Consider the following 72089-nt stretch of genomic DNA (forward strand, 5'->3'; position numbering starts at 1 on the left):
TGATCGAGATCAGATCAAAATTGTTTTAGTTAACTTGTCCACACACAGACACACGGGTCGAACTTTGATCTTGTCCTGTGGTCTTGACCTTTGACTGCCCGATCACAATACCGAATCCCTACGTTCTTGCGTGATCCTTAACAATTCCACCAAGGTTGGCTCTAATCATATCAAATCAGAGTTAACCATACCCATCGATCCTGACCTGTGATTTACCTCTGTAATCTTGACCTTTGTGTGACTGTTCTGCAAATCGAATCCTTTTATTCCAGCTTTATCCTCAGCCCTTTCACCAAGTTTGGTCTAAATAGGATACAAACTGCTTAGCTGACAGTGCCAAGTGGCCTTAACCTTTGACCTATTGTTTTAAAGAACGATATTTTTACTCCTTGACCGACCTTCAACTGTTCCACCAAATTTGGTTAAAACTGGATGAAAACATGTTTCAGTTATTTTGTTAACAACACACATACAGCCCTGACTTGTCAATACAGTAGTGAAACACCATATCTCCGCATAACCCGCAACTCTTCCCCCAGGTTTAGTTAAAATTGGATAAAAACTATTTAAGCTGATTTTGCTGGGTCTCCGTTATATACATATACATATATCTATATCTATCTATCTATCTATATCTATCTATCTATATATTATACACACGCTCTCGCTCGCACTCATCCACGCTTTCACACACGAGACAAACCCATACTATTGCTCTGTCGTAGGATCCAGCCCACCTTTGAAATTTTATGCTACAACGCCGTCTCCCCCCTTCCGACACACAAGAAAATCCATGCTACACAGAGCACCTCAGAGAATATCCTTCCTTCTCGACCTAAGATTTCACTACGTAAAGCAATAAATTACAAAAAAGTGAAATACTACATCCTTTCGCATGAATGGGTAAAGAAACATACCAAGCCCCTTTCGTCTTAGGAATATTTGCCAGCACAGGAAAATGTGAAGGAGTAGTGAAATATTAGGCGAAATTTTTCCCCAACCTGTGGCTATATTCAATTCATAGTGCTGTCAGGCGATTCTATTCAACAGACTCTCATAATGATGGGGCAGAGAAATGGATCAATGAAATTACAGGAGGAACGGAGAAAGGAAAATTACTATCTGAGCAACATGGATGGCAGACCTTCCGAGAGATGGGCATTGTGGACAGACAAAAAAAAAAAAAAAAAAAAAAAAAAAATGATATTATGGAAGAAATGTATATAACTGACAAAGACGGATATTGTGGACAGGGACAGATATTGTGGACAGAGACAGATACTGAGGACAAAGACGGATATTGTGAACAGAGACAGATATTGCGGAAAGAGACAGATATTGTGGACTGAAACGAATATTTTGGACAGAGATGGATATTGTGGACAGAGACAGATATGGACAGATACACGTATTGTAAATATATATATAGGAACTTTTGAAAGAAAAGTATATAGTTACAGGCAAGAAACAGATAAAAATATTGATAATAATGATAACAACAACAACAACAACAGCAACAACAATAATCCATCCATACATCCATCATCCAATCCTACATTGCCTCATGAGGACCGTAGGAGCCCGGGGCTAAGCAGTTGGTCCCGACATTTAAGATGAGAGTGAATTTAAGATGAGAGAGAGAGAGAGAGAGAGAGAGAGAGAGAGAGAGAGAGAGAGAGAGAGAGAGAGAGACTATTTCAGCTCAATTATTCTTCTGATTTTGTTCAACTCCGTCACCAGAAATGTTGAAAGTTTACACCAAGACGAAATTATGATGACAGGCGTACGTACAAACGTTCGCTCACTCGTCACGCGCTCACAAACCGCATTTACTGGTATTGTACGAGTACAAAGCACACAAGCCTCGTCCCTGCTCAATGAAGAATACACAAAACACTCCCTCTCTCTCTCTCTCTCTCACACACACACACACACACACACACACACACACACACACACACACACACACACACACACACACAGCTGTCTCATTCCTTCCTAGCAAAGTACATGGCAGCGATATGAAAATAAAGACTGTGGATTACTTGCCAATCAGTCAACAGTCCTGGAACACCTGTATCACTTCATGTTACATGTTACTCTTTCTGATCCATTCTCTCTCTCTCTCTGTGGTTTATTCTTGCTGTTACCAGACGATTTCATTCAGCTTAGAGAGGTGTCTCATACTGTTTATATACCGTAAACATCAAACTCCCCAGCCAGGCATCATCATCACCATCATCATCATCATCATCATCATCATAATTGTCATCACTCCGGCCTCCCTCACGACAGTCACCAATGCATCAGTCCCCCTTTTTTTTTTTTTTTTTTTTTGGTGAGATTAGGTTTTGCAACACATTTCTCCTTGCGATTTACCATGAATATTCCCACTCAATATCCTCATTCATGTAATTTTACGTCTATATAATTACAACGAATACCTTGAATTTTTCCTTTAATATTCTCATCTTTGCTATCAATTTTTTTTTTTAATAAGGACTGAATAAAAAAAAACCCACACAATTATACACGACCTCACCAGATAACGACATAAAAAGAGAGGTCATAAGGGGTCTCTTTAACCTAGAAGGAAGCTCCCAAACACCTCCCCATCAGCGATTTATTTTGCGTATTACATCTTATTGTCCTCTTCGTTGTTATGTAAATTCTTCTACTATCGCCTCACTTTACATACATAGCGTGCACAAGGATATTAATCATCCAAATTTAAAAATAAATCGCCAAGGAAGAGGTGTTAGGGAGCCTCCTCACCCCACCAGAATAAGGGCATAGGACTCTTATTCTCACCGGTTAATGAAGTCCCCTAACCCCTTTTCGTTGGTGATTTATTTTTGGAAAGGGAGGTTGCCATCCTTTTGTATATTATTTTTGCAGAGTATGGTGATAGTGGAAGGATTTTCGTAACACAAAGACAGTAAGGTGTAATAAACTAAATCGCTAAGGAAAAGATGTTAGGGAGCTTCCTCAACCGACGAGAATATGGACCCAGGATTCCCCTCACCACAGGCGCGTATTCTTGTCGATTATGGAAGCTCCCTAACACCTTTTCCTAAGCGATTTATTCTACTTATTACACCTTACTGTCCTCTTCTGTGTTATTTAAATCATTCTAATATCATCATACTCTTCATAAAACGACGTATGAAATTATACTAACCGGCTGTATCCAAAAATAAATCGCTAATGTTACGGAGCATACGGGCCAGGTGTCACTGGGGGTTGGATTTTTTTTTTTTTTTTTTTTTAATGTAAGGAAACATATGTGAGTGATCGGTGTTTTGATCTTCCGTCGAAAACACGCACACACACACACACACACACACACACACACACACACACACACACACACACACACACACACACACACACACACACACACACACACACACACACACACACACGCACGCGCGCACACACACACACACACACACACACACACACACACACACACACACACACACACTTTTTTTTTTCTCTCTCTGACATACACACAAGTCCACACACACACACACACACACACACACACACACACACACACACACACACACCGCTCGCTGGCGCAGTGGTAACGTTCTCGCTTGCCATCTGGTAGACGGGAGTTCGCGCCTCGCTCAGGTTGCGAAAAGTTTCACTGACGAAGTGGGTGGTTACTGTCCCCCTTGAGCAAGGGGACGGGTGTGTGGGTGTTTGAAGGTCACAGCCTTGTGATGGTCACAGCCTTGGCCTTAGATCGGACTATATGAGCTCTCAGCTCCCTTCCGGGAGGGTAAAATGCTGATGATCACGACCATCAAGTGATCCTGACCGACCCGGTGAATTACACACACAACCGTCTGGGGTTAAAAAAAAAAAAAAAAAAAAAACGAATAAACTCAGAAATGCATCCTCTCTCTCTCTCTCTCTCTCTCTCTCTCTCTCTCTCTCTCATGGTTTGTGACATAAATGTAAATTAGGTCTAATGACTGCAACGGAAGAGCGACTGAATTTTCTTTTGTCTATCTTCGAGCGAGAGACTGAACTAGCTATCCCTCACTCTCCCCCCTGACCCCTTACTCTCTTCCCTGACCCCTTACTCTCCTCCCTGACCCCTTACTCTCCCTGTCATAAAATGACTAAATGTCATAAAAGACTTTGTGGTTCCTTTGTGGTTGAGTTTTATATATATTAGACTTGTGGACGAGCGGTTTTTATATCTTGGAGAGGTAAAGAATAGTATGGGACTATTTTTATTTGTCTTGGAAATATTAACAAGTCTCTCACACAGAGCGGAGTATAGAGTCCAGTCCCGCTAGCTATCTCTCTGTCTCTCTCTCTATCTGCCAAGCCCTTCTCCCTCGACCTGCCTCTTGTATGGCTTGTCTCCTTCTGAGCTCTCTTTCCTAAATTCTGGTGAAACAGGAGACGTATCACGTGTGTTCCTCGTGGATGGAAAGTTTAAGAAGCCTGTGTGTATGTGTGTATGTGTGTGTATGGTCACCAGGGCTTTGTTCCCGTGTGGTTTGCTGACAACTAACTGCATCATCTCCTTACTGGCCGCTGTCATCAGCTTTCCTCAGTGTAATTTGCAAGCTCATTTCCTTTTCCCAGGCTCGCATAGGGCTGTCTATCTATCTATTTATCTATCTATCTATTATGATTTGTAACTACAATACATTGCTCGGTCACGCGAAAATGGCGTACCATCGACAGTTAATAGTCATAACATATTAATACACATTATATATACATTATAATGAACTTATAAGCTAATTAAGTGAAATATATAATATTGTAAAAGTAACATAATTGTATGAATATTGTATACATATAATATTCATAGTAAATAGTGATTATTCAGTAATATTACATTTTAAACAAGTTGTATACATATTTGAATAAATGCATTAAAGTAAATTATTTAACTGTAATACAGTATGTACTTGGGTTATAATAGTGAAATGCATAATTGTGTTGGCCTTATAATTGTAGTTACATTTTGTTAATGCAACTATTACATAAGTGTCTTGGCCTTATAATTGTAGTTAAAGTTACATAAAAGTTACATCTTGTAAATGGAACTGTTAATTGGCAAAGTGTAACATAATGCAATCGTTTGTCATTACATAATTGTTACATATCGTTTGTAGTTACATAATTGTAGTTAAAGTTACATAAAAGTATATCTTGTTAATGCAACTGTTACATAATGGTACATATTGTTTGTAGTTACATAATTGTAGCAGGTGTAACATAATGCAATCGTTTGTCGTTACATAATTGTTACATATCGTTTGTAGTTACATAATTGTAATAAGTGTAACATAATGCAATCGTTTGTCGTTACATAATTGTTACATATCGTTTGTAGTTACATAATTGTAGCAAGTGTAACATAATGCAATCGTTTGTCGTTACATAATTATAATATGGAGTTACATAATTGTTACATAACTGTAATAATTGCAGTCCTAACATATGCTGCGGTCGATGATAGTGATGATGTGTCATGCCACTTGTTTGTGGAGACAACAATTTGCTTTTTTTTTGTTTGTAGTTTATGTGGTATTTTGGCATATGTAGTAACACTTACACTTATTTTCATTTGTTTGTTATGTGATCTTACTCTATTTCTCTCTTCTTTCTTTCTTACTTTTTCTTTCTTTCTTTTCTCTTTTTTTTTGTATGTATTGATTTTCCATAGTTTGTTTTTCTTCGCTTGTGTACGCTTTTTCCATGTTGTTCATGGTTGCATAATTACTGGCTAATTTCCTTGGGGTACTTTTTTAAAGTTTAGTTTATATTGCACAGATATTATTGAAAATGATATTATATAGTCCCATATTTTGTTATTTTATATAAAAAATATATACACTATATACAGTATTAACTATATACACTGATTTGTTGTTCACTTGTACCTATCGTGGGTAATATGTGTGTCAGTACTGTGTGGAAATCATTGTCTTCACGATTGTGTTGAAGATGTTCACTCTTGCTAACGTCATTTGTGTTGGCCATTTTTTTTTCTCTAGTTTACCTTGTAACTTAATTTATATATTTCCACTAGGTAGCTTTAATTAATAAATGTTTAATACAGTTCTTTTAATCGCTCACTGACTAACTGTGATGGTATATTTTCTTTATTACTTTGTAGATGTAATAATGTATAGCTGTATGTATGTATAAATGGTAACACTCGTTGGTATTAAAGAAATGTTATAATAAATGAATGAATATATACAGTGTAGAATATTTATTGTTGGTGATTATTTAGTGTTTGAGTTATGCAGATAACTGAAGTAATTATGTGTATTTAAGCTGTAACTATACAGCACGTTTTATATGTTTGTGCAGAAGCTTATTGTCTATCACTGTGTATTGTATAAATGAAGTAACTATGTAACTCACTAATTTTTACCGTGGTGGGAATGGTGTGACTGGTGGTGCAGGTGGTGTGTTGACTGACGTGGCGTCTGTTCAGCAAGCACGCATGATGACGTCGACTTCCCACACTGGTAGCTGTGGTGAGTGAATGAGCAGCGATGAGTAACTTGAGTGAAGATGAGTAAGATGAGTTATGAGTCGTGTCTCACTCTTCGTTTGTTTGTTCCGTTTTTCTATGTCGATGTTTTCTCGGTCCTTTTCTCTTCTTTACTTGCTTTGTTTTTTATTCTTCTTGCTGCTGCTTGAAGTTACGTGAAGATTATAGAGTTGTTTTGTAGATGGTTGTAGTTCGCTGGTTCGTCGTAGAAGTTGCAAGATCGTATCAATATTTTGTTAAACTACTTGCAAGGCGTCGTGTGATCTCTTCACCTCTGCATCAGCATGATGATCGGGGAGACGGAGGGGGCTGGTTGGAGAGAATACTGTCAGGAGCTGGTGTGTTGTTGGTTGTGAGAGGTATTCTTTTTGTTTTCAATCTTGATATTTTGTAGGAATTCAATGTTGATTCGTTGACGAGGTTCGTATACGTTCGCTGCTACCAAATGTCATAAAATGACTAAATGTCATAAAAGACTTTGTGGTTCCTTTGTGGTTGAGTTATATATATATTAGACTTGTGGACGAGCGGTTTTTATATCTTGGAGAGGTAAAGAATAGTATGGGACTATTTTAATTTGTCTTGGAAATATTAACAAGTCTCTCACACAGAGCGGAGTATAGAGTCCAGTCCCGCTAGCTATCTCTCTGTCTCTCTATCTGCCAAGCCCTTCTCCCTCGACCTGCCTCTTGTATGGCTTGTCTCCTTCTGAGCTCTCTTTCCTAAATTCTGGTGAAACAGGAGACGTATCACGTGTGTTCCTCGTGGATGGAAAGTTTAAGAAGCCTGTGTGTGAGTATGTGTGTATGTGTGTGTATGGTCACCAGGGCTTTGTTCCCGGGTGGTTTGCTGACAACTAACTGCATCATCTCCTTACTGGCCGCTGTCGTCAGCTTTCCTCAGTGTAATTTGCAAGCTCATTTCCTTTTCCCAGGCTCGCATAGGGCTGTCTATCTATCTATTTATCTATCTATCTATTATGATTTGTAACTACAATACATCCCCCCTGACCCCTTACTCTGCCCCCTGTCCCCTTACTCTCCTCCCTGACCCCTTACTCTCCCCCCTGACCCCTTACTCTCTTCCCTGACCCCTTACTCTCCCCCCTGTCCCCTTACTCTCTTCCTTGACCCCTTACTCTCCCCCCTGACCCCTTACTCTCTTCCCTGACCCCTTACTCTCCCCCCTGACCCCTTACTCTCTTCCCTGACCCCTTACTCTCCCCCCTGACCCCTTACTCTCTTCCCTGACCCCTTATTCTCACCCCTGACCCCTTACTCTCTTCCCTGACCCCTTACTCTCCCCCCTGATCCCTTACTCTCCTCCCTGACCCCTTACTCTCCCCTCTGACCCCTTACTTTCCTTCCTGACCCCTTACTCTCCTCCCTGACCCCTTACTCTCCTCCCTGACCCCTTACTCTCTTCCCTGACCCCTTACTCTCACCCTGACCCCTTACTTTCCCCCCTGACCCCTTACTCTCCTCCCTGACCCCTTACTCTCCCCCCTGATCCCTTACTCTCTTCCCTGATCCCTTTCTCTCACCCTGACCCCTTACTCTCTTCCCTGACCCCTTTCTCTCCCCCCCTGACCCCTTTCTCTTCCCCCTGACTCCTTACTGTCCTCCTTGACTCTTTTACTGTACGCTCTCGTGGCTCATTAGCCTGTCGGTTAAGGAAGCTCCCTAACACCTTTTCCTAAGCCATTTGTTTTGCCTATTACACTTTACTGTCCTATTCTGTGTTACATAAATCCTTCTGGTGTCGATATACTCTGCATTAATAAAAGTGCAAAAGGATATTAACCAGACGTATCCAAAAATAAATCGCTAAGGAAGAGGTGCTAGGGAGTCATTGCTTATCATATCAACTACGCGCAGATTTGCGTCTTTTTTGCAGCCTCTTTCTCGGCCCTGAGCGGCAGAACAAAGCGATACTACTGCTCTACATCTTTTTCATAGCACTTCTTCGTGATTAGCAACATACGCTACAATTTATCTACTGCTACAACTCGGGATTCAGGACACAGAGATGGCAAGTTTGTTTACGCCAAGTTTGAGTGAACGGAGTATTAGTTCGGCTTTCCTTCTACTACGCTTGTCCTAGGTTGAGAGAAATGGATAGTCAGTGATAGGAATGGATAGTCAGGGATAGAAATGGATAGTCAGGGATAGAGAAGGATAGTCAGGGAGAGGAATGGATAGTCATGGAAGGGAATGGATAGTCTGGGATAGGAATGGATCGTCAGCGAGAGGCTTGGATAGTCAGGGATAGGAATGGATGGTCAGGGACGGGAATGGATAGTCAGGGACGGGAATGGATAGTCAGGTGCCGATGAGCTGTGGTTTTGAGGTAGGGATGAGTCTCCTTGGTTACTAATCAAATCGGCCCTCCAGCGTGACTACATCTGGTCAACTGAGCTGCTGAAAGGGGTTAGAGATCTTCGCCAAGTGAAAGTAAATAGACTACAGTGTGCAGCTGAGAATATGGAGACATTTTATTCCATGTCATTTGAATATTGTGGAACGGTTCAGGTCGACACAGAGATACAGAAATTTAAATCTGAGAACGATCAGAGGTCAAGGTCACAGGGAAAGGTCAAGGTCATAGCAAAAGGTCAAGGATCACTAGGAAAGGCCAAAGACACAGCAAAAGGTAAAGGATCATTGGGAAAGGTCAAGGTCACAGGAAAAGGTCGTCACAAGAAAAGGTCAAGGTCACAGGAAAAGGTCAAGGTCACAGGAAACGGTCAAAAGCCAAGGTCACAGGTCAAGGTCAACTTTATCTTAACCAAAGGTGGGGAATGATGGCTAGGCAAGGATGAAAAAGTTATTCAGTTTGAGAATAACCTGTCGATGGTCAAGAGCAATGGAAAAAAATCAAATATTCTGCCCGTAGACCAATTGGTGGGTGCGGGTGTTTCGCAAAATACTCCTCCTTGTCTTCCTCTGAATTCTTGTGCAAATGATTTTGACGAGCTTGGAGGAGGCTTTTGGAACAGCAGTGGGAAGATACAGCCATCGTTAACTCTTTATGTACAGAGATCCTTCTCGAGCTCAGCAAGGTAGTCTGAAGGTGACAAGAAGTAAACGAAAAACACGTCATTAAATTAAAGACCTTCATGATAGTTCACCATTGATTTTGCTCTCCCACACTTCGAGAAAGGTCTTTTGTCATACCCTGATATTGACATACCCTACTTTATCATACTCTACCTTGTTATACCCTACACTTGTCATACTGTTTTTGTCATACTCTATTTTTGTCATACTCTGCTTTTGCCACATTCTGTCATACTCTACTTTTGTCAAACTCTACCCTCCCGTCATACTGTTCTTCAGTCATAATCTACCCTGTTGTCATACTCTCCTTTTGTAATGCTCTACTTCTGTCACATTCAGAGGCGTCCGCGGGATTTTTGGTAAACGGGGGCAAAATAAAAGTTTTTTTTTTTTTTTTTTAATGTGAGGAAGAAGGAACCAAAGGCAATGAGCCCGCAATATTTATATATATATATATATATATATATATATATATATATATATATATATATATATATGTGCGGTTATATCAAAATACACACACTCCAAATAGGCATAGGCATATGCTTACATGAGTTACATGACAAACATCAAATGCATAGACACAGAATGCATGAATCAACTCAAATCACTCAATCATCCTTCAACAAGACCTGAAGCCGTAGAATTCCAAGGGGGGGGGGCAACTGCCCCCCCTCCAGACGCCCATGGTCATACTCTTTTGTCATACACTGTCCTCTTGTCATACTCTACCTCTGTCACACTACTTGTCATAATCTCCTTTTGTCATATCTACACTTCCAGCAAGACTAATCACTGTAACGACAGAAGAACACCTTTATTTTTTCCTACGTAATCTACAGTATACGCCAAACACATTGGTAGTTATCTCTTACATAATGCAGGTGTTTCTCTCTCTCTCTCTCTTCATAAATAATCTACAATATACCACAAAGACAATGGTAGTTATTATCTCTTACGTAATGCAAGTTTTTTTTTTCTCTCTCTCACTCTCAGGAACGGGATGAAAGATACGGTTGTCAGTTCACGGTACCTAATATTGGCTGAAACTAATGATAACAAATTTACTTTGTGACAGCTCGACTGATAATGACGATGAATGATGTACCGTGTAATGACTGTGTTATCGTGTGTATATGACACTGATGGAGATTTACGAGTATATGCCAGACCTCAAACTTGAGCAGAGATCAAACATCAAATTCTGTGTCAGACTCAAGAAATCAACACCAGAGACCCTTCAAATGTTTCAGCAGGCCTACGGTAATAAAGCAATAAGCCAGGCAAGGCGTTTTGAGTGGCGCTCGCGCTTCAAGAAGGGCAGAACATCACTGGAGGACAAGAGGTCAGTGCAACTCTCCACGAGCAAAATCTCCGAAAATACCGAAAAAATTCAACAAATTGTGCATGAGAATCATCGGATCACCATGTTGATGATGCCAGCAACTTCCATGGTGGTGATCTGATGATCCTCATGCACAATTCGTTGAATTTTTTTGACATTTTCGGGGATTGCTCATGGAGGGTCGCAATGACCTCTTGTTGTCCTCTAGTGATGCTCTGCCCCTCTTGAAGCACAGTGCCACCCAAATCACCTTGCCTGGCTCACTGCTTCCTTGCCATTGGCCTGCTGAAGCATTTCATGGGTCTCCACTGCCGATTTCCTGAGTCTGACACAGAATTTGATGTTTGCTCTCTGCTCAAGCCTGAGGTCCAATGAGACTGCAAATGAGCATATGCATGTGGTCATAAAAACATGTGTAACACATGTCCCGATGTTGACAATGCGACGTCACATGGCACATTGACTCATGAAGGTAACTCCTCATCCCTGCTGCGGGCGTATGACCGTTCCGCTCTCCATTTTTTCACAACGGGAACAGACTCAGAACTTTTTGACCTCACTTCATACACCCATGATACACATTAAGTTAAGGCACCTTAACCCACTAGAGTATGAAGTATCCATTTGTTAGCTTACTTATTATGATGTGGCATGGATATATCCACCAGTTACATAAAAATCTTTAACTAACTGCAAAAGGGCAACAGTAACTGGCAGTCGACAAAGTTCACATTCAGACAAACTGGATCCACAACTACTACTGCTACTACAACTACCACTAATGAAATTACAATACTGCATAAAGCATTTTCCTTGAAAACACTATGTATACACTACACAACAATACTAATGTAATATGCAAACCAAAACGACTCTGCAACTTAAAACACAGTGCTTCTACTCACCCCATCATCTAGCTGTTGGTCTGGCTACCTGTGTAGTAATGTGCGCACAGAGTAGTTCCTAGAGAAGAAAGTTACTGAAAGGAGAATATAGTGTGTGTGTGAATGTGTGGTTATTTAATAATATGGGGTACAAGTAATGCAACACCCACATCTCACCACATTCATGCACAGGTTCCAGCAATACCGCTCCAAAAGTTAAATTTACATTACACATATACACATTACTGTAAAATTTCAATCATCCCTAAAGCAAGAAATATCATGAGAGAGGTATTAACATAATGCCTTAAGAAGCTTATGCAATATGCAAATTTTAAGGTGAAAAAGACAACAAACTCTGCAAAACATTTTATTCTCATATTTCAGAGGTGAAACTGTGTTTTTACTGGAATGATATGAAATGTGTAGCTATGTTCTTTTAAAAATCACAGTGGTAAAAAACAATAAATCTGTATCAAACTTAAAGGTGCAGTGATCATGATAAATCACATGTTAACTCCTTGAATCCGGTGACATATTATTCAGTTTACAGGGTATTTCTTTCTACTTCCAGATAAGTTTATGTAGAGGGAGAAGAAGGCTATATCCAACCCTTCTGGTTCCAAAAGGTTTACTCTACAGTCTGGTAACAACATGAATTATATATCACTGGACTGAAGAGGTTAAACACATGGGCTTGACTGAGAAATGCCAACACTGACTAGCACGGTTCACTAATCATGGCAAATATCACACATTTTCAGCCACAAAAGACCATCACCAGTGCTTGTGCCCCAAGATACTGTACTGTAAATAAGATACAACACTACAAATACTTTGCAAATTTCTTAAGTACTATCAATGACAGTGAAACTAATCAGATGCAAAATTTTCCATAAAGAAAACAGTAATATCTCCATAATTATGATAACGTTATATCTGCAATAATCATTCATTCAGGAAGACCACGAAACTAAACACAAAACTTTTAAAATGAGAAGTACTAATAATAATGAGCCACAACCAGACAGGCAGTGACAGTGCTTGCTGCAAAACACTTCCTTTAAGTTAGGGTTAAAATATGATATGATTACCCTGACCCTTTCTGCTACTAAGGACAGGGTGAAGGAGGGTTTAAAAAGTAAAGAATGGGAAAATATGGAAATGGGGCACCTATCAACAACACATCCAACAAAACAGGTTATACATTCATTCATCTGCCACACAAATCTCCATAACTTGGCTTCACTTCTCTGGCCTAAGAATATGCACAATTTTTCTAGTATTTCTATTTATATTAGCTATTCACATACACTTGCCAGATAGTCAACTCACTTACTATCAGTTTAAGAAATGGGTGTCCACAGAATGAGTACTTCTTTAAACTTAATACTTTTAAATATCTTGTTTTTTCCTTGGAGGGATCGGTTTGTGGGTTCCTGGTCTTTGGCTCCTTCTTCCTTAAAAAAAAAAAAAAAAAAAAAAAAAAAAAAAAAAACTACAGGCTTATCAGGACCTCAAGCTGGTAAGTGACAGCAGCTTAAATACTCTGTTCTCCAATTTGCACTTACAGTAAAGTACTGTACCATAATCACCATCATCCTCTTCCTGTTCTCATAATATTATCACTGAGATGGGTAAGACTGACCATCCACCAAGCAGCCTACATAATACTCAACTTCAACACATATAGTATATCCATACACATTAATCCATATGCTAGCTATGCTGTCACCTGTTTAAATAAGAAGTGGTCTGCAACTCTCATTATATCAGTTACTTCGTACAAACTTCACCCATTCAGTTCTTTCATTCTTTAATTCTTTTGTACTTCAACCTCCATACATGTGAACATTACTATAAATATTACATAAATATAATCTGAGCCATAATCTGTAATTTGCAATAAAATTCTAATTGTTATTAACTATGGAGATATGACTATGCCAACATCTTCGCACAACCGCCATTACAGAGAATGTATGTACAAAATTTAAAATACAATAAAAACATCACCAGAACTTAATGCAGCCATAAACCATAAAAACTCAGTAAACAGTCATAACCATCATATCATCATCACCATCATCCCAGTATCTGTTCTCACCTACTGAAGGGGTGAAAAAAGATCCAGAGAACAAGAAAAATCTAACAGAAGGAGAACTATCAAAAGTCTGCCAAACTAAATGGGGCATACTCTCACTCACTAACCATTCCAGCCTCCACCAAATATTCAGAGGTACAGGGTAGGAAGGATATATGATTTAGACTTACTAAAAACAACTTAAAATCAATGATCATTCTTAACTTAGATTTCAATACGTAGGAAAAACAAGGGACATGGGAATTTCCTAAACTCGCCTCACTGTCACTCTTGGTGGGAAAAAAAAACTAATGATAATTCTCTTCATGTAACTACTGTATAATGTGTTTTTGCAGGCAGAAGAGGAGACTTAGACAGTTTCTATGCTCTTCTTGCCTTTCCTGCAATAACAAACTAAATTATGAGAGAGAGTTGAACATAAATTCATTTGTGAATCTCTGTTAAAAAACATGGTTAGGAATATATGAGCTACCAAGAAAGTGTCCAGTGAAATGGATTCATTCATTCAACCTCAACAGCAGGGTTCTGTACACATTTTCATTCATCATCCAAACCCAATTTCTCACAGTCACATGTGAGGGGAATTTCACACCGCAAATAAGCCCTCTGCATTTGTGGAAAGTATGTTCCACACTTATCTGTGAAAGGTGTAAATCCACAATAACACCCCCCACGATGGCCCGTGCAACTGTAATTCAAGCATGTGATTGCTAAAACTCTTTGCAGTCCCCCCAGACATTATTAGACACTTGACACTTATTTTGAAATGCTTTATTAAGCTATGAATACCCCAATTGGCAAACAGTGAATCCATAAATAAGGTGGGCCAACTGTACAACCCTCTGATCCTTTTTGGAACACTCTTCACAGCAGAATGGAAGCCCCAGACACTAACGGCAACTACAGTCAAGTTGTCTCTTCTGCCTCTCTCTCTCCATGTACACTCGCGGAAAAAACAATCTTTACACAGGTGAGCTGTATATATATTTGTGTGAACAGACTGAATCGGATGAAACATCAGTCTATGACGTTGGCAATGCTGAGTCAAGGACAAGTGAGATCTCCAACAATTGGCCCTGGCCTGAGTATGATTCGCTCATATAAACGTGTCATTGAGAAACACCTGCATAAGTATATAGACAACTGATATAACCATCCTACCCTGATGGTGTGACATGAACACATAACTTTATTACAAATATACCAATTACACTGTTATATTTTACATCCGTGATTATTATTATTATTATTATAATATTACTGAAGCATTTTCTAAACAATGGCCGAACTGTCTCGGGAGTCATTGTGCTAAAAAATGGGTCAGTACTGAAGTAAAACATTGCTGGAAGAGTTGTCAGATACCTAAAAGGTTGAATTATGTTTTACGTGCAGGAGGTTCATACACCCTTTACTAACTGTAAATCCACTCACTCAATGTAGAGTGATGCCATATAAGCTCTACACTGAGTGACAAGCCAAATGGTTTCCTGTACCCAGGAAACCATTTACTATGCTGGGTGGTAACCATATAACCGGCGTTTCTGGCAGAGTTAAGTGTCCCCCAGATTCCCCTATCCAAAATCACTTAATCATGGCAGTCATTTCAGAGAGCCTCGGAGGGCCCAATACCTGCCCAGGGCCCCAACCAAATGGGCAGACTCGCGTGGCCATGTGGAATGTTGATGATGATAGCAAGAGGGTGGAAGTGGTGAATGTGTTCAGGAGTGCAAGATATGCTATGATGGCACTGTGTGAAACGAAGATGAAAGGGTGCGAAGAGGAGGAGTGGGAGGGTGTGAAATGTGTAAGATCGGGAATGAATGGGAGAGGAAGATGTAAGGAAGGAGTTGCTTTGTTGATGAATGAGGTGTGGCAGAGTGGAATAAGTGACTACAAAATTAATGTGTCAGCTCAAGGTGTATGTATGTCAAGTTCAAGTTTGAGAAGGTGAAAGTGGCAGTGATTGTAGAGTAAGCACCGTGTGAGAACAGGACTGTGAGAAAGACAGGTTTCGGGATGAGCTGGGTGAAGCAGTGGGAGAAATGCCCAGGAGCTATAAAGTGATCGTGATGGTGGATATAAATGGAAGAAAAGGCACTGGTCCTGAGAATGACAAAATGGGTTGTTATGGAGTACCAAGAGAAAATGATAATGGGAACCGACTAAAGGATATGTGTCAGGAGAGAAGGTTGTGCATTTGTAATTCGTATTTCAATCACAAAGATGCATATAAACACTGTATACATGGTATAGAGGAAACGGGGATCGTGTTGAAAGAAGCCTGATTGATTACGTGCTCGTAGTGAGGTCGATGATGGGAATGGTTGCTGATATGCAGGCTGTGAGAGGACGACGTGGAGGTCTGTCAGATCATATGATCGTGGTATGCAAGACCATGCTGAGAGGAGTGAGGTGGATCAAGAGAGAGAGGAGCGGTCACGGAGAAAGACTGAAAGTTGAGAAGCTGAGGATCAAAGAAATGGCAGATGATTACAGGACCAAAGTAGAGGACGAGTTAGAATCAGTGAACTGGAATGAATTGGATCTGGACAGCCTGTGGAATGCATATAGGGATTGCTTAGTTAGGAATGCTAAAGTGGTGTGTGGTGTGCCAAGAGTATCAACAAAACAGAAGGGTACGGCATGGTGGGATGAGGAGGTTAAGAGAGTGGTGGAGGAAAAGAGGAAGAAATGGCTAAAGTGGTTACAGGATAGAGGTTCAGTTGAAATAAGAACTGAGTAGATCCAGAGCAAGAAGCACGTAACGAGACTAGTGAAGAGGAAAAAGGAGGTAAATGATGATCTGGGAAGAAAAATGAATGCAAACTACTCTGAAAATAGGAAGTTATTCTGGAAAGAGGTGCGGAAATGTAGAAGTCAAAACGGACAGAAATGTGATGGTGTGGAGGATGCAGGTGGTAGGTTACTAACCCATGAAGATGAAGTAAGAACAAGATGGACAGAATATTTTGAAAGCCTGATGAATGGGAATAGAGAGAGCAGAGCGGCTGTAAACATGATTGGTTTTGGGGGTGTGCAGAGAAGGAATGTAGTGCCTGGAGACGTGACACTTGCACAGGTGAAGAGCTCTGTGAAACTGCTGTCAATTGGGAAAGCAGCTGAGGTTGATGAGGTGTATGCAGTGATGCTTAAGTATAGTGGAGAGAGTGGAATAAAGTGCTTGTTGGAGATATGTATATAAGAGGGCATGGATGAGAGAAACTGTCTGCAGAATGGAAAAAGGCTATGATTGTACCCCTATACAAAAATAAAGGTAAGCGAAGTGAGTACAAGAATTATCGTGGCATAAGTTTATTGAGTGTGGTAAGGAAGGTATATGGAAGAATTATTATAGAGAAAGTAAGAGAGATATCAGAAGTCCTAGTGAGTGATGAACAGGGTGGCTTTAGGAGTGGCAGAGGATGTGTGGATCAAGTATCTAAAATGAGACAGGTGGCAGAGATGGCTTGTGAGAACGACCATAAGGTGTTTATGGCATTCTTGGATCTGGAAAAAGCAAACGACAAAGCAGTCAGAGGGGGATTGTGGAAAGTTTTGTGCATGTTTGGTGTAGATGGTAAGCTGCTAGGTGCCATCAAGAGCTTTTATGATGGCAGCAAAGGGTTAATGGGCATCTAAGTGAATGGTTCATGACTGGTGTGGGCATGCAACAAGGCTGTGTGATCTCCCCATGGTTGTTCAATATATATACGGGTGGGGTGATGAAAGAAGTAAAAACACAAGTAACGGAGAGAGGGATGGAGTTGGTCATGAACGGTGATAGATGGAATATCTCAAATCTGTTCTATGCTAATGATGCAGTACTGCTTGAAAGTACCGGACAAGACCTTGGTAGGCTACTGCAGAGTTCTGCTGATGTCTGTGAGCGTCATGCCTTGAAAGTAAATATAGAGAAGAGTAAAGTGATGGTTACTGAGAAAGAAGGTGACTCCCAGTGTGACGTCACAGTGAATGGAAAGAGACTGGAATTGGTGAGAGAGTTCAAATACTTGGGTACAGTGATAGAAAAGAAAGGAAAATGTGCAAAAGAAGTTGAAAGTAGAGTGACACAAGGAAGAAAAGTAGCTGGTGCAATGAAGGCCTTGATAAGAAACAGAGGCTTGAGTGTTGCAGCTGCACAAGGCTTACATGAGGGAGCGTTAGTGCCAACTTTAACATATGGGTGTGAAACTATGGAGTGGCATGAAAATGAAAAGTCAAGAGTAAGAGCAGTGGAGATAGGACTGTTGAGCAATGTATGTGGGGTACAGAGGGTGGATAGGATATGAAATAATGTGATTCGTGAAAGGTGTCGATTGAGGAAGTCGGTGGACGCCAGAATCGAATAGAGTGTCCTGAGATGGTATGGTCATGTGGAAAGAATGGATAACAATAGAGTGGTGAAAAAGGTACACCTGAGCGAATCTGAAGGAGGGAGGAGGTGAGGCAGACCAAAGAGAAGGTGGAGAGATATGGTGGATGAGTGTTTGAGGAAGAGAGGTTTGGAAGTCCGTGAGGCTAGGGAACTGACAGGAGATCGAGCTGGCTGGATGAATTTTGTGAGGAGAAGTGCACGATCAGGGATTTTTGGCACCCCTTTTAACCTGGCAGTGTCTGGATTGACTCTGTCGAATACAATTATGTGAAGCTACAGAATGTGATGAATGTTTTTGGAGTATCCAATAGAGCCAGGATTCCGGGGGCTTGAATGATGAGTGAATGGAAGCGTGGCCCATTGGACTGGGCAATTTTGGTCTGTCTGGACATTGCTACTCCTTACCCTGCCCTTGGGTGGGAAAGGAGGTCCAGATGATGATGATAATACATACATATATATATATATATATATATATATGTATATATATATATTATATAAACTGCTACAACTGTGCTTAGCTGATTTTCCATCTCCTCATAAACCTAAGCTAACGAATGCCCTTCAAATATTTACTGGAACTAAATTACTAGCTAAGAAACCAGCTGCCCAGCAGCACCAGGATTTGAATTCTGGTGTTCTTGGACAGCTGATTCCACTTGACACAGGTATCTGACAACCCTTTGTGGGTTACTAGGCAAATGAATACCTCAGGCAAAACCTAAGGGAGCTGACTGTTAAAACCTGGATGATGCAGTGGCCTTGAATCCTAGGATAGTGCGTGAATCACTACCAGTGGCTCAAAGGCCAAAATTACAGAGATGAGTACTGTCGCCATGCACCACTTGGTATCTGTCTCCACCTTTACCTTTAGCTTTATATTTCTAATGCTGTGTGAGAACTTGATGAAATCTTTAACCCTCTCATGGCCATGACAATGCCACTAGTCTATTCCATCCAATGCACCATTATTTTACTCTGATTAGAGTTAATTATAGCAATGAGAAAATTAATTTATAATACTGTATACTGTATTTTCTTCAAAACTAACATGACTGACTTGTCAACACAATCTGGATAAGATTTGTAATACTGCTTGTACCGCTCATTTAAACAAAATCCTTCACATCTTCACTGATGATAAACTGTACTGAATACCTGTTACCTTTCCTCTACATGGATACTGAAAGCAAACCTGTTTAGGTGCAAACGAAACTTGGATACGATACATTTCTGTTGAATTTCTTTATGTGGCTACTTGGACATACAGCTTCTCAAGGTAGTGTCCTTGGTGCTACCATCTTTGGATACAACAGATGGGGTAGTCTGGAAACCAGTAGGGCACTTCAGACTAGCCTCTCTGGCAGCAATAAACATTATAGGCTACACACATTCTTTAATGTTAATTTTGTAAAAACTCAAACACACATCCCTGAAAAATGGTAACAGCCAATCCCATTACCTCCTGTAAGGAGTAAAGATGTCCAGAATATTTGGAAGGAAACTGATAGACAAAATTTATATAAAAATAATACAAACTACAATATTCATGAAACCTAGAATTTTTACCAGGCAATAAACTCTCCAACTGATAGAATTGCAAGGAATATTGTTATGGTACAGTAGTGGCCAACGCTGAAGAATTTACAGTTCTCCTCAGCTTTTTATTTCTCCCTGACCTTTCAAGTACAACACATTTAATATAGTCTGGTTAGTACCAGACTGACTGAAAAGGTCATACTCTAAGCTAGTCTGTCTTACAATATTAAATTCTTGAATCCAGCAACATCATTTTTAGTTGAATCTTGCTCCCCCCTGATGGTTTTATTCACCTTAGAAAAGACTTTTTAAACTGGAATGGATAGATACAGACTTAATCACCCCCGTCAAAACTAGATATAAATACCAGTGAGTATAAGAATCTGGTGACAGTATAATTAATATATATCCCTGAACTCAAAGGGTTAAACAGAACCTGCTATGAAACATACTATCATCTTAATGACCAAAACCCAATTATACTATTGCCTTCACATCACAGTCAATTAGAAAATATTAACCCATGCCCCCCAGAATTGATGGTTGGGGTCAGGTACATCTGAAACTGGCAAAAGAAATCCCATTATATATGCACATGGTTATCATAGCTCATCAGAGTTGTTGGTGGATAATCTCTGCAAGGTCTGGCTAACACAAAGGGGAATCTTATGAATTCTTAAAAGCGGTTTTTGGGCTATTCGTGCTTTTTTAAATGTGCTGAATGGTATAATGAATAATGTATATGCTAAAAATGAATATAAATGTATACTGTACTATAATGGTTAATGTATTTTTGTAGTAATTTTCTTTCCTTTGAATATTTTTCTGATATTCTCTAGATTCATCAAAGTTAAGCAAATATTCAGTCATTATGACATCAAAGTTTTCTTTTCAGTATCAGAATGTTCTTACATTCTATGGAAGAAATATTGCAATATGTCTGCCGAAAGGCAGGTATACTAAAAAGGGAAGAATGCTGTATCAATACATAGTAAAGAATTCACAAAAATTGTCCAGCCACTGTCACAGGTTGTGGTGTAATGAGATTGTAAGTGTATAGGCAAATACATGGGGAATCGAGAGATGCCAAATATGACAAGTTTCCCAAGGATTTTCCTGTAGTTTCTGGCAGTCCCATTTAGATCAATACCTTCAACAGTTTGGGTTTGTTGCATCTATTGATGCCCCCAGTAGTGAAGGGGTTAAAGACACACAAGGGTGGTTTGAAGAAATCCACAAAAGCAGTGCCTTAACACTCTCACACTGATGACCCCCACTTTCAGCACCTATTTCTGTTCTGTAGAAGTGGCTGGGGATAGTGATGTCAATTCGGCATTACGCTAAGTAGAAAAATGGATTATAATCAGACTTACTGCAACTGACAGTACCAGTCCCTCCCCCCCAAAAAAAAAAAATCTGCCTCCCACCTGTTAATTAAATTAAAAGGGCAACAGCCACCTCTAGTACCCCCCCTGGAGCATTAGGGACCAACACAAGACTACCAGAGTCAATAACATTTAACAGTGCAGTCAACCTACATCCCTGGTAGTGTTTTACAGTATACAATAAAAACTTGGATACCCCTAGAATTTGAAGCTTAGTGCATAAGCCATAGCCCTTTCTGACTGGACCACCAGGCAGTTACAAAAAAGCCTCAAGAACTGCATATGACCAAGCATACAGAGATCATCCATGACTGGTGCATCTGAACAGCCTTACATGTGAAAGAATGCAATTTGCAACACATAAGTAGCTGAATAAACTACTGGCTAAGAATCTCATCAACCTAAACTCATTCATTCATTCATCATCCAATCTTCCACTGCCCCATTATAAGCATGGGGACCTGGGGCTAGGCTACTTAGTCCGGACAATTTAGACGGCTGTGATCAACTGCCTGCATCTGCACTTCATTATTCAATACAAATTATAAAACTGACCAACCATTCACAAGAATAGAATACTAAGATTCCTGCACACACCAACTCTGCAAATCCAAGAACTGGTGGGCAGAACAATTGGGGCAAACACACCAATATCACAGACACCAGGATAAGTTTAATACTGCATGGATTTGGAGATTTTCTACTTAACCAGATGCAATGGATATTTAGTTGTGGTGAATAGGTATAAAATAAATGGTTTTTAGACTGTGTTGTTCAAATAATACATATAAATTATATTGTGAGAATCCTGAGATGTACAACCTATGGACACTAATCACGCCCATAAATGGTCATGATGATGCTTAAGAGAGACACCTTCACATGGAAGAACTGTACTGAGATACTGGACAGTGAAGAGATACCTAGTTTTACACAAGTCCCTTAACTCACTCCTTATGTCCTGAAAAGAGGATGGTCAACTGCTAGAGAAGAGCAACTCTAACTAGCAGTCTACAAGCCTGCGGCCACACCACCAACACCAAAAACAATGGTCATGATGATCTGGGTAAGCGTACAGCCCTACAAGCTAACTTCACTCATTGCGCTAACCCTGGTCAACTTTCACGCTAAACTTAACTTTTGCTGGTGTGGACACAGGTATTTCATTCTGGTTAACATAAGATGATTTTGTGTTGCTGATAAGTTATAGCAATCAAAAGAGTGAACATTATATCTCCATTAATATCCCATTCATTCCTAAGAATACACTTTCATATTTCATTCAAGCTGTCAGAACTAACATCTGATGTCTTTTAAAAGACAGATTATCACAATATAAGACAGCTGAAAATTCTGCACACAAAACTTCCACAACTAATGCAAGACCGTACCAAGTTTCACAGCCTTGAACAGGAAATCTTTTACTTACTAATGAAAACAGGAATACAATGGTCAGTATGAAGCATAAAATAAATAACTAGAATGTGGTATGACAACAGCTCACCTTTCCCCCATGTAGCATTTATCAAACCATGTTCATTCTTTAGTTGATACTGAGCACAAATCTTGTTTAACTTAAGCTGTGGGGTCTTTCTTCATAAGCTCAATGTCAGCTTGTACCATATCTGTCACCAGAGCCTGTGAGATGGAGGTAAAAAAAAAAAAATTGATTCCACATAAAGAAAGTGCTCACTTGCATAGTTGAGAGAAAAAAAAAGTGCAATCTGCTCTACACATTCTGACATAACAGCTCATGGAAACTGTTCAGATTTAATTACCAGTATTTCAAACTTACACATAACTGGAAGGAGTTTTATTTACCTGAAAAGTGTAAGTAGGTTTCCAGTTCAGCTTTTGCCGGGCCTTGGTGGCATCACCCTGTAAGAAGTCCTGAGGAGAGAGAAAATTACATATCATGCATACATTCAACCATCATCCCTCTGTACTTCTGCCCAGTCAGGTGCACATGGGTCTAGGGCTATGCTTAGCTACTCAATCCAGACACTGAAAGTGAAAGTGACCTGTCATTCAACCTGCGGCTCTCAACAAACCTCAGCCAACCCTCAGAATTAAACCCTTATGGGTCACAGTTGGATGTTTCAACTCACCAGACCACCAAACATCCACTGGCTGGTTCACACACACAAAATAAACTGTGTATCCATAAATACAGGGCTTCTTGCAAACTACATGAAAACAGATGTGAAAGTACCATAAAACCTAAATATGCACATACATATAGAGGACTGTTCCATTAAACGAAGAAAAAAATAAAACAGACCATGATACACATCCTCACCCCTAATGAATGTAGAGATAACTTGAATATTATTTATGATATATTAAAAGACAAGAAACAGGACACTTTTCTTAAACTAAAAACTACTTATCCAATACTTATTCCACTGTCAAAAGCAATCACAACCACACACCACTTCAGCAGGTCTGTAATACTTGGGGTTGACAGAGACTCGTACAATATCTGTCCCCTTTTCTTTCCCGACTTCATCCACACCTGATCCTTCCCAGTAGATTTCTCGCCCAACCTGCAAAACGTCACACTGATAAGACAGGAATTACAAAAGGCATCATAATCTAAAGCTATGGAAAGCAAACTTAATCTATTGCAATTTATTCTCCTCTTCAATGTCAGTACATAACCTAACTTGTATTTACTTGCTGTACTTAGCCACTTGCTTCTTATCCTTCCATTCCTTTTCCTCCTATCTTTAACATTTCCACAACCTAAGACATTACTTCTCTATCTGACTATACCATCCATGCACACTCATCTATCCAATGATCAATGACCTTCCTAATATCAAATCTTTCACAAATCTCCCCTATTCCTTATTCTACCCCATCTATGCAGCATACTTACAACATATTTCTTAACAGACAATTTCCTCTCCTTCCAATCCAATGTTTTAAAGCAATTTCACATCAATTACCTACTCCCAAAAGAAAATATAGGTACTGTACTAACAAGTACTTCAGGTGGCTCTCCAGGGAGCACTGGCAGATGGTTTTTAGTTTCATAACAAGGCCTCCACATCACTGGTCACATTCTTTACTTTAGTCACAGTCCCCACATCCTTTACATATTAGCCTCTTTTGTCTACACTTGCACAAGCATATTTGAATTTCATTAGAACTTCAAATGCCCCTCTTCTCAACACCACAATATGAATACATACTGTAGGATTTTTTAAAGGCAATCTTCCACGTTTGTATGATTCAGTCTTTTCACCTGACGGTTGCTTTTTGACGCTGCACAGTCTAACCCTGAGGTCCATTCTCTGAATGTCATCAGATGTTTCCTTGATTCATCAAGCATGGGCTATCCATTTCACATTCAGGTCTGTTTGATGTTTCAGCCTGTCATTTCATGTTATGCATGGCAACAGATAGACGATGACAACTGGGTGCAGAAAGCAAGAAGCGTGCATGAAAAGGGTTGGGTTCTAAAAGGCAAATTAAAAAAAAGACTTGGGACAAGGTTAAACAGTGTGACTTCAGGGCTATGGGACCGAACAGGGAGGCTGTCGGAGATCGTGCGGCATGGAGAACGCCATTAGGTGACTGAGACTAATGCATGCAGGCATGCTAGAGCCTTATGCATGATATGATATGGTACAAATTGTCCCCTTCTCACCCAGTTAACCTCTTCCATACTCTCCACAAGTCCATACCATCCATAATGATCCTGTTCACATCATCACTCATACATTTTACATTAACCATTCCCTCCATGCTGCACTATCAAAATTATTTAAATCTCATATTGAGGGACATATTCAACACATGATGCTTTCTTAAGCTGCATAAAATCAGCTGAATGAAGCAAGAATAAATCATTCCATCCATCCATCCAATCCTACGTTGCCCCATGAGAAGCGTAAGAGCCCGGGGCTGGGCAAGTTGGTCCTGACATTTAAAATGAGAAAGAAGAATGAATCAGAATAGACTGAAAAGTCACTATTATGAAAAAGCTACAATTTAAGGATGAAAACATAGCACCTACCTCCCTAAATGCTGCTTCAACAAACTCCCTAACGGAGTGAACTTCCCCGGTGGCCAACACAAAGTCCTCTGGTTCATCTTGCTGCAACATCATCCACATTCCCTGTACAGGTAAATATATAAAGTATGTCCACAGTATAAGGGCTATTATCTGACATTCAATTGTCTATCTATCTATCTATTGCCAGACGCCTCAGTCCCGTTTGGGGTGGCCACAAACAAATCGCCATTGTGCTTAGTCTAATTTGGATCCGAGCAGAACATTCAAAGCATCATCAGATAACTGATGTATAAATACAAGAGGCCTTCTGTATTATGCAGGGGGAGGGGGGAAACTAGGAAAGGCCTTCTGTATTACAGAAAAAAACAAAAAAACAAAACAAAGACTTATGAAAAATTGCCATTTCAACACAACAAGGATGAAGAACATCAATTAGATACATTTATCCTTTCTTTCATCTTCATCTATCTTTCTTTCCTTTATTCTTTCCTCTTCCATCTGCCTATGGGTGATTCAACACTGAGTGACAAGCCAAATGGTTTCCTATACACCAAGAAACCATTTACTACACTGGGTGGCAACCAGATAACCACATTATGATGCCTGGTGCTTTAGTGGGTAATTAAGGCTCTCCAATCAGATTGAGCCTGTGCAGGTTTATTTCCAAGGGGTGGTTGGGGTTTATTGCTCACATAATGCTGCTCAGGGATGTGTGAGGCTGGTCACTCTCATCTTAAGTGTCGGGACCAACCTGCCTAGCCCCAGGCTCCTACGCTCCTCATGGATCAACACAGGGTTAGATAATAATGATGATAAACCTTGACAAAATAACTAATACAACTTTAGGTGAAGATGAAATGTAAAGATTGGACAAGGACTGACCAAACGATGACGACCAAGGACCGGACAAAGGACATTGTAATTGGAACCTGGAATGTAAGGGGAGCGAATGATGAGGTGAAAGAGAGAGAGATTGTCCAGGTGCTTGAGGATGCGAAAGTGGATGTATGTGGAATAACTGAAACAAAATGGAGAGGAGAAAGTGTGAGAGAATGGGAGTATGGATGGGGTATATGCGCAGGAGTAGGTGAGAATGAGAGGGCAAAGGAAGGAGTATGTATAGTCGTGAGTAAAAGATGGAAGTGGAGCATAAGACAGTATGGATCAGTTGGGTCAAGGATTGTGTGGGTAAAGTTGAAAGTTGGAATACAAATGTGGGTGATTGTGTGTGTGTATGCGCCAACGCAAGATCGTGCTAGAAGAGTGAGAGGAGAGTTCTGGACAAATGTAAAAGTGTGCATGGAAAAGTTTGGAAGGAATGAGAGAGTGTTTTTGATTGGTGATATGAATGGTAAAGTTGGGAATGTGAAGGTGGATGGAATAGTTGGTGAGTGGGGTGTGCCTGCTGAGATAGATGAGAATGGGAGTGCATTAGTGGACATTTGTGCTGGGAGGGGGTTGGTGATAGCCAATACCCTCTTCAGGCATAAAATGATTCACAGGTATACATGGTGAGTGATGAGAAGGGTGGGTGGTGAACTGAATGAATGGAAGGCAATGATTGATTATGTGTGTGTGGATGAAAGGACGCGAAGATGTGTAATGGATGCAAGAGTGTATAGAGGTTGGAGGAGTGGACTTTCTGACCACTACTTGGTGATGGACAGAATTAAAGTACAAGAAAGTTGGAGGAATAGAAGAAGGGAAAGACGAGAGGAAGGAGAAGTTGCGAGGAGAGTGGAAAGGTTACAGGAGGATGAGAAAAAGCCAGAGTATAAGAGAGAAGTGGAGGAACGATTGGGCAAATATGAATTGGAGCAGATGGGAGACGTGGAATGTGTGTGTAGAATATTTACAGAAGAAATATGTGCAGCATGTGATGTGGTGTGTGGAAGGAAGAGAAGACGGAGGGGGGTGCAAGGAACAGCGTGGTGGACTGAAGAGGTGAAACAGGCTGTGGCACAAAAGAAGAAAGCATACAATGAATGGATGAGAAATAGGGGCGTGGAAGAGGTTGAGAGGCGGAAGAGATAGTTATATGTAGAAAGGAAGAGAGAGGTGAAAAGATTAGTAAGAGAGAGTAAGAAGAGAGTGGATGAGGAATTTGGAAGAAATTTGAGTGTAAAGTGGAGGGACTGTAAGAAAATGTTCTGGAGAGAGGTGAAAAGAGTAAGACAGGGTGGAAGTGAAGTTAGCAGGGGAGTGAAAGATAAAAATGGTAGATTACTAGTGGAGAAGGGAGAAAAAGTGAGCAGATGGAGAAAACACTTTAAGGAATTGTTGAACGTAGAGGATGGAAGTAATGCGAGTATAAGTGGCTGGGGAATGGCTGGGAGAAGGAGGGAGGTGAGAAGACAGGAAGAAATCAGTAGGATAGAAGTTGTGGAAGCAATGAAGAAAGTTAAATTGGGGAAAGCCCCAGGAATTGATGGAGTGTGTGGTGAAATGCTGAAGCATGGGGGAGAGATAGTAGTAGAATGGATGTGGAAGATGTGCAGATTGGCCTGGGAGGAAGGTAGAGTCCCGGAGGATTGGAAGTCAGGTATAATTATTCCCTTGTACAAAGGAAAAGGGGAAAAAGAAGTGTGTGGTAACCATAGGGGCATTTGTCTTCTTAGTATAATAGGAAAAGTGTATGGTAGGATACTTATTGACAGAGTTAGAGAAAGAACAGAGAAATTAGTTGGAGAAGAACAGGGAGGCTTTAGGAAGGGAAGAGGTTGTGTAGATCAGATATTCATTCTCAGATCTTTAGTGGAAAAGTTTCTAGAGAAGGGAAAGAAGTTGTATGCGGCATTCATGGATTTGGAGAAAGCATATGACAGGGTGGATAGACAAGGATTGTGGAAAGTGTTAAGAATATATGGAGTAGATGGAAAGTTGTCGAATGCTGTGAAGAGTATGTACGATGGTGCGAAGGTTGCAGTGTGTGTGGATGGTGAACTAAGTGAATTTTTCTCTTTGAAGGTTGGGTTGAAACAGGGATGTGTCATGTCTCCATGGTTGTTCAATCTGTACATGGATGGGGTAATAAAAGAGGTACAAGGTAGGGTAGTGGATGTTGGAGTGGCCATGGTGAGAGAGGATAGTGTTTGGAAACTCCCTGTACTGTTGTTTGCAGATGATACTGTGTTGTTGAGTGAAGACGAAGAGCTGCAAGGCTTGGTAGATGAGTTTGGGGGAGTGTGTAAGAAACGGAATCTAAAGGTGAATGTAGGGAAGAGTAAAGTGATGGTCTTTGAGAAAGGTGAAGTCAGTGAATGTACAGCGAGGTTGGATGGTGAGGAATTGGAAAATGTGAGTACGTTTAAGTACTTGGGTAGTGTGATGAGTAAGGATGGAGGTTTGGAGGGTGAAGTGCTTGAAAGGGTACAGCAGGGAAGAAAGGTTGCTGGTTCCTTGAAAGCAGTGATAAGAAACAGGGATGTGAGCAGGGAAGTGAAAAAGTTACTACATGACAGTATTGTGATACCAACTCTAACGTACGGAAGTGAAGCTTGGACGTTGTTGGAAGGACACAAGTCAAGAGTGAGAGCAGTGGAAATGAGTTATTTAAGAGGAGCCTGTGGAGTCACATGGAGAGACAGGCTGACGAATGAGGATATAAAGGAGCTTTGTGGTGTTGATGTGGATGTGATAGGAAGCATTATGAGGAACACACTGAGGTGGTTTGGCCATGTGGAGAGGATGGAGGGTGAAAGACTGACGAAGAGAGTGTATGTGAGTGAGGTGGAGGGGGAAAGAGGGAGGGGGAGGCCGAGGATGAGATGGAGGGATGGGGTGGAGAGGTATATGAGAGAGGGGGGTGTGAGCTGGGAGCAGGGGAGTGAAATGGCGGGGGACAGGGCGACTTGGAGGCGATTTGTTTGTGGCCACCCCAAACGGGATTGAGGCGTCTGGCAATAGATAGATAGGATTTTGCTGTTAATGTGCATGGACAGTGTATGTCAGATGCTATATGCACCTAGCACTACAGGGTAAATTGGTCATCTTTCAAGCCTGCTAAGCCTCAGTGACAAGGCCAGGACTTTGTAATGAGGGGGGGGGGTTCTAAATTTTAGCTATCATCATTCCTGAGAAAGAACTCCTTGGAGTGTACTGAAACAATACCCACACTAATTAAAAAATGTATCTAGTGTTAAACAGTAAAGGAAACAGCCAAAGATGCAATCCAAAGGACCTGAGTTTGAATCCCTGGACTAGTGAAGATATTTCTCAACCTGAGGTAAACCCTAAGCTCACTCAGTATGCCCTGACAGGTACAGTTGCCTCATGGTATTTGTTTCCTTTGTGAAGACTCTGGCATACACATGGCAGAGTTACAGTGCTAGAATAACTGTAGGAATGAACACACATGTCTTTCTGTATGGTTCACACAGTAGGCATTCAGTTAATCACTTACTGTACTGTGCACTGTAAGGCTGCCACATGTATGCCACAAACCACAATGTGGTAAAGAAATATTTCAAGGCAACTGTACCTGCTGACTTGTTAGTGAAGGGGGAGGGGGATGCCTCCCCCAGTGTGCCTTCTGTCACAGACCCTGTCAATGATCCCAGAGCTCGAAGGAGGTTGCTGCTGCGGCCATTTGGGACTGTGCAGGATGGTAATTCCTAAGCATGTTTAAGAGCAAACATTTTTTCTCTTTCTGTGTGATACCTTGTGCTCATGGCCTTAAATCTTCAATGGAAAGAGTCTTGGCCCCTCCTGGCGGCCATGACTACTTATCCAAGAACCAGTCTGGCTTTGTGACCATATTCCACATCTGCTGGTAACTGACCATAACATCTAAACAGAAGGAGGAGACATTCTAAAATCCTTCCAACCAGGAGGTGTGGAAAGCTCAAATAATCAATGGCATACAGTGCTGCCACAAGGCTTACACATAACCCAACAGGTGATATCTGCAAACACCCACCTGAAGTAGTTGAATTCCATCAGGTTCATGTGTAGTTAAACCAGAGGTCACAATAAAAACCATAAGGAGAGCAGCAAAACCTTTTCTTGTAAATCAATCCTATCCAATTCTTTGTACAAGTTTAAAACTGAGCCAAGATGATGTAAAGGAAGCATTTTGCTGGGTATGCCACAATTTAGCACTGAAGCAGTATTCCATCTGTTGCAGTATCTTTGACCAACAGCTTAATTAGTCAGAAAAGAGATATTATTAAACAATGCTAATCACTCAGCTACAAATCATGCCTATGGATTTCTGTAACGATAAGTGCACACTCCTAAAGTTTACATCTTCATCATCATCCAATCCTTTTCCACCTTACAAGAAGCACAAGGGTCCCATGCTAGGTTACCCAGTCCTAACATTTAAGGCAAGGGTGACCAGCCCCACATGCCTTTGAGTGGCATTGTGTGAGGAATATACCCCAACCGTCCCCTAGATGTAAACTCTTGCAGGCCGCATCCAGTTGGAGTTCCTTAGCCCATTAGACCACCAGGTGTTATTTGGTTTGCTTACCATCCAGTGCAATAAATGGTTTCACTGGATTACAGTAAACCATTTGTCTTGTCACTCAGTATACAGATACATGGAGGCAGTACCAGAATGACTGGGGATGGTGGGCACCCCTCCTACCACTGTTTATACCTACAATACCCCCTGCAAGGTGTACGGCCCAAGGCAAGTCTACTATAGATCAGGATATTAATGGGTAGGCAGCTAGCCTACACTTCAGGCACACAACCAAAATTCTCCAGCCACCTATTGATGATACAAATAAAATGCACATTGCCTGACATTCACACCAACTGGTTATTTAAGGTACTAGACCATCTCAAAATATATATACAGTTCAGGAATTACGACAGTCATCTTACCTCCACATAATCTTTTGCATGTCCCCAGTCTCTCTGTGAATCCAGATTTCCTAGTTCAAATTTTTCCAAATGTCCTAAATGAATCTTGGCCACTGAACGTGTAATCTTGCGTGTCACAAATGTTTCACCTCTTCGTGGTGATTCATGATTGAAGAGAATTCCATTGCAGGCAAACATTCCATATGCTTCTCTATAGTTCACTACAATCCAGTAAGCATAGAGTTTGGCAGCACCTGAAAATAATCAGTAAATGTAGATGCACAATCTGCAGTGGAATACTATGGGGGGGCAGGGGGGGTCTGTCCCAGGTGACAGCTGTAAGGGGGTGCCATTTAACTGAATCATAACTTTTTCATTACACTGTTTCAAAGTCTTTAGTATTTCTGTTAGAAACTAGACCAAACGTAAATGATCCTATGCTACTTAACTTTCCTTAAATCTGAATTCTGAAACTACTGTAAAACAATTACAGTAAATTTTCATTTGTATATTATTCATCTCTGGGAGCTAGGAGGTGCTGGTGGATAGGCCACCCCCAGGTGCCAAATACAATGTCCCTGACATTCTGTCCAACAAAATTCTCAGTCCCCTTTTAATAAACATGTCTATATCTACTTTCTGTCTTACGTTTCCAATTCTAGTTCTATGATTTTCTGGTGGATCATAGGAAAGAGCCTTACTCTTTAAATATGATGACATACTTGCTATTTGAGTTATCTCTTTACAATTTTACCCAATTTAGGACAGAATTTTCATACTGGTGAGGTTAGAGATAGCCTTTATTAATTCCTTAAATACCTATCTATCTATCTATTGCCAGTCGCCACAATCCCGCAGGGGGTGGCCATTTGACTTTGAGTTATTTGTTTTACGGGGAGGGACACTAACCCTCCACCAACCCACTTGTTGACACGTAAGGAGCACGTATGGTTTGGTTATATGGTTACCACCCAGCGTTGTAAATGGTTTCTTGGCTTACAGGAAACCATTTGGCTTGTCACTCAATGTAAAGCCACTGTAAAGGAAGGAAAAGCATACTAAGGGCTTTTTCTAAACTGAATAAAAATCCGTACCAACTAAATTAAAATTCTCAAACTATTTTTTGCCACAGCTGGGGGGACTTAACCCATTCCTTATTGTAGTTTACTACTCTTACAACTCCAGCAGCAAAGTACCAACATGTACAGATATATAGCATACTCTGCGGCAACTATCAGTTATGTCTATATGCACATATTGCCAATATTATGCAAGTGGTTACATTCTACTGGTTAAAACTGACTTAAATCTTATATTGTCAACAGCATCTTGAAAATACTTAACAAGTACAGTGGCTACTCTCATATACACGTCTTCAATAACTGCTGTTTCATCATTTGGTACATTCCTCCAACCATCTATCATCATTACCAAACAGAAAATACAGGAGTAAGTTTGGATACAGCCCCTGTCTAGCTTTATACCATCTCCCCTTTTTCTGCCCAACTCTACTGCAAGAGTTAACTGGTACTCTCAGTCTTTTGTGTATGTTGCTACACAACTCCGGAAGTGACTTTCCCACTGCCTATGATCTCCTGTCTTTTAAACATAATGTGTCCAGGCATCTCAAAATGAATGAAACCTGAATTTACCTTGATCTCTGCTCAGGTCTCTTTGACAAAGACAAATCCTGCAGGGTTATTATCCCCCCCCCCCCATAAAAACGAATGTCTAATGCAAGTGTGTTATGGCAGAGTAAGTGTGTCATAAAAAAACTTTAGGTGAAACCCACCACCATGCCCAAGTTTGATTTGTCAAAGGCTGGTCTGTTTATCTATCTTTATATTTTTTAAGGAATAACAGGGGTTTGAGGCATAGTGTTCATCATGCCTCATCATGATTTCCAGCACCTTTGGTCATTTAATTCTTTGGAGAGTTATTCTAACCACAGTGGTCTCCCCATTTGCAGTTCTGAAATACATATTCGTACTTATGTGGCAATAAAAACTTTGACCATGAACCATGTTGCATGGACCCCAAACCAAGTAACACACACTAATCTCAGTTGAAAACTCCAGAGATCTTCAATGTTTAAAAAAATTTTCTTTATTTCTGACTTTTAAGAAAAATATTACCTGTATTACAGCAGTATACTAGTAAAGCACCAAAAGCCAGAAAGTAGAAGAGTGAGGAAGAGAAGTGCCAGATGGCAAGAAAGGGAGATAGATGGAGAGAAAGTGAGAAGAGACTGAGCAACAGTCACTGCCACCAGATAAGAGACACATATCTCCTGTTATTTCCCTCATTCATTCTTGCTTTTCATATCTTCTGGATGGGACAGGAAATAAAAAGAAAAATGAGAGGAAGAGAAGTAACAGAATGAGTAAAGGAAAGAAAAAAGGAATAGAGAGAAGGAGGAAAATAAGTGGCAGAAGTATGAAAAGAGGGAGAAGCAAGAAGAAAGGAAGACAGATCAACAAAGCACCACTAGCCTGAAAAGACAGAGGGAAGGAGGAATGGAGGGAAGGGATGTAGTTTCTCTTATGCCTCTCTTTTATTCCTTCCTATTATATATCTTTTTGCATGTGACATGAGATGGAATAATGAGAAAGTCAACAGGGAGGGAGAGAGGTATTAGATGCCAAAATGGAAAGAAAATGGAAGGGAAGAAAAAAGGGAAGAGAAGTGACACTGCAGCAGAAGATAAAAGAGAGCAAAAGAAAGAGAGAGAAAGAGATCAACAGTGTCGGACCAGAAAAGATGGAGGGGGAGGGAAAGGAAAGATGCAGATTTTCATATCGTTTCATTTTGTTTTTAAAGGCTCCAACGTGCTTGAATGCATTGGCCTTGGTCACCTAATGACGGCTTTCCATGCTGCTTGATCTCTGGCAGCTTCCCTATTCTGTCCCTTATCCCTGAGGTCAAGCTCAATGACCTCATCCCAGGTCTTTTTCGATCTACCTCTCGCAACCCTACCTCTAATGTTAACACTTCTCACTTTCTCCATCCATCCATCCATCATCTAATTTGCACCCAGTTATCATCCCCCATCCTCTCCACATGCCCAAACAATCTCAATCTACCTCTCCTCATCACAACACCAATACGCTCCAGTCCCATCCTACCACTCAGCTCTTCTATCGTAAACCCTTTTTTATTTGTTCCTCTTTGTCCCCCGTTTAGTTGTTCTTTTTAAATTCTTATTCCCTGGATGGACAGGAAGTGGAAAGTAAGAGTTAGGAGTAAAAGAAAAAGCAAGAGGGAGAGAGATAGCTACTGGAGGAAAGGAAATAGAAGAATGAGGATGGAACAGAAGCAGTACAGGATAATGATGGTAAAGGAGTAGCGAAATTGTGGGGGGGGAAAAAAAGAAAAGAAAAAAAAAAGTTAACTTTTATACCACAGGTAGGCCTATCAAAAAGGTCATACCTGGATGGGAGGGAAAGAGGTTAAGCAATTCTGGCAGTGACAGTAGTTGTCACTCCTGACATTATTGTGTTTTAAGCCTCTGTAATGTCCCTTTATTAGGTCTGTTTTACCTCTGGGCTGTTGGGTATGTTTTTAGACAGAATATCAATATGTATGTTACGGCCACATAGGACTTTCAGGGGGAAAGTGGGAGTCAGACTCAAGATGCGGTTAAAATATATTGTATGATGAGTTAAAAGGGCCATATAATTATCTGGGATACTAGGTTAACACATTAGCTACCTTGGCCTAATTAAGGGGGTCACTGCACCATGCTTATTTCTGTATCTCACCCCATCTTTAGGTGAGAAAAACAGTAAGGATGATGATGATGACAATTTTGAAACAAGTATTGGGATATGACAAACACAACATGCAACATTCATACTAACAAAATACCTGAACTTGATATAAAAATACTTACGTTAAATCAATAACTTCAGTCAGCAGCACTAATCTTACCATATGGTGATCGAGGATAAAATGGAGTAGTTTCTTTCTGTGGTCTTTCTTGAACCTTTCCATACAGTTCTGATGTTGATGCCTGGTAGAACTTGACTTTCTTATCCAACCCACATGTTCTGATGGCATCCAGCAGCCGCAGTGTCCCCATAGCATCCACATTGCCCGTGTACTCAGCCAGGTCAAACGATACCTAAAGCATCAACTAATGACAAACACAAATAATATTCCAAGCCGCTATAATTCACTGATATATTTTTTACCACATTCTTGTTATTTCTAGAGAGCATTTAGGAAAGGCTTTCAGAACAAGAGCAGTCAGGCATAGCTTCACTAACCCATCTGACTACAAGCAGTCTACTCAAAAGTGAATAAAAATTACCTCAAGATTGCTAGAATAAAAATGATTGATACAGCTACCGCACACCCACTCACCCACCCTCCCATCCCTACACTCATACCCACATCCACACAAATCTGTACATTTAATCATTGGCCTGTTCACTGCACCAACCAATACAAAAATTAAATTGTTTACAGGAGAACGAAACATAAGTTCTACAGCCTGACTTATTATTTGACCATTATTCCTAGGTCATTCCACCTTTGGGTTTTAGCAGTGGTATTGTTGGATTGGGCATGCTGCTAGACAGTTTTTCAAAGTATACAAAATGTGCTCTGACAGCCATCATTACTCATCTAGCACCTGAATTTGATCTCTCTTCATGAACTACAGCAATCATAACATTCCTTTCCTCCTCCTGATGTTTACTAACCACCATTGCTGTAGCATGGCATTAAAAACAAATGCTGGGAAAAACATGGCAGACTAGAGAGAGAGAGAGAGAGAGAGAGAACCTTCCTCTGTGACTGTCTGATACTTATCAATTCATTATTTTGAAACCAAAGTACTGTCTCATGGATGAAAAATGTTGACATATGAAGAGTACCATGACTCATGGTACTCAAAAAATTATATTGTGCACTTTGATCACTTTTTGTTTTTGCAAGCTATTATCTTCCCCCCCCCCTTCCCCACAACCACACTGAGACCTAGCAAGGTCCCACAGGAGGAAAGGTGCTACTGCCTTGCTCATGAAGGGCAAAACGATTGTCAGATTTGAAGAAATACAGTAACCCCACCATTTGCACGGATTCCATATGCACCATTTACCATCTGAGCAGATAGATGAACCTTATCCATATTCGATAAGCATGGCAAAAATGTCAAGATGAATAGAAGAATTACGGTAATAAGACTAAAAAACACAGGCTGCCACGCACCAACATTCCATGTCTTGTGTGTGACGTATGTGGACACGACCAGCGATGTTCACAGCAATTCTGCTACTCTCGATTGTGAACCAGATAACCCTCTTCTCTCATATTTATCATAGTTAGAGAGCCGGCATTCTTAACAATGTATATTTGTCTGAGATAATGAAATTCTCATAACTAACTATTCCTGACACATATCAGCACTCAGTGACCTACCGCACTGGCTGTTTGTATCTTCTGGCACATTTTCACTCTCTCATCTGGTCAGCATGGTGTATTAACAGTTATTTGGGGAGATTTAATGTATTAAGACATTTGTATTAAATGCATAGTTTGATTTGCATGGCAAAATTCAACTATGTATTAGTCACACAAATGGTGGGGTACTGAACTGGCCAAGAACTAATAGTCAAACATAATAAGTCAAGTTGTAATACAGTACATAATCTATTCTACTTACTGGTTGTTATTATTTACTCATAGTCTGTCTGGCTGAGTGGACCCATCAACCACAGGTAAGCAACTGCTTTTGTGGATCTGTCCTACCATGTACAATACAGTAAACACACCACGTAGGGATCCATTGCCCTCCATGTGATAGCACCACAGCTGGGTAGGGCCAGGGTCCTTCCAACGGCACGATGCTGGGAGATATGAGGTTTGGCTCTCAGGTGGATACCACAGCTGCTCAAAGCAGGGTGTACACCACCACCACATGCAGGCTCTTTGTCAGCACAGTATGTACTGGGCACTAAACAGCAGATGATGTTTACGATACTGATTTGGCCACATTCTTTTATGTTAGTGGTATGTCACTGAACTGAAGGGGTCCATCAAAAAATACCATTTATCCATGTTACCTATAAGAACAAGAAAGTTTGGCCACCTTAATATGACAACAACACTTTGTCTTTTTAAGCTTATTTCCAGCAGACCAATGACAGACTAAGACAATAATGTGGCTCTAAGTCTTTTTCTATACTACAGTATTTCTTCATGACCACTACCATATTCTTGTATGAGCCTCTTGTTACATCTCACTCTTAGAACTCTGCATCCTTTCCACAACATTTTCTTGTGACTTGCATCATCTTCTTGTGTTTCAGTGTCTAAAATTGGTGGTTTGCCTTCCCCTCTGAGATCTCAGACTTAATTATACAGTCCTTACAACCCTGAATTACCGTACACAACACGCATTGATGAGGAACCTACCCTTGGCAGTGCTGTGCACCCTGGGTGGAGCAGCTGTGACATCCACCACGGAGCCAAACCTCATCATATTTTCCTTTGTCGTGAGATAGACCCTGGTGGGGCACTGTCTCCCACAAGGGAACACTGGCTCCTTTCACGGTGTATGTACTGTATATACTGTACGTGTAGGGCAGTCTCAAAGAAACAGTTGTTGACCTGTTGTTGACAGGTCTGCTTGGCCAAAAAGACCAAGGTTAAGCAACAACAACAACTGTACACAACATAAAGCACTGGCATTACCTTAACATGACTCTGAGCTCCAAGGTTGTAGATTTCATCTGGCTGTACTCGGGATATTATCTTGACCAGGCATGTTGAATCAGTCAGATCTCCATAGTGAAGGGTCATGCGTCCATTTCTGTGAATCTAAAGCACAATAACGTTGCATGATGAACAATTATCATCACTCATTCCAAATTTTTAATATTAATCCCTTCAGTTCGAGGATGTCCTTTATATTAACCTTCAGTTTGAGAATGTCTTTTACATTATCTTCTTGCTCCTCTTATGTTTTTTTTTCTATTTAAGTTTAGATGATACCCAGTAATGAAGGGGTTGATGAAGTCTATATCAAACCCCCTGAGTTTGAAATCTCTCTCCTATACTGAACACAGTGTACAATATCATCAAAAGACTACAAAAACAAAATGAGCTATGAAACTGGATTGCTCATCATCATTATCCAATCCAGTGCTGTCTCCTTAGAAGTTTAAAGACCTGGGTCTAAACTACTCAGTCTAAACAATGAAGGTGTGACTAAATGTTTTCCCTTTCATGGCAGTACATGAGCCAGGAGTCCCTCTCATCCCTCGGAAGTAAACCCTTATGTCACATCCGGCTAGAGTGCCTTAACTCAGTTTAGACTCCCAGGCCTCTTAAAAATTGTATCAGGGCAACAGGACAAATGCACTGCATCACAAAATGGCACAAAAGTCCACCCCTGATTGCCCTGTGTGTATCAGACTGATCTACAAAGGAAAAAGTTCTCAAGTGAAGAAGGCTGAAAAGGAATTTTACTTGGAAAACACAATTAATATATGAGGTGGTTCTGTAAATATATGAGCAGAAAATTTTACACTTTTGTAAATGCAGTGTGATGCTGTATGGTGGCACAACAGAGGCAGTAAATGTTCAAAGATTAGAGAAAATTAAATGACAATGGGGAGATGGATGTGCAGTGTCACAATAAGAGAGAACAATGTGCACAGCACATTTAAGAAGATGCCTGGGCACTGAAATTTATACTGAGGTGATATATATGGGCAGTCTGTGGCCGTCTGAACATGTGGAGAGAATGTTTGACAGTAATTGTATGAAGAAATGTAAAAAATGAATCTGCATGGGACAGCCCCTGTCAGGTGATCAATGATAAGACTGAATGAGATTTTGAGAGGCGACCTCAGGGTTAGGACACTAAAATAAAATGCTTCGGAAAATTCAGAAAACTAGAAAGCTGCAGCTTGGAAAGGCTATCTGATGAAAAAGAGTTAGCCCATGGAAGCATGGAACAATGCCTCACTAAATGTAGCTATGTACAGTACCTCAAAAAAGTATCAGAACAACTATATGGTAAACAAACTGAAAAACCAACGATGTGATCCGAAAACACACCTGAGGTGAACGTATGATTTCAAAACTATCTGCCCCTAAGTACGGATACTTTCTTGAGGCACTGTACAATATGCTGCTAAATATTCATGGAGATATCATTATCATAGGTACATAACAAATATTTTCTGTATTACTTACTGTATCATAATGTTTTGTCTACCACTGGATTTGTGTCCATACTTCACTTTAAAGCTCATACCTCTGAATTACATAATTGCAGTGGACTTCACCAAATATAGGTAAATACTGCTGTTTGATATATCCAGAAATACTCCAATACAGTGCTCTTATACCGTATTAGATTGGGTTATCTACCAATTATGGTATTCTGCCAATTAAGGGTTTGCCAAAGACCAACAAACTAAAATGAAGGAGTTGGTAGGTTACCTTCTGGTCCTCATAAAGATGTCTGATGCGGCCAGTGTTGAAGGACGATGACCTCCTGATGATGCCGTGGACCTGGTAACCCTTGGACAGCAGCAGTTCAGCTAAGTATGAACCATCCTGCATAGACATTAACATTTCTGTCACATGCATGCTATTATCATACATAAGCATGATTCATATATGAACATGAATGTATTTCAAACTGATACCAATACAGTACATGAGTAAGACAAAGAAAAAGTTTATGAGATAATGCTCACTGTTTCAATTACACCTTGCACAAGAATGAATTTTTAAATTTATGTTTCTCTCTCTCTGCCACAGGTCTTACTCATCAAGCAATATTTACAAAAGTGTAAGCTGAGGAGAAAATGAAAGTGAAGTATCTGCAAGCTGACAAAATTTAAATGAAAAGAATACTGTAAAGTCTTTTAACTCTTTAGCTGAAAAAAAATACCATGGTTAAAAAAAATAGTTCAGTAATTATAACACTACCAATCAAAGGCAGTCAAAATTGGAAAATTATTTCCTTTTGCTGAATAAAATACAATACCTGTATCTCAGTGCAACAGAGCCAACAAAAGGGTTCCCATAAGTAATAAAAGACATGGACTTTCTGTATCAGTATCAAAACCGTACATAATGCACCACTTAGCTAGCTATAATGAGAACACCAAATAGTGTTACAATTTTAATGATTTTGAAGGTGGGTAACCACTTAGGACTCTTATTTTGGCTATGGTAACAAAATTATATTTAGCTGTTGGTCCAGGGATGCACCTGACCAATAAAGGGTTAACACAGTTTTTTTTTTTTTTTTTTTTTTTTTTTTTTAAGTTACCCCTACTTGTTTAAAGATCCCTTCTAACTGTTCTGATACAGTACCTACCATACTTTCTGGGACAGTGTTATACTAGATTAACTGTCTCGATACGCTGTTGTGCTGTAGCCTGTAGTTTTTCACCTGTTTCCTTGATTACTTCAGAAAGGAATTACAGTATTCCAACCTATTTAACCCCTTTAACTTAGTAATGCCTTTTTTGTGACATTCTTGCAGCTACTTTACCAGACTATCAATCTGTATCAGAGAACATCCTAGTGATGAAAGAGTTTATAAAGGCTATACCCAACCTTTCCGGTTCCAAATATCTAAAAAAAATGGAGGTAGCAAGAATACAACAGAAAAGATGTCATCAAGCAGAACATATTAACATTCACTAAGGTATGCTGACTTATATCATACTTTGAACCACAACTCTCATAAGCATTAAACATCTCCTATGGAATTAAAAATTAAAGAGTGCAATACTTATACTGTACATATAAGAACCTATAACCACAGCTGGAATAACATACACAAAATACAAGTATGCCTACCTGGCCTGTTACTCCTGTGATGATAGCCACTTGCATTGTAGAGTTCATATCTCAGTTGCTTCTTCGTAATGCACTCAGCAGAATGAATTAATCTCTGTCTGTTCCAACTATCTTGGTGTTTGGGTATTTTTTAAATTTTCTGAATATTTTTAACTACAACAGATCATCAGTAGCTACATGTAATCAAGAAGACTGAAGCACTACTGAACAATGACATGAATACCGGTATCAGTAAGGAGGGATAGGATGGACGAATGGGGTGGAGATATATACTAGAGGGGTGTGTGAATTGGAGACAATAGCCTAACTGTGGGGGACAGAGTGACAATGGAGGCAATTTGTTTGTGATCATCCCTTATGGGAATAAGGGGTCTGGCTACTGATATATCTTACTGGTATATTAAGGCAACATGCTATAAAGATATGCATTATACAGTACTGCATAACCAAAACTGTGAACAATATTCTGTAGTATTATTACACAAAGCTTTTAACAAGTCTTTTTTTCTCTGGAAATCCAGTACTGTAGCTACTACATGTGTAATGGTATGGAGGTAAAAGTCTTGGACTGCACCTCATGCATATTTCCCAATTTTTCAAGGACATTTGTGTTACGTTTGATCATTTTTGTGTATGAGACGAGAAGTACCGTAAACTGGGGTGAATTCGGATTCGGGGAGAATTCAGACATTATTGAAATAAAAAGTTATTTAAATTAATTAATAATTAATTAATAAACGTATCAGAAATCTGCTAGTGGCAGGTGGTGGCGACCATCATCCACTCATGATGTAGTGCTGCCTACTTCTTCCTTAGCCTTTATCATTCTTTTTCTGTGCCAGCCCTCCTCTCTTCCTATTTCTCCCATCTTTCCTGTCACTACTTATTGCTCTTCTTTCCATTACAGGTGGCTTTACATTGAGTGACAAGCCAAATGGTTTCCTGTAAGCCAGGAAACCATTTACAACGCTGGGTGGTAACCATATAACCAAACCATACGTGCTCCCTAAGTGTCAAGTGGATTGGTGGAGGGTTAGTGCCCCTCCCTGTAAAACAAATAACTCAGAGTCAAATGGCCACCCCGTATGGGATTATGGCATCTGGCAATAGATAGACAGATAGAAATCTGTTTGCGCTCAATTGTTTGGTATTCTTTATTGTACTTTTGTGTATAAAGATTTTTAATATATCACGTGGCACATACCAAATATATACTAAAAAGCAAACAAATGTAAAAAGAATGAAATTCGTAACATTGGCAAACTTTCTCTGGCAGAAATGTTGATGAATTGATGTAGGAAAGTCTTCAGTGCCCAAACGTACTTTCATGAGTAGTGTGAAAGTGCAAAGTGCATAATTGGCATTATCTTCTTAATTGGGCATTTAATGAAATTTTTAAAATCTTAATGCAAATTGGAGTCAATTCGGACACTGGGGTCAATTCGGACAGGGGGAGTATGAACAAAAAAATAACCTTTTTTACAATGTACTATTGCCTACAACTTGTCAGATGTGGATACTGTATGTAATTGGATTCATATGTGTCATTTACAGGTATACTTTTGAGCTGCTATGGTACTACCTGTTTAAGCAAGGACACCCAATGACTCGAACATATAAAAAAAGAACTGGTGGAGATTGAGGACATTATCGTGAAAAAGATATGGGGAAATTCCAGCAAGCCTGTGCAGATATTTCAAGTGGAAAATTAAGTTTAAGACAAGCTGCAGTTAAGTATGGATTTGCTAAAAGTACTCTGAATGATGCTGCCACGAGGATGCATCCTAAAAAGCAAGGTGGACAAACATCTCTTACTGCAGATGTTGAAGATATTATTGTTAAGCACCTAAGAACTATTTCAGACTGGGGGATTTCCATTTGATACTTTTGAGCTATGTATCATCATTAAAACCTATCTAGACAGACGTGGCATAACAATTAGGAAGTTTAAAAACAATCTCCCACGCTACAATTGGGCATGCAGTTTCCTGAAGCATCACAAAAATGGAATTTCTCAACGTTTCTGTCAAAATGTAAAGGTGTCCCGAGCTTCAGTCACCCCTGAAATTATCAGCTTTTACTTCAAAAACCTTGAAAAGACAGTGAAGGATGTATCACCCGAGAATATAATAAATTACGATGAAACTAACCTCTCGGATGACCCAGGGCGAAAGAAGGTAATTGTATGCAGAGGATGTAAGTATCCCGAGAGAGTAATGAATTCAACCACATCAATTATGTTTGCATGCATTGCATCAGGAAATCTTTTACCCCCCTATGTAGTCTACAAATCCAAACATCTGTATAACACCTGGACAGAAGGCGACCCTCCAAATGCACGTTATAACAGGACTGACAGCAGCTGGTTTGATGGAATCACATTTGAAGATTGGTTCTTCAAAATTATTATCCCCTACACAAAATGACAGATGGGAAAGAAAGTTATCATTGGAGATAATCTTGCCAGCCACATAAGTGTAGCTGCTGTCCCAGCCTGTGATGAAAATAATAAAGATTTTGTGCTTCTGCCCCCAAATTCAACAAATCTAACACAACCTCTTGATGTCTCTGTGTTTAGACCAATGAAAGGCCACTGGCAAACCCTTCTAATTGAGTTTATGGCAACCTCTTTAGGTAGAAAATATCCTTCGCTCCCCAAAGTGGAGTTCCCAAAGCAGCTAGGAAGACTTATGGAAAGACTTCAAAAAAATATCAAACAGAATATTCAGAGTGGATTTAGAAAGTGTAGAATTTTGCCTCTGAATGCAGAAGCAGTTTTATCTTGTGTCCCAGATGCCAGCAGAGCTAGAAATGAACCACCTGAACAGTCAAATGGGTCTAGAAACACTACAGTTGGTCCTGTGGTGAACCGTGCAAGCCACCAGGATGATGCAGGTGACACCTCTTGCAGTAGTTCCACATCCAACATTTCAGCAGGGACAGCTCTTGATGAGTCTCAATTAAAACACCTGACCTCATTTAGATATGGCACATCCACTTCTACACCAACCCATGGCAAGAAAAGGAAGATAACTGTTGCTCCATGAAAAAGTGTTAAAGCTAGAAGACTTACAGGGGGTGCTGATGTTGGATCTTCAAGTGACAGTGATAACAATTCAGATCCAGATGATCCTGCAACAATATCCAAGAATCTGCCATCAACTTCAAGAGCTGCCACTTCAGGAACAAGCACTGGAAGACCTCAACAGAAGAGAAAAAAGACAGCAAAATCTAAGCAGCCTGTAATACTTCTAGTGAATCTACACAGAACATACCAATACAGTCATCACATATGAGGAATATGAGCTAATAGAGAGAGAGCTAATAGCTGAAGCAACAGTAACAGAAAATGAGACAACAGAAGTGGCCAGTAAAGGGGACACGGAAAGTGAGAGACAGGGAGCCAGTGAAGCAAAAGAAGCGCCAACAGAGGTAACAGAGATTGCAGGATCAGCAGATGAGGAAGAAGGTGACAGAAGAGAGGAAGAGGTCAACAAACCAAAGCTTCATGAGTGGGTTATAGTACAAGTGTGTGATGAAAGGAAGAAGAAAAAATATTATATGGCAGTAATCATTGCAGTCTCCCATACCCTTCAAGTTCGCTTTTTAAAGCATGTTTCTGGGACCACAAATGTCTTTGTAAATTCAAATGTTCCTGGTGATATTGTGATGTATGTAGAAGAACCAAAACTAGACAAATGAGAATGAATGATACTTGATGTGAATGTCAAATGTTGGCCACAGTAGAATGAGATGAGTAAGAGTGAGGGAGATAGGGGATATGGTGGTGGAAGGAAGTGTTTGATATGAGAGAGAGAGAGAGAGAGAGAGAGAGAGAGAGAGAGAGAGAGAGTTCAAGGGAAGGATGGATTAAAGAAAGGATGGGTTAGAAGGTTTGATAAACATTCTTTGTTAATTTCCAGGAGAACATGAATTATGATTCTTTTTATGTGCTAATACCTGTGCTCAAGGCAGAGCTGGGTGCAAAACTTTTTAGCATTTTAGTTGTGATTTTGAAAGTGCCTAGATTAATTTAAATAAGTTCCTCGTAATGTGTCTCTTAAACTGCTGATATTAACATCAACTAATGAGTAAAATCTATCTATCTATATACCTAGGCTGCTTCCCCCAAGGAAAGGGAGGTAGCCGAGACAGGACGACACACTCCCCATTTACTCATCCATTCATACACATTCATTTACTTTACAATATGATAATATTGTAAAGTAAAACTTAAAACAAGCAAGAAAATGGTAAAGCCAAATAATCATGTTAAATACCATATCACCTTTAACTAATTTTCCATTTGTCTCCCAAAAGGAGAAATTATTAGTCAGAGATGATTGTTAAGTATATACAAAACTAAGGTTTGTAGCTAGATATATATAATCTACAGGTGTTCTGTTTTATTTAAACCAAAGAAAAACTTAATGGTTATTGTGTTCATATCTCATTATAGTCATTAGCTTATATTGTCAGGGAGTGACATTATTTTTGTACTGGAAGGAGACCACTTTTTTAAAAGCCCCAAAATGTCCGAAATGGCCCCACATGCGGTCGAAAATAAACTGGGACCCCAAGGTAGTCATCTGCATTCATTTTATATTTATGTACGAATTTATACAGTGTGTCCGAATTCATCAAAATTTGAGTACAAATTCGGTCACTCATTACTTTATTTGCTATAACTATACATTAAACATTTTAAATTTTTGACTGCTAGGATTCGATATCCTAGTGGACCAGCCCGATCTTGGACTGAACTAAAAACTTGATTACATGGCACAAAAAAACGAAAAAAAGTCCGAATTCACCTCAGTTTATGGTAACAGTCAAGCATTTAATGATGGTAGTGACATGTGTACGAAGGATTCTGGCAGAAAGTTCTATCTATCTATCTACAGCTAAAAGCCATGATCCCATAAGGGGTGGCCGTTTGTCTTTGAGTTAGTTGTTTTATGGGGAGGGGCACTAACCCTCCGGCAACCCACTTGCTGACACGTAGGGAACATATAACGGTATGGGTTGGTTATATGGCTACAAACCAGCACTGTTAATGGTTGCCTGGCTTACAGGAAAGCAATAGGCTTGTCACTCACGTAAAGCCACTTGAAAAGGAAAGTCTATCTATCTATCTACAGCCAGACATCATAGTCCCACATGGGGTGGCCATTTGACTTTGAGTTAGTTGTTTTCCAATTTTCATATGGAATGAGAAGGGAGAGTATCAAAAAGTAACAGGAAAGATGGGAGAAATAGTAAGAAAGGAGGGCTAACAGAAAAAGAATGATAAAGACAAGGGATGAAGTAAGCAACACTACATCAACTCAGTGGATGATGGTTGCTACCACCATACCTTCATGTGCTCTGGTAACCTACTGGTACTTTCTGTATACTGTAGATTTCCAATACTTGTGCTGAGAAAACAATAGAGGATTTACCCTGTACCTTTTGGCACTATAACAGGGTATGGTACTCTCCAAACATGGCATCTTAAGGCACATTAATTCTATACCAGTATTAGGTTAGGTTTGGTTACTCTGCATGGGCTTGGGTAGATCCACATTAGACTAAGTTAGGTTCGGTCTAAATTTTGTTAGACTATTTATTTTTTATTTGGTTTTATGAATTTAACATTGTGAATAAATCATCTGGGTAGTGTGCTTCTTGTTTTCTGTTGCATTTATATTAATTTTCACCTTCATTTCTACTGTAAATATATATCTATCTACTGCCAGACGCCTCAATCCCGTTCAGGGTGGCCACAAACAAATCGCCTTCACATCGCTCTGTCCCCCGCCATTTCACTGCCCCGCTCCCAACTCACACCCCCCTCTCTCATATACCCCTCCACCCCATCCCTCCATCTCATCCTCAGCCTCCCCCTCCCTCTTCCCCCCTCCACCTCACTCACATACACTCTCTTCATCAGTCTTTCACCCTCCATCCTCTCCACATGGCCAAACCATCTCAGTGTATTCCTCCTAACGCTTCCTATCACATCCACATCCACACCACAACGCTCCTTTATATCCTCATTTGTCAGCCTGTCTCTCCATGTGACTCCACAGGCTCCTCTTAAATATCTTGGAATTTTTCCCCCCACCCCAAAATTCTGAATTCCTACATCTCACTCATCATTGTTATGTGGAGTGAGGTTGAGGATTTCACTACAGTAAAACGCAGGTGACTAGAATGAAACGCATTGTCAGAAAAACACTGCACCACAAATTCTCTGAATGGAAACAAAAACAATCACGAAAAAATACAGAAATCTAGTAGTAAGATTAAGGGTGTAACAGTAAACTACACCAACCCCCCTCCCCTGAAAATGACAATTTATTCTCCATTTACTTCAAACTTTTGCCTCCATTTTTTTCTCTGTTTCAGATCTTCATCTAACTTTGTCTGGGGTCAGTAAAGATTGGTTAGGGAAGGGTCATAGGTCGGGAAATTATCCAAATGCATAAGAATAATCTTAGTGGCAATAAGCAAGGCAAACTGAAGACAGGAAAAAAGTACAGGTACAGCGTTTGGCATATTTTCTGCTTAGTCGATATCCTACACAAAAAGCTATTTCTAAGGTGCCACTATACATAATTCATTACGTTCTGGGAAAATACTACTACTTCCTTTATCACTCAAGTAACCATGAAACAATTCACTGCGGTGAAATCTTGAACAGGCTACCCCAATCTTGGCTTCGATGCAGAACAATATAAATTAACACCCACTAACCTGTCCTGTTATGCCTGTCAGCAATGCAGTCTTTCCTGGGATATTTTCAGCCATTATAAATAGTTGTACGAGTAATACCTTCACAAGTCAATCAAATGCCACGACACCACCACGGGTTTGCGTGGCACTTCCACAGTTGCCACAGTGAGATTATTTATTAACAATTGATCCATGGCATGTTGTTTGTAATTCTTCACTAATTTTTCAATGTTATACAAGTTGGCATCTTTTATTTCTATCTGCAAACCTAATAATAACATAATTCGATACTTACAAATTTAAAAAGAATATCGTTGACTATTTGCCGATGTGGCATCAGTTTGTTTACAAGCAAACCGTACTTTAAAGGGATTTGTAATGTAAGCAAACTAGTCAGCATTAATATAAAATTTTGGTTCAACTGCATACAGTATCTTAATATTAGTACTGAAATGTAAATGTTGTATATATTTTTATGCTAATTACAAAATATACTGTGGATTACGAGTTGAGGAGAAGCGAAGCATAATGATTCAGATTAATGAAGACGAAAAGGTGTGCATTAATATAAAAAGTCAGCACAGGCACATAAAGTTGCAATATGATGTTGCAACCTACATCTGGGATTCAGAATACGACGGTCTTCTGCACATGCAAGGAAATATGTAGCATACTTGAGTGGAAAAAATAATACGTAATAGACTGGGTTCTATTTGTCAGTTCACTTATAACCAACTTCAGATTAACGGGGCGATAATCAGAATTCACGCTTCCCAGTATTAAATAAAGATGAATCGGAAATGGGTGTCTGGTGTTGAAAAGGGTAGGCTACAGTATATGAAAACTGAAAAGCTGGATTGGCTATGCTTGCGTGGGTGTGTCTAGTCAGTTATGCAAATGATATCACTGGTAAAAAGCAAAAGGTTGCGATTATAGTATACCAGGATATGAGAGGATATACTATAAGTTCTCCACTTTCAACGTTCACCAAGGCATATTTATGAACCGCAGAACTAGAGAAGAACGAGAAGCTGAAGCACCGTGGCTCCAGCAAAGACTGGATCGGGAACAGTATGAAGGAATGAAAGAATAAAAGTAGTGACCTGAACGAAAGAAATATATATATATATATATATAGGTGAGTGTAGCCTGTACACTGTATGTACACTGTGTGTACACTGTACATACACTGTATATGCACTGTATATGGCTAGTGAGGGAGTGATCGCCCTCTACCTACACAAATCAAAAGCCCTCGGGAGCAGGGGGGTGGTTGCTTTCTCAGGCAGCGGAACTCCTTAAGAGTGAAATGGCTGGGAAGCATGCCGGCACGTGACTGGCTACAGCATAGCTGGGTCTTTCGGGTGTGGGCAATCAGGCAAGTTAGCTGCCTACTGCTACTGCAACACATTGGCGAGGTGTTCAGGAAGTTAGCCAAAGAAACCTTGATGGACTCTGAAAGAACAATAATGGCCCCCAGTCCCGTGCAGCCCTTAAATGGGCAGGGGGTGCTAAGAATCTCACGGTTGCCTCAATTACAATCGAATTCATTTGTTAATGCAAAAAATACAATTAAAATTGGTAACTGGAATGTGAGAACGCTAAATCATGACGGTAAAATCGATGAGTTAGTGAAGGTTTTTCAAAATTACGGACTTGATATTTGTGCTCTGACAGAAACTAGATTAACTGGAGTCGATAAGTTGGATTTGGAGGATGGTATACGTTTATTGATATCTGGCCGACAGGACGGAATGCATTATCAGGGAGTAGGATTGTTGCTGGGTTGTAAGGCAAATAAGGCTTTATGTGAGTGGGATCCTATAGATGAGCGATTGTTATACGCACGGTTTAAATCAAATCATGGCAACATCAGTCTGTTTGTGTGTTATGCACCTACTAATGATGCACTCGATGAAAGGAAAGACACATTTTATGAAAAGTTGCAAGAAGGAGTAGGAAGGGTACCTAGACATGATGTTTTGATCTGCGTTGGAGACTTTAATGCAGTAATGGGCTGTTCAAATGAGGGATTTGAGGCATGTATGGGTAAGATGGGAGTTGGTAGTAGGATGAGTGAAAACGGAGTGAGGTTTGGAAGCTTCTGTCTAGCAAATGACTTAGTCATCGGAGGCACACTCTTTCAGCATTGCAATATACACAAGACAACTTGGGTGTCGCCGTGTGGAAAATATAAAAATCAGATTGATCACATCGCTATCAGTAGGAGGCATAGAAGTTCTCTGCTAGATGTTCATGTTAAACGGGGAGCGGATATTGGTAGTGACCATCAGCTCAGCATTGCAAAAATAAGGTTTAAACTTAAAAATCAGAAGAAGGAAAAATCTGGTGTTGGTAGATACGATATTGTTAAGCTTAGAAGGGAAGGAGAAGAAAAGGAGGAATTCAGATTAGAATGCAGAAATAGGTTTTTGGTGTTGGAAACGTTGGAAGAGGGGGAGAGAAGTGTAGATGAGATGTGGGAGGATGTGAACAAAGTTTTGCATGAGACTGCTGAATGTACGATTGGAAGGAGACATAGATTCAGGAGAAAGAAATGGATATCAGAGGAAACGTGGGATATGATAAAAAAGAGAGGTGAGGCTAAATTGAGGAGTGAGATGCAATGCGTTGATGAACGAGAGATTGAATTAGCAAGAGCTGCGTACTGGAGTTTGAATTCAGAAGTAAGAAGGTTAGCTAGGAGAGATAAAAGAAGATATGTGGATGAAAAGGTTGCAGAGACTGAAATCTTAATAAACAAAAATGATGGACAGAGTCAAAGAATAGCATATGAATCGATTAGAGAACTGAGTGGTTATGCAGGTAAACGCAAGGAAATACCAGTTAGAGACAGGGAAGGAAATTTATTAACCAAAGATGGAGATATTAAAAATAGATGGAAAGAGCATTTTGAGACAGTTCTTAATAGACCAATACCACCAGAAGAGGATATACCGTCTGCTCAGGAAGATTTAAATATAGAAACAGGAGAGTTGAGGCTTGCAGAAGTGGAGAAAGCAGTAAAACAGTTAAAGAATAATAAGGCACCAGGGGAGGATGGTTTATTTCCGGAAATGTTTAAAGTGGAGGGGGATAGATTAATAATGATCTTGACCAAGCTATGCAATAAGATATGGGTGACGGGGTTACTACCATCAGTTTGGAAGAATGGTGTAATTGTTAAAGTTCCGAAGAAGGGAGACCTGAGTGAATGTGGTAATTGGAGGGGAATCTCTTTGTCACCGATAGCTTTGAAAGTTTTCAGTAGAGTGTTGTTAAATAAGTTGGAGCCGGTGGTTGAGGGTATTCTGAGGGATGAACAGGCTGGTTTTAGAAAGGGACGTGGTTGCAATGATCATATCTTTATAGTTAGGCATTTGATGCAGCAAGTTAATGAAATGAGAGTACCGTTAAGTCTTTGTTTTGTTGATTTTGAAAAGGCTTTTGATAGTGTTTCGAGAGAGACTATGGGGAAGATCATGAGACATTATGGAATACCAGAGGAGTTTGTGAGGGTCATTATGAACATGCATGAGGACACATTTTGTAAAGTGATGGTTGATGGTTGTCTGAGTGATTCGTTTGAAGTCAAGTCCGGAGTAATTCAAGGTGGTGTTCTATCGCCTTTACTATTTATATTGGTCATTGATTACATTATGAAACGCGTTGGAACAGAAACCGGTGCTGGTATACTTTGGGGAGAGAATAGGAAACTTTTGGATTTAGATTATGCAGATGATATAGTTTTGATTTGTGATGGGCCAGAAGAGATGCAGAGAGTGTTGGACTGTTTGGTGAGTGAAGGTCGCAAGGTGGGTTTGGTTATTAATTGTGGAAAAACTGAAATAATCAATATGAATATGGAAAATGCGCAGGAATGTGTAATTGGAGGTATGGTTGTAAAGCAAGTTGATAGGTTTAAATATTTAGGTACTTATTTAGCCAAGGATGGTTCTTTGAACTTTGAATTCGAGGAAAGGTTAAAGAAGGCTAATCAGGCAATGGGAATGCTTAAAAATATTTGGAATAATAAAAATTTTTCTGTGCATACAAAAATCAAACTTTATAAGGTAATGGTTAGGAGTATCTTAATTTATGGACACGAGTCTTGGTACAGCACAGTGACTATGGAAAATAAATTCTTGGTGTTTGAAAATAAAGCACTTAGAAGAATATTAGGAGTTAAGTGGTGGGAAAGGATACTAAATAGTAGAATTAGAGAAATAACGGGAGTGCAGCCGATCGATGAATATGTTAGATTCTCACGATGGAAGTGGCTAGGACATGTGTATAGGAGACAGGGAATAGTACGAGGTACACCAGGGTGGGTGGCACTTGGTAGGAGAGGTAGAGGAAGGCCAAAAGAGACGTGGGTGAGAACAATGAGACGGGAAGCTGGAGATGAGTGTTGGGGAGATCTTGAGGAGTTAGCACAAGATAGGATGTGGTGGTGTGAGTTCATCGAGGCCCTATGCATCCCCGAGGGTGCCACAGGAAATGATTGATTGATTGATTGATTGATTGATATATATATATATATATATATATATATATATATATATATATATATATATATATATATATATATATATATATATATATATATATATAAGGGGGACCAACGGAAAAATATGACACAAGAAAGAACAATCAAAAGAGTGCAACACCCGCTCCCTACAGTGGAGTCCAAATATGCTACTGTCCCGTGACCTTGATCTTTGACCAATTGTTCTTAAAACAGAATAACTTCATCTTTGGTTAACCTTCGGCACTTCTATACAGTTTGGTCCACGTCAGATCAAAACTGTGTGTTTTACGCAGTTTACAGTCACACGCAAAAAAAAAAAAAAAAAAAAAACAAGGCACAAAGGACCACACACACACACAAACACACACACACACACACACACACACACACACACACACACACACACACACACACATTATCTCAACCTTGTTCTTCGCCTCCCCCTTCCCTCCTCCTCCTTCAGTCCATCTCACTCACACACTCATCTAGCCATCTCTCACTCTCCATTCATTTACCGGTACTCAACTATCATCTCTCCACCTTCCTCGAGGTCTTGCCCTCCTTATCTTCCTAAATAATATGTTATCAAATTTTCTCTCTCTCTCGGTGTCTCTCTCTTTCTCCTTCCAGACATTCTATGCCAGTGGTACTCAAATAGCAGACCGCGGCCGAATCCGGGCCGTGACGAGTTTTGATTCGGACCCCAGCAACTTCCATCACTGAATGTTCAGTGTCGCCCTCGAATGAAACACAATATTTAGCATCTCTGGTTATGTCCACCATACGCTCAAATAAACATAATTTCATAGGGCTGCCAGTTACCTTTACCTACTGCAGTAATACCAACCTGCCCACCTGATAGTTACAAGCAGACGAGTGGGCTAACTAATCAACACAGCAGCTGCTCATTTTTTCTGCTAATCTAGGTGCACACATCAAAGTAATGTGAATTTCATAATACTAAATAGCATATTATCACCTTGATCTCGTCAGCATTAAATATTGGTAACATGAGAACAGGATTCCTAACCATAAGAATTCTGTATTTAGCAAGCTGCACTGCATGTACTCGTACCCACAGACTGTTGTGAGTGGCTTGTTCAGTTGTTGAATTGACGGAAAGCTACTGACAAGTGTCAAGACTGGATACTGGTGGATGGTATGGTGCTAAAGTGGTGGTGGCAGTGCTAGTAACTGCGCTTATGTAGGGATGGTACTTGTAATTTGGGCAAGAGAAGAATCCCGCCTTGTCTCTTCGAGAAGGTGGGAGTATGGAGAATCGATTTTTGTGTCTTAATTAGCCACCTTAACAACAGAAGACAATATCCATTCTCTCTCTCTCTCTCTCTCTCTCTCTCTCCAGTCACATATGTTCCTGTTTTTTCTCTCCATCTCGCCTTTCCCACCTTTTCCACTTAGGAGTTCTATTAGCTAGGTTTATTTATCAACTTAAGGCCATATTTTCATGGGGTAAGGAGGCTCCCTAACACCTCTTCTTTAACGATTTATTTTCTGTTCATTAATATCCCCCGGTTTGCCTCTTACGACTGTTCAATGTCGACACAGATTGCGTGATTAACACACAAGAATATAGTAAGGGAGCAGAATCAGAAATAAATCGGTAAGGATGAGGAGTTAGTAAGCTTCCTAACTGTACTAGAATACCTTCCTAAATACAAGTTAGTCTCTCACATTCATATATTCTGCTGTCTCTTATCTCCACCCTATTCTTTGATTCTCTCGTTATCTCTCTGGTTCTCCCACTCTCATGCACTTTTTTAATCAGCTTCTCACACTCCACTCTTTTCTAATCTCTCCATCCTGTTGACCTCGTATTCCCTGCGGTTAGAGTAGCTCCCTAACACCTCCTCCTTACCGATTTATTTTTGGAACCGCTGACTGATATAATTTTGTATGTTCTATAAGCAGAGTATGGCGATATTAGAATGATTTAAGTAACAGAGATGAGGAGTGTAAGGTGTAATAAGCAAAATAAACTGCTTAGGAATAGGTGTCAGGGAGCTTCCTTAGCTGACGATATTACGGGTCTTGGTCTCCCTTTTCTTCTCCTTGCAAAATTTTCATCCTCATATGCTCATTTTATTACTCTCTTCTCGTACGCTCATTCATCATACTTCTTCACCTCCTCAATTTTCCTCTTCTGTTTATAGCCACCTCACTCTTACACACTTCCTAGGTCATTCGTCCTTCATTTCTATACTCCATCTTGTTTCTCCCTGTCGTTCTTGGTCCGCCCCTCCTCCTTCCAACCTTTTCACTCTCATCATCTCTCTCTCTCTCTTAGTCCACACTATTCACCATTATTAGCTTTACTATTGATTCTAAGTCTCTATATATGTAACAAAACTTCGATCCCTTATAATAATTTTACACGAAACCTTGAGCACGCAACCCCTGGGGATCCAATAGCCGACACGCCGAGTTTGGCCCAGAATGATGTCCTCTGAGGGGGTGTTTTGCACACTTTTTTTTTCCCGCAAAGGCTTCATTTGTGGGCAGTGGGTTGAGGTGTGTAGAGTTTTGCAAGTGTGTGTGTGTGTGTGTGTGTGTGTGTGTGTGTGTGTGTGTGTGAGAGAGAGAGAGAGAGAGAGAGAGAGAGAGAGAGAGAGAGAGAGAGAGCAAACTGATGTCCTCTGTTGAGGAGTGTTTTGTCCGCTTTTGATTCTCTCTCTCTCTCTCTCTCTCACACACACACACACACACACACACACACACACACAAACGACCACCTGCCCGTCACACCTGCCCATACAACACCTGGCATAATTTTAACATATTTCACAAATTAAGCAACATAAAAAAATTGCTGAGTTGGCCCCTCATTAACTCTTTTAGTACGATGACATTAGGTTTTCTCTCTCTTGCCATCACTAGAGTCTAATGATGATGATGACGATTATTATTATTATTATTATTATTGTTACTACTGCCACCACGATTATTATTATTATTTATTATTATTATTATTATTATTATTATTAGCACCATATACAAGTGTTAATATATTTTTACAACTCAGGATTCAAGATGGAGGGATGGCAATTGTAGGCCAAGTTAGCGTAAAAGGAATATACCTGAAAATTTACTCTATACAGTAAGTGAAAAGCATTCTCTACACTGCCTCTTTAACTCCAGCTCTTCATTTTAGGAAATGCGCAAATCTTTAAAATTCCTGATAAATTAAAATTATACCATTGTTGTCTTGCCTGAGCTATAATCTGACCACCAGTATAGCAGATATGATGAAACTAAGCAGCCTAGAGGAAGAGAGTTTCATGATTCTCTATACTCATGAATTGGTCAGCCTTTTTCACTAAGGTTTTAAGCCTTGGAAATAATTATACTCTTATTACTTTAACCTGGCCCAAATTTTCGTCCTTTTCCAGCCTATTTCACAAAGCTGAGTGAAAGAAAAAGATAATGCTACAACTCTACATTCCTTCCACAGTACTTCTTCGTAACTAGGATCATTAAGTTGTGTTAATCTATTCCTACAACTCAGCATTCAAGATGAAGGGCAATTTTAGGCCAAGTTAGAGTAAAAAGGGTACAGTAGCTCAATAAGGTTTCTGAGTTTGAAATTATCGCCACTTGTTGTGCTGCAACTTCGACGTATAAAATAAGAGTTGTTTCACTAAGCTATAAAGTTTAGAATAATAGTTGTTTCATTAGCTGAGTTAAAATAGCTGTTTCATTATAGCTTTTAGTTTAAAATGGCTATTTCATTACAGCTATTAGTTTAAAACTTTTTTCATAGTGCTATTAGTTTAAAAAAGCTGTTTCATTAGAGATACTAGTTTAAAATAGCTGCCTTATTATAGCTATTAGTTTAAAATAGCTGTTTCACTAAAACTGTTGTCAATAATAGCCCTGCTTCACAGTAACTATTATGATAACTATTAAGACAAGAATAATAGTTTTGTTTCACTGTAACTCTGAAGTCAAAGATACTAGATGTTTCACCACGGCTAGTTAGTCTAAAGATGCTAGTAAGAATATTAGTATAATAATAGTCGACACTAATTGCTCGTTTTTGTTTTTTTATTACAGATACTGAATCGAAAATACAGGCTGTAATGTCGAAAATGAAAACTATTAATCGAAAATAATAGTTTGCTCTCTCTCTTTCATTTTAGTTTATTTAAGTCAAGAATAATAGCTGTTTCTTTGGGCGTTAAATAGGGAATAATAGCTGTTTCACTGGGTATTAAATAGGGAACAATAGCTGTCTCACTGATGGTATTAAATAGGGAATAATAAGCTATTTCACTAGCTATTAAATAGGGAATAATAGCTTTTTCACTGGGTATTAAATAGGGAATTATAGCTGTCTCACTGATGGTATTAAATAGGGAATAATAGCTATTTCACTAGCTATTGAATAGGGAATGATAGTTGTTTCACTAGGTATTAATTAGGGAATAATAGTTGTATCACTGGGTATTAAACATGAAATAATAGCTGTTTCACTAGGTATTTAATAGGGAATAATAGCTGTTTCACTAGGTATTTACTAGGGAATAATAGCTGTTTCACTAGACATTTGATAAGGAATAATAGCTGTTTCACTGGGTATAAACAGGGAATACCTGCTGTTTCACTAAGTATTAAATAGGGAATAATAGCTGTTTCACTGGGTATAATATAAGGAATAATTACTGTTTCACTAGGTATTAAGTAGGGGATAATAGCTGTTTCACTGGGTATTAATTAAGAAATAATAGCTGTTTCAACAGGTATTATCTATCTATCTATTGCCAGACGCCATAATCCCATAAGGGGTGGCCATTTGACTTTGAGTTATTTGTTTTAAAGGGAGGGGCACTAACCCTCCACCAACCCACTTGTTGACACGTAGGAAGCACGTATGGTTTGGTTATATGGTTACCACCCAGCGTTGTAAATGGTTTTTTGGCTTACAGAAAACCATTTGGCTTGTCACTCAATGTAAAGCCACCTGTAAAGGAAAGAAATGCGATAAGAAGTGACAGGAAAGATGGGAAAAATAGAAGAGAGGAGGGCAGGCACAGAAAAAGAATGATAAAGGCTAAGGAAGAAGTAGGCAGCATTACATCAAGTGAGTGGATGATGGTCGCCACCACCTACCACCTAGTAGGTATTAAACAGGGAATAATGGCTGTCTCACTACTGGTATTAAATAGGGAATAATACCTGTTTCACTGATGGTAATAAATAGTGAATAATAGCTGTTTCACTGTTGGTATTAAAATGGGAATAATAGCTGTTTCGCTGATGGTATTAAATTGGGAATAACAGTTGTTTAATTGGATATTAAATAGGGAATAACAGCTGTTTCACTGGGTATAAAATAGGGAATAATAGCTGTTTCACTGGGTGTTAAATAGGAAAAAATAGCTGTTCCAATAGGTATTAAACAGGGAATAATAGCTGTCTCACTTGGTATTAAATAGGGAATAATAGTCGTTTCACTAGGTATTAAATAGGGCATAATAGCTCTTTCACTACAGGTAATAAGCCAAGAAAAACGCCTCTACTTCACAACAGACTTTAAAACGAAGATAAAAGCCTTTTCACTATACACGTAAAGTTAAGATCAATAGGTAGGAGTCAACACAGATATCAAGTCAAAAATAATAATAGCCGATAACCCTTTAGTGAAAAGTGGATTTATGTAACTTTTTTTTTTTGATTCATGCCAAAAACACAGACGATTTCATTCAGCTGAGGGAATTTCATGCTGTCTAAAGGCTGATCGGGATATTTTTCAACCTCAGAGGATTAGACCTTCTCTCAGCTCTCTTAAATCGTCTGGGATAAACTGAACAAAATTAATTTAAAAACCCAAAGAAGTAAGGGTTAAGCAAAAAGGTGGTGGTAGTAGCAGTTGTTGTAGTAGTAGTAGTAGCAGTAGTAGTAGCTGTGATATAATAATAATAATAATAATAATATAATCTAATGCCAGACTCCTTAATCCAGTATGGGGTGGCCACAAACAAGTTGCCTCCACGTCTCCCTGTTTGTCGTTTGGCTGCCCTCCCTCCAACACTCACACAAACTCTTACGACAACAATAATAATAATGATGATGATGATGATGATGACAATAATAATAATAGTAATAACAATAATAGTTCTTCGTTTCGCTGCAGATATAATTTTCGCCACCCTCTTGGACGTAAGGATGTTTACACTTGGCTAAGTCACTGCACGACTGAGAATACAGGTGTGTGTGTGTGTGTGTGTGTGTGTGTGTGTGTGTGTGTGTGTGTGTGTGTGTGGATAAGGGATGCACACGTCATGATCTGTACACAGCTGTGAAGCCAGCCCCCCCTCCTCTCTCTCTCTCTCTCTCTCTCTCTCTCTCTCTCTCTCTCTCTCTCTCTCTCTCTCCACAAAATGCTGTGCATGAGATAAATAACGCAGTCGACATCCTTTACTTTGTCTTTCAAAAGGCATTCGAGAAAGTGCCTCACCTCAGACTAATGTCAAAAGTGCGAACACTGTATTATTATGCATGTTACACTCTGGATAAAAAACTGGCTAATGGATAGGAAACAGAGAGTAGTGATCAATGGAATTTCTTCTGACTGTGCTTCAGTCACTTCTTGAGTTCCACAAGGGTCAGTCCTTGGTCCACTCCTGTTCATCATTTATATTTGTGATTAGATGTTGGTCTGTTAAGTGTGATTTCAAAGTTTGCAGGTGACATCAAAGTTCCAGCAAATGTAAGCAATCTTGGAGGGACTGAAAAACTCCACGCAGACTCGTGTGGGCTAGGGAAATGGTCAGAAACATGACAAATGCCGTTTAACTTGGAGAAATGCAAGGTAATACATATTGTTCATGCAAATCCCAACACGACATCGACACGTAATCATGGCTGGAACCAGAAACTGAACAGGTTTAACAACGGCATATGTGAAGGCTTTTCCACGTGCAAGATCTGCTCCACCTAGAACAGACTCCCCATGAATGGTGTTAATAGCACAACAGTAGAGCAGTTTAAAAGAAACCTCGATAGGATCTTAGACACTAGAATGACTGCGAATTGGATGTGCGTTACCAGGCATATATCAAGTACCTCCTCGGTATGAAGTGCGAGGTCTATATGATGCTGACTTTTCCTTGTAACTCTCTCTCTCTCTCTCTCTCTCTCTCTCTCTCGTGTGTGTGTGTGTGTGTGTGTGTGTGTGTGTGTGTGTGTGTGAACAAGGAGTGTGCAGGTCACGATATGAACACCTGTGGAGTCGGTCATATTATCCAGTGTACAGCGGATAGTCTGGTCTCATACAGGTGTTCTTGTACATATCTTCACAGACCTAGAGACAAATCATCATCATCATCATCATCATCATCATCATCCTGACCTCTTGGGATAAGGATTATGACACACGCACATAAATAAATCTATATGAAATTATTTCTGTATTTCTGTTTGTCGGTGTGATCGCTATGCACAACATACAAAACTTCAAAGACTGAGTGCGCACACACAGGAGTCACAGATGGGTTGGCACACTGTATACTTTTATTCCTTTGAGTCTGAGGTGGGGCAAAAAACATATGCTGTTGAAACTTTTGCAAGCGTATTACGCAATGGTGACAATATTACCTATCTATCTATCTATCTATCTATCCGTGTGTGTGTGTGTGTGTGTGTGTGTGTGTGTGTGTGTGTGTGTGTGTGTGTGTGTGTGAGCGCGCGCGTAACATGACGGTGAGTCCTGTGGAGAATCAAGAAAGCCTGTTTTAACGAAATTATAAAACTCAGACAACTCTCTGCTTCAACTAGAGATTGAATTCGCGTCGTTTCACACATCACACTGCTTTCCTAATCAGCAAATAGGTAAAGTGGAGTGGTTTATAGCGGGGTGGAATAGTCACAGGTGTGAGTCCTACCTTGGTTTATACTCCATCATAATCAGAGACTTATTTACCATGCCTGTGCTCGTAAAAAGTGATATACACAAACTGGAACATATTCAAATATTTTACAGCACCACATGCCTAGTAAAGCTACAAGATGTATACCATAATTTTCTTATATTAATGAACCGCATCCTCCTTCTTTTAAGATATTTCGAGATTTAAACCCCCTCATGATTCGAACAATTCTAGTATTATATTCACTCTAATGCCAGGTGATTTTATTCAGCTGAAAGTAAGTCATGCAAGCTTGGTAGAGCTCATACTGTTCCCGTTAACCCTCTTCTAGTCGGAACATCTGCAGTATTCTACTCCGGGTGATTTGATTGAACCTGCAGTGAGCCATAGGAGCCTGAGTTAGTGCTGTTCCCATTACCCCTTTCATGCTCGGAATAACTCTTGTGTTCTGTTCCAGCTAGCGCCAGACGATTTCATTTCGTTGAGTGTTGAATGGGCGCTTAATAATGTCATTCTGCTTGCTACACCCTAAAATTTTCTCGTGTTTTACGTGTAGCCTACCTTTTTCTGTCATCCAACTTTATTTTTTTATTCATTTCATTTTGTCCCATTAGCAACGTACAGACTTAGGGTTAGACTACACATCCCTGACGCTAGAGGCGAGGGTGACCAGCCTCGTTCGCCCTTGAGTGGCATTATGTACTGGTTCAAACCGGTTGAAACGCCTTAAACTCCTAGGACAACGCTTGCACTGAGAATCAAGTAAAATTTAATTAACCCCTTCGCTACAAATGACCTGCTTTGAACTTTAATTCATCTAACCTCACACAGTTTCACCAGCCATGCGTAAACTAAGGGCAACAGAAATATTGTTAGCTTGCCTTCACTATGGTAATAAGTTTTGCTTTTAATGTAGCCTGGGTTTAATTTCTTGCGTTCAGTGTGGGTTTATTTTGCGTTCAGTGTGGGTTTATTTTGCGTTCACTGTGGGTTTATTTTCCGTTCACTGTGGGTTTATTTCGCATTCATTGCTGGTTTTTCTTGCGTTCACTATGGGTTTATTTCGCGTTCACTGTGGGTTTTATTTTGCGTTCGCTGTGGGTTTATTTTGAGGTCACTATGAGTTTATTTTGCGTTCACTGAGGGTTTATTTTGCGTTCACTGAGGGTTTATTTTGCGTTCATGATTTTATTATTTTCGTTTTCACGCAAGTTTCATTCACTAGATTTTATTCAACGCAGAAGGGGGAGTTCACTGCTTGAATTCATTGATATATTTTATAGTTTGGACATATTACAGTACTTTCACTTTAATCTGGCCCAGATTTTCATCCTTTTGCAGCTTATTTCACGTACCTCAGTGGCAGAAAAACATAATGTTATGGTACTACTTCCTTTTCATTGCACTTCCTCGTGACTAGCATCATATTCTAGTGTTTTAGAGAGAGAGAGAGAGAGAGAGAGAGAGAGAGAGAGAGAGAGAGAGAGAGAGAGAGAGAACAGTTTTAGGCCAAGTTCGTGTAAAAAGAGTATACCCCAAATTTTTTAAAACTTTTGAGAAATCAGCTATTGTGACGTAGACAAAAACATTCTCCATTAACTCTTTCACAGCCTGATATTTCCTCCTGAGCTGAATAAATTCGTCTTCAATGAGCAAAAGTACAATAAGAAGTACCTCAGTGATCTCAGTACCTTAATAAACTCACACAGTATCAGTTCAGTCACTCTTAATGCCAACTGGGAGAGAGACAAGGAGAGCTCCATCTTAGAATTCACCTACTTTTTATCTCAACCCGTGTTTATAAAGTTTGGCCACGTGGAGAGGATGGAGAGACTAACGAGGAGAGTATCTGTGAGTGGGGTGGAGAGGGGAGAGGGAGGGGGAGACCTGGGATTTGATGGAGGGATGGAATGGAGAGGTATATGAGAGGGGGTGTGGGGTTGGGGAGGGGAGAGTAATGGCAGGGGACAGGGCGACATGGAGGCGATTTGTCTGTGGCCACCCCTTACTGGGTTAAGGTGTTTGGCTTTAGATAGATAGACAGATTTATAAAGTCCACAAGTTTAAGCTCTATATAGTTTTTTAAATATTCGTTTATCTTCACTCACAGAGCCGCCAAACACTCTATAATTAATTTTTGAGAGAATATAATGACAAAAAAATAAAAATTGGAACGAAATGGTCTGAGTTAACTATAGTCTTTCTACTTTAACTTGGCCTAGATTTTCGTCCTATTGCAACTTATTTCACGAAACTTAATGGCAGAATTAGACAATACCGCAACTCAACATCGTTTTTCGTAGCACTTCCTCGTGACTAGTATCATAATCTACAGCACTTTTCATAGCACTTCTTCGTGACTTGCATCATAATCTGCATCCCTTTTCATAGCACTTCTTCGTGACTGGCATCATGATCTACATCCCTTTTCATAGCACTTCTTCATGACTAGCATCATAATCTACAACATTTTTCATACCACTTCTTCTTGACTAGCATAATAATCTAGTGCTAATCCACCGTTATAACTCACTACTTAAGATGAAGGGATGGTAATTTTAGGTCAAGTTATAATAAAGAAAAATATAGTATGGAGACACTTTTATCCAGCAAATTAATTAAGATTCTTTATAATTTACCCTGCCTGATTATTTTCAAGCTTATTAATCTGATATCGACCTCATTTCATCTAATAACTGACCTCTTACCTGTGCCACACCTGAGCGGAAGTGTCTGTGGCCTCTCCTGCTTCTCTCTCTCTCTCTCTCTCCATCTAACTGCCTACCCATCTATCTGTCTATCTATCTCTCAGTCTCTGTCTGTCTGTCTGTCTACAAATTTATCTTTCTATCTATCTGCCTTCCCTCCCTCCCTCTCTCTCCCTCTCTCTCCTTTTATGCATATTGAGCAAGAGAGAATAAAATGTTAAATTGAATACCTGCATCACATTCTGCTTATCATCCTGCGTGATGTAAGAATGACGAGAGAGAGAGAGAGAGAGAGAGAGAGAGAGAGAGAGAGAGAGAGAGAATTAGGCTGACAGATCTCTAGACACATGGAGTTAATATAATACAAAAGAGAACGGACTATAGCAGGGTAGGTTAATGTAGGTCATCTCAGGAAAATATTAAGTGTAAAGGAATTATTGGCCGAAACTGTACGGCATGTGAGATTAGTAGTAGTAGTAGTAGATGCAGTGGTGGTGGTGGTGGTGGTGATTATGGTGGTGGTATTGGTAATGATAACAGTATTAGTTGTTGTAGTAGTAGCAGTAGTAGTAACAGCAGCAGTAGTACTTGCAACCCCATGTTCATCTGAACGTGAACCCAGTGGACTGCAGGCTTGTGCTGCCCTCCCTCAGTCCACCATGCCACACTCTGGGACGTCTGTACACTCAGGCAGTGCAGCCGCCTGGTTATATTGGTGCCACCACATGAAGACGTCCCTCTTCACTTGATAAAAGGTACCAACTGCCAGAAAGTGCAATTTGGCAGGCTGAGAGTATGGCAACAGTGGGATGTGAAAGTGAAAGTGGAAACACTGTCCACAAAAAATTGAAAATGTGATATTAAGTGTTCATATTGGGGTCAGTAAAATAAAAGCCAGCAGCACTGTACACACACACACATAAATATATATATATATATATATATATATATATATATATATATATATATATATAGATAGATAGATAGATAGATATATAGATAGATAGATAGATAGATAGACCTGTACAGTATATTTATGCTCACAGTAACAGGAGCAAAATTTTTAATAACATTTGTCACAGGGAAGTAAAAGAACTGTTTTTTCAGAGAGAGAGAGAGAGAGAGAGAGAGAGAGAGAGAGAGAGAGAGAGAGAGAGAGCACCTCCACTAAACCACGAGGCGTCCAATTATTAGCAATATTTTTAACTACTCGTACATAACCTTCAGGCAAACTGGGAATTATAATCGATATGCTCATACCTGACGGAACTGCACAACTCTCACAGCTTTATTAGTGTACTACTTTGGGGTTGCATGAAATTAATTGAGGCTCTAATATGTGGTGGCAATCAGTTTGCTTGGGTGTTAATCAAATGAACCCTCCAGCCTGGCTACACCTGACCATCACCTGAGCTGTGAGTGGTTGGCGATATTTGTCAGGTTAGACAAACTATAGTTGCTTTTTTGATTATATATATATATATATATATATATATATATATATATATATATATATATATATATATATATATATATATATATATATATATATATATATATGTGTGTGTGTGTGTGTGTGTGTGTGTGTGTGTGTTATTTTATTTATTTATTGCAAACCCCATTCAATTCTGAGGCTCTCTTTTATAAATTTCTTTTTTAAACACTTTTTTTCTGTTCGACTTGTGGTTTCTTACTTCCATCATGATTTTGCTTATCTCACTGCCTTGTGTTTGACCATTATTCTTATACTTTTTCTTCTTATTATTAATATTGAAATTATTATTATTATTATTATTATTATTATTATTATTTTCATTATTATATTATTATTATTATTATTATTACCTTGCTGCAAGTGTAATCAACTAGCGTGTACGTTTATGTATGTGCGTGCGAGTTTCTGCGTGTGTGTGTGTGTGTGTGTGTGTGTGTGTGTGTTTTCTCTCTCAACATAGGCCCAATTTCTGTATCTTTTTTTAGTGTCTTTCCCATTTCATCCATACGGTCTCTCTCTCTCTCTCTCTCTCTCTCTCTCTCTCTCTCTCATTCTAAGGTTCTCTCAAAGCTCCTCTTCACAGGCATTAAGGAGCTTTAATACTGATGACCTAATGGGCGATAATTGGGTCTCATAATTAGCCCATAAGATCATCAGTGTGTCGAAGGGAAGAGGGAAGGGGTAGACCAAGGAAAAGGTGGAGGAACGGAGCGGAGAGAGGGAGAGGGAGACCAAGGATGAGGTGGAGGAACGGTGGAGAGAGGGAAGGAGTTGGCCAAGAATGAGGTGGAGGGACGGTGGAAAGAGAGGAGGGGGAGGCCAAGGATGAGGTGGAGGGACGAGGTCGAGGGGTATGTGGATATTGAATAAGGATGGTTTAAGATGGAGGAAAGGTAGCCTGATGGTGAAGGAGAGGATGATAGCTTTTGAAAATTCCTAACTATACAAAATCTGACTCTACATAAAGGGAATACGCTGCAAAAGGACGAAAATCTCTCCAAGTAAAAATGAACGAACTACAGAGACGTAAAAGCGGTCTGGAAAGGTAGGACTCTCTTTTGTTTTGTTAATTCGGAGCCTAAGACATCTAAAAATATCTTGACAAGTGTACAGTCTTTCGTAAAAGTTCGTAGAATTTTCTCCGCCCATACTGTGTTCTGTCTTCTATATTTCTCGGGAATCCTTGAACGAGAGATTATCCTTCCTTCTCGTGTGTGTTCTTACCTAATTGTTCTTACCTAATTGTATCTTTACAGGAATGAGTCAAGCTCGTATTGTCCCGTGTCTTAGACCATATTTATCGTACATATCCTTAAATTTGTGAATTGTTTTGGCACACACTATTTCATTCGGTAGTGCATTCCATTGATCAATTGCTCTGTTTGGGAAACTGAATTTCCTTACGTCTTTATCACCTCTCTTCTTATGCAGTTTTTTGCAGTGTCCTTTTGCTGATGCTTCTCCATATGTTAAGTAATCATTTATGTCTATTTTCTCCTTTCCTGATATGCACTTATATAGCATTATCATGTCACCTCTTTTCCTTCTCTCCTGTAGTGTTGGTAGATTCAGTTTATTTAGTCTTTCTTCATAGCTTAGGTCCCTTAAGCTTGGTATCCATCTTGTAGCGGCCCTTTGAACTTTTTCAATCTTGTCTATATGCTTTTTGAGATGAGGACTCCAGACTACTGATGCATATTCCAGGGTTGGTCTAATGAATGATGTTATTATCCTTTTTAGCATGTCTTCATTTATGTATGTGAATGCTATTCTCATATTTGCAAGCAGTGTATACATGTTCCGTACCTTCTCGCTGATGTGGTCAGCCGGAGATAGTCTGTTATTGATAATCACACCTAGGTCTTTCTCTCTTTCTGATGTGTATAGGGTTTTATTTCCTAACTTATAATCCCAATCAGGTCTTTTTCCACTTTTACCAAACTTGATTACATGACACTTGTCCACATTGAATTCCATTTGCCATATACTACTCCATTCATGAAGTTTATTTAATTCTTCTTGTAGCTCCCTACAAGAGTCTGTGCTAGTAATTCTCCTTTGTATTTTTGCATCATCTGCAAACATATTCAGATAGCTCTCATTTCCAGTGTTACTGTTTATATCATTTATGTACACTAAAAACATGATTGGTGCCAGCACCGAACCCAGTGGTACTCCACTAGTCACTTCTTTCCATGATGAGTAGTTTCCTCTTAGTACTGTCCTCATTTCTCTTTTTATGAGAAAGTCTTGCATCCAACAAAACAGTTTGCCTCGAATTCCTCCTTGATGGTACAGCTTCCATAAAAGTCTTTGGTGTGGTACTGTGTCAAAAGCTTTCTTGAAATCTAAATAGATACTGTCCACCCATCCTTCCCTTTCCTGTATTGTGTTTGTTACTCTGTCACAGTAGCTCAACAGATTAGTAACACATGATTTTCCTTTTCTGAAACCAAACTGTCTTTCTGTTATCATACTGTGTTTTTCTAGATGATTTACCCAAGCTTTTCTTATAAGTTTTTCTAATACCTTGCTTACAACACTAGTCAGTGATACTGGTCGGTAGTTGAGAGGATTTTGTCTATTTCCTTTCTTGAATAAGGGGACTATATTTGCTTTTTTCCAAATATCAGGTAGTTTCCCTTGACTCAAAGATTTCTTGAAAATTAAAAATAATGGTTTACTTAACTCATTTGCACATTCTCGTAACACCCAACATGAAATTTCATCAGGACCACTTGCTTTTCCTCTGTCTAATCCACTTAACTCCTCTTGTATTACTTTTTCTGCTATTTGTATATCTGGTAGTATGTGTGGACATGCGTGTTCCACATAGTCTCTCTCAAAATTTTTTCTTCTGTAAAAACTAATTGGAAATTCTTATTTAGTGCTTCACAAATATCTTTCTCTTGTGTATAAGTGATTCCCTCGTCCGTGATGGATTGTATTATATCTTTGACTTTGGTTTTGCTTCTGATATAGCTGTAAAACAGCTTTGGTTGATCACTACTTTTATTTATTATATCCTCCTCAAACTGTTTTTGGGCTTCCCTCCTTATTCTTGTATAGTCGTTTCTTGCCTGTTTGTAATTATTATATGCCCTTTCACTATTGTGTCTTCTGTATCTATTCCACAACAAATCTCTTCTTTCTTTAGATTTTTTACATTCTGTATTGAACCATTTCTGTATTTTCTTATCTGCTTCTTTGTGCTGTGGGATGTAATTCTGGACTCCTATTTCATAAAATTCACAAAATTTTTTATATACAGCATTTAAATCTTGTCCTCTAAGCTCATTTTCCCAATCAACTTCTAAGAAATACTTCTTTAGGTCTTGATAATTTCCCTTTTTATAGTTTAGTCTCTTTTTGTAACTGTCAGTGCTGTTTACTATGTCATATGCTATCCTGAAGTTATAATTTAGTACCGCATGATCGCTTTTGCCGAGTGGAGGGTGATATATTAAACTGTCAATGTCATTTTCTTGCCTAGTAAATATTAGATCTAGCACTGAAGGTACATCAAGTCCTCTTTTTCTAGTGGTTTCCCTCACATGTTGCGTTAAGAAAAACTCTTGTACGAGATCCAGGAGCTTTTGGTCCCAGCAGCTTTCTTGGCTATTTATATCTAGAGTATTCCAATTTATATTTGTATTGAAATCCCTAGTTAGTATAATTCTTTCCGATTTCTCTTCCATTTTATGTAGCAAGGATCTTATACGATGAATTGTACTCTCTGCTAGGTCCTCATATTCGTCTCTTTCCCATGTGTTTGATTTGGGTGGCATATACAAATTGGCTACAATTACTTTACCTTCAGATGTGTCGATCTCTACTGCAATCAGTTCTACTTGTGATGGTATATCTAGGTTTATTTCCTTGACTTTTAGATTTTTCTTAGTTAATATTATAATTCCTCCTCCTTTTTTTAAATTTCTGTCTCTTCTCCATATATTGTATTCCTCTAAGTTTAGTATGTCATTGGATATCCTTGGTGTTAATTTTGTCTCAGTTAGGCATATTATTTGTGGTTCATTTTCTCTGACATAATCATTCATCTCTAGTAATTTAGATACCATTCCATCCACATTTGAGTACATCAACTTCATCATTTTGTTTATATACTTGTCATGACATGGTTCTACTAACTTCCTCCTTTTTCTTCCATCCTGTTTGTGTACCACTTTCGTACCTGCAATCCTATTACTTTGTAAAAAAATTTCTTCTTGTCCTCTTCTGATCTTCCCTCATTTTTTGTTTTTGCTTCCTCCCTTTTCTCTTTCAGTAATTCCAGTTCCTCGTGTGTTAGACATCTTTTTATCCATACATTTTTGAACTCCTCTTTTTCCATAAGATTCTTTGCATTTTTTAGTATCTCTTCCACAGTGTTTACACTCTGGAAAGTCACCTTTAGAGGTCTTGTCTTGCTTTTCTCGTATTTCCCTAACCTTTTGTGTTCCTCTATGTCTTTACTACAGATTTCCTCTGATACTTCTTTCAGTAAGTTCATTACATTTGCCATCTCCTTTTTGTCTCTAGTGATTTTGTTTTTAATTTCTTCCTCTTCTATACCAGTGATTACTATTGATTTATTTATTTCTACTGAATCTCTGACTAACTTTGGATTGTTTTGGATTATTCTTTTCACTTCCTTTTTAATGCTTTTTTCCTCCACCCTTGTTTCCAAGTCTTTCTTTACTTTCACCATTTCAGCATACGTGATTTCTACATCATTTTTGTAGCTTTGCACAGCTTCATTCACCTGTGTTATCTTCTCCTCAATATCACTGCTCTGGTCCATAAGACTGCTTGCTTGTCTAATTGTCTCTGTGTCATTTTTTAACTCTTCCATAACACTCTCGTGATTAAATACTGTACTTCCCATTTCACTCACTTTCTTCCTAAGGGTATTCAATTCCACTGTTAGTTCACTGATGGTTGTGTCTTTCTTATTGGCCTCCTTTCCCAGTTTATCTATCTCTTCCTTTTGCAAGTGCATTTGCTTCTTTATTTCATCAATTTCATTTTTGAAAGCCATTTCTAGATTGTGTACACGTTCAACCAGTCTATTGTGAGTCTCCACTTCAACTAGTTCTTGGTAGAAATCGTCATTTTGCTTTTTACTTTTATCCCTTTTCTTTTCCAAATTTGTTTTACTGAAGTATGTATCCATTTTGTAATACTAAATGAACAGAGTATGTACTTACAGTGTGCAAGCTTTCCCGGTCTTTCTGTAGTATAAACAAACCCAGCTGACTCAACGCATCGTGGTTCTTTGTTGTTTCAACCAGTCTTATTTAAACTTATTATTTCTTTTCCTTTTAATAATGAAAAATCATTTAGTCTAACCTGGTACAGAGCTTGACTCATTCAAAGATACTTATTTAGGTAATGCCTCTGGCCGTGTTGAGCTTGTATGGAGCGCCGGTACAGACGTCCACATCCGACGATGCCGCGTGTGTGTGTGTGTGTGTGTGTGCGTGTGCTTTATATTGCCACTACATATGGTTTCATGTACCGTCTTCCATAGTCAAAAGCTGCAGTAATGTGTCAGTGAACTTTTGATTTTGACTGTATTTAGAGAGAGAGAGAGAGAGAGAGAGAGAGAGAGAGAGAGAGAGAGAGAGAGAGAGAGAGAGAGAGAGAGAGAGAGAAGAATGTGCTATTAACAGAACACGTGATAAAATGAATCAAACTTTCATTCACTCTCCTCTTACTTTCTGCATAATGTTTGAGAGAGTGAGGCCCTGTGATGGAGATATAACTGAGCAGGTCCATGCATCCCTCAAGCCTCTCCCTATCCCCGAAAGAAGGGATGGTGGACTACACGAAAAGGGTAGAATCAGCCAGCAGTCCACAGTGTTCACGTTCATAGCCTAGGACAACAACAACAACGATAACAACAATAACGACAACAACTGTCTGTATAAATCCCTTGCACACACACACACACACACACACACACACACACACACACAGATCAGGGAGGTATTTATAAAAGATCTTAACTCGCCTACACCATCACAGATCGATCTCTCTTCTTTTCTTTCGTATTTTGTCATCATTATTCACTCTGATTTGATCGTGAAGAGTTTGATAGCCTTGTAAATGGAAATTAATGTATAGAAAAGTAATCTCTCTCTCTCTCTCTCTCTCTCTCTCTCTCTCTCTCTCTCTCTCTCTCTCTCTCTCTCTCATCAACATCTGTGCTTGTGTGACTCGCGTATTTGTTTGCGCAAGCTGATTGTTGGTCCATCATGCTTGTGGTACCTTTCTCTCTCTCTCTCTCTCTCTCTCTCTCTCTCTCCAGAAGGCTTGAGAGCTTCGTAGCACTTTTCCCCTAGCGATTTATTTAGTACTTTACACATTAACGCTCTCTTGCATGTTATTTATATCGCTTAAATATCGAGATAATATGCAACAATATCATACAAAAGAATAATGAACTGTAATATGCAAAATAAATCGCTATGGATGAGATGACAAATCTACATAGACTTAAAATATCTCCTTCAGTATCAGTTGAATAAAATCGTCTTTCATTTTAATTCTTTGGGGTTTACGATTTGTTTGCAGGCTCTTCAGTGCGGTTCAGAGTTAATAATAATAATAATAATAATAGTAATAATAATAATAATGATAAGCTCTGTTGCGGCAACAGATTATCGCTGGAATATGATGCTAGTCACGAAGAATCGACACGAAATAAGCTGCAAAGGAACGAAAAATCTATGCCAGGTTATGAGAAAAGTATGAATGAAACTGAGGCACCTTATGAGATGGCCTATGGTTTTTTAGCCCCCCTCCCCCTCCAGGCTAGTGGATGCGCTAAGGGAAAGTGTGGCCGGGGGGGAAAGTGTGTGTGTGTGTGTGTGTGTAATGCTCAGCCACCATACTAACTCTCACTGCCCACTCTCCAGTCGCCACCACCAAGTCCTTGCAGATGGCGTACGTGTTAGTGATAGCCAAATTCATAAAATCTCTTAAATAATATCCACCTTAAGCAAATTTCCACACCAGATTATTATTACTGAGAATTATTTAGCATGTGAAGTGTTTGGTAGCTTTATGAATGACGATAATCGAATAAAGAAATAATGAAGAACTTTGGAGAAAATTTACAGCAATGTCCTCGTCTTTTACTGTAATTACAGTATGACCGCCATGATCATCTCTCTCTCTCTCTCTCTCTCTCTCTCAGCCAGTCGTAATTGGTGTAACCTCGGGCTAATCTGAACGTAAATCCAGTGGACTGCAGGCTGAAGTTACCCTCACCCTGCAGTCCACCATCTTTCTTTAGGGGATAGGGAGGGAGCTGGGGGACATTTGCATAACAAAGGAGTCCCTCACTTATTTCAGTGCCACCACCTGTAGGCGTCCCTCTCTGTCATCAATCCTTCTGCTACACAAAATCATGCAGTCTTAGCCAGAATATATTACCGAATTTTTTCTATCTTCCGCCACCCCTCTGACGAAGAAACAGGATTTTCATAAATGTCTATCCATTATAGAAAAGGTTAGTAAGCCAGACAGTCAATATCACCATGTCACTTTCTCCTCGAAAATGCGACAGGGAACAATCAAACTTACATCCAGGTCCCTATTCGTATTACAAGGCCGTCTCCTAAGTGGAACTGCAAGCTACGCAGCACCTTTTCTAAGCGATTTTCTATGCGATTTCGTATGTCTTTATAATCTCCCCTGTGTTATCGGTAGCCAATATCTTTAGGACCTACATTATTTTGCCTCAGTAATAGAAGGATACGTTGCAGCAGTAGTAGTAACAGTGGCAGTAGGAGTAGAAGCAACAGTAGTAATAGTAGTCGTAGTAGTAGTGGTGGTGGTGGT

General features: G+C 39.6%; 1 protein-coding gene across 2 annotated transcripts; it reads right to left on the bottom strand.

Annotated features, from left to right (window-relative positions):
* Positions 1 to 22330: 22330 nt before the first annotated feature.
* Positions 22331 to 47726, bottom strand: LOC145409003 (GDP-mannose 4,6 dehydratase-like). Of its 2 annotated transcripts, none has more exons than XM_080279571.1 (9): positions 47643 to 47726; positions 39528 to 39644; positions 37770 to 37895; positions 35001 to 35193; positions 31092 to 31324; positions 25260 to 25361; positions 23668 to 23781; positions 23057 to 23125; positions 22331 to 22873 (listed from the first exon to the last, which is right to left on the bottom strand). In XM_080279571.1, the coding sequence occupies exons 1-9, from the start codon at positions 47694 to 47696 to the stop codon at positions 22811 to 22813; spliced, it is 1071 nt and encodes a 356-aa protein (XP_080135697.1). In that variant the 5' UTR covers positions 47697 to 47726; the 3' UTR covers positions 22331 to 22810. The 2 variants fall into 2 exon arrangements, with proteins under 2 accessions (XP_080135697.1, XP_080135698.1); XM_080279572.1 differs by lacking the exon at positions 47643 to 47726 and adding an exon at positions 40905 to 40968.
* Between the last annotated feature and the right edge of the window lie 24363 nt (positions 47727 to 72089).

The sequence above is a fragment of the Coenobita brevimanus genome, chromosome 79 (assembly GCF_032717465.1).
Source record: "Coenobita brevimanus isolate Jiangsu-jjx chromosome 79, ASM3271746v2, whole genome shotgun sequence".
NCBI lineage: Eukaryota > Metazoa > Arthropoda > Malacostraca > Decapoda > Coenobitidae > Coenobita > Coenobita brevimanus.

What these genes read in the sequence shown, in the direction of transcription:
- LOC145409003 (XM_080279571.1), bottom strand. Translation starts at nt 47,696, where the DNA reads ATGGCTGAAAATATCCCAGGAAAGACTGCATTGCTGACAGGCATAACA. An exon ending in GAGCTCAGAGTCATGTTAAG is followed by an intron (nt 35,194 to 37,769) that starts GTAATGCCAGTG and finishes TTGATGCTTTAG; the next exon opens with GTATCGTTTGACCTGGCTGA. An exon ending in TTATCCTCGATCACCATATG is followed by an intron (nt 31,325 to 35,000) that starts GTAAGATTAGTG and finishes GATTATTTTCAG; the next exon opens with GTGCTGCCAAACTCTATGCT.